A 60,948-nucleotide genomic window follows, 5' to 3' on the forward strand; every position below is an offset into this window, starting at 1 on the left:
TTCGAATCTGATGGCCAAAAGAACATTATAAATAGCCGATAATTGATTTTCCAGATTGTACGGGGCGTTTCGCAAACAATACTACCCTGGAACAGCACTGAGCTTACTTCAAAGAAGTTCGGTTCACAGATGAAGCGTTCGAGTAAACATTTATCAGCCACATCCAGGTCCATTTAAAACGTCTTATTAATACATTTGTTCAGAGGCGTAGAAATGATGGCAAAACCGCTTTAATGTGTATTTTTATTTTTGAAAACATGCAAAGTCTCGAGGTTTCCTTGCAGAATATCAAATGAGAATCCGAATTACCTTTCATTTCAATGTACTCTATATCTTCTTAAGGTGCCTTTATGCAATTCTGTTCCACGTCTCTGTTGAAGCTCCGCGAAGGCAATAATAAAATTACAGGTTTGTTTAGGTTGCAGTAAAAACAAGCCGTCACTCATGTGTCTTTGCTACTGTGCACTCTTCTAATAAAAGGATGAAATAATAAACTCTCAACGGGGAGTCATCAGAATGTGTTTTAATGGACAGAGCTTTTAGCATCGATAGGAAGTTACGTAAAAAGGCGCTTGATTAGAAACCTCCAGATTTGAGTTCATGTGGTTTTAATTGATGCGTTTTAAAGGGATTTAGTCAATAATAAGCTTGCATCCGTTTGAGGAATCTAGACTATTCGGACATCTTTAAAATGAAATTTACAGCTGATTATAATAATGAAGTCAGATCCTATTTTTAAGTTTTTACGAAAGAGTCTTGAAATAAGTTACATTAAAAACAATTAACCATTTTCCTATATTCTTTAGGAAGAGACGCACTTGAAAAATGCATCAGAGTGCCGTCGTTTGCGAGGAGGACCTGGTGGTTCCACCTATACATCAGCCGATTGAAACCCTATCTGCTAAACACAGGTTTCTTCTCTTGCACAATGCTGAGTTTGACTAGTTTTTCCTAGATGGCGCCATGAAGGAACTTTCATAGAAAAAAATATATTTCACCTAGTGATGTATAGATGGCACAACCTCAAGATCTTTTCTTATGAAATAGTATATTTAAAAAAAATTAATACCTACTTAATTTATTCACATAAATACATTAAGATTAATGCACCACACTCAATAATTTCTTGTTAAACTGATGGAAAGTTTGTAATTTACTAACTACTTAATGATTTGCTTTTCTATAGCTAAACTGACTAAAATAGAAGTGGACAGTAATAAAATATTCTTACATTAGCACCATCTCTACGTAATGCTGATGTACACATTTCGAGATTACTCGATTACCCATAGTTCGATCTAGCTATGACAAACCACATTACGAGAAACACTTCAAAGGACTGCTTGCGTAGTCAGATACTTGGTCGGTAGAGGGCACCAATCGTAACGCTCCAAAATAATTTGATAATATTTTACATTTTTATTTTATTAATTTTAATTGTTAATAAAATTTTTCCAATTTCTTAGACAACAATTTGTAACGTGTCCGTTAGTTCCTAAAAATTTTAGCTTTCGCTACCAAATATTGCATATTCATGTGCGGAAAATGTGAGGGTCTGGAAAATTTCGAAATTTAGGGAAAATCAGAAGATTTAAAAATTTAATGTTTGTATTAGAATTTTTTCGATTTTAGTGTTTATTCTAGTTCTGTAGAAGGATCCCTAAAATCGGTTAATTTAGATACTAGTGATTACACAAAAATTGTCAAAACTGTTCCTTCCATTTGGTAACACTATGTATATATGTACATATATCAATAAATGTGGTTCCTTTCATTTCTTGTGCAAGCTTATTGGTATTCGAGATACATACATATAGTGTAAGTGAAAATTTCCTTTTCACACTGTTGGATGTTATGAATCCCAGGTGAGTAGCATAAATTGTTATCAGGAGTGTGAAAAATGATTTTCACTATAAGACACACATAGAGATTTTCCTAATACTTTCAGAAAATTACACTTTCCCGCATGAGATTGCTATTGCTGGAATGCTGTGAAGCACAGTCAAGTGCGGGAAAGGCATTTTCCGCGAAGGAACAATATTTTTTCTACGAGAATTTCATAGCCTCTAAGTTATATAGTTGATCAACAGACGTCATAGTTATTTTCAGACGATCAGTGCGGAAAAGCCATATCACTTTGGTGAAAAAGTATCACCTGATCCCCTATGCGGGAATGTATAACTTTCTATACTGAAATGCCTATAAGAAAGTGCGCTTTCGCACATGTGAATTGTGAGAAAATGTGTGCAGTACTTTTCTATTTATTATTCGATACAGAAAAATGCTATTCAAATTAATCTAAACTGACCATAGTATGCACAAACTGCCACCCACCAAAAATTCCACAATCAAATTCACACATACCCGTAAGTTATGTGAATTTTAAAGCTCGAAGAAGTCGTTCGCGTTTATTCGCCGCAATGGGCAAGCAGAGGGCAGTCTTCGACGGTAAAAAGCCCATCTAACACACCTGAATGGCGTACCATACCACGTAGGTAGGAAAGAAGCCATGTTAAACGCAATCCTTTTGTTTCTGGGTGGTAGAAAGAGACCGAATGATACGTCTGCTTCTTAAGCGAGAGTGAGAAAGTACCATGATGGGTGTGTGACTTTTATAATTCAGATTTTGATGTACTGATTTACCTCTTGATGTATTAGCTCAAGAGTCTGTTTTGTGCAATTTTTTCCTTATGCATTAGGATGTGTGGGAGATCGACGTTTTATTGTTGGTCGTCAAGAGATAGTTTATTAACAGTTCTATAAGTGTCTTGAACGATTTATAGAAGTTGCCTTTATCATCAGTACGACATCTACTCAAAAGGAGTTCCTGAATGAGACGAGTTTAATGTTTTAACATTTTTGAGTCGTCTCGTATTACGCAAATATAACTATTTATTGAAATACATATTTATTTATCGGCATATTTCTATTAATCCTCACTTTGTGAACTGCCAAATTTCAGTATTACAAGAGAAATAAATGGCCGGGTTCGGCAGAGTAAACTATTGTATGACTGTTTGACAAATATTGACTCTGCTGAACGCGGTCAATATAAAATTGAATGTATAGACATATAAGAATTTTTCAGAATATTATTTTTTATAACCTAAATTGATTGCAACATTTGACCCTCTGCTAAGGCCTTAATTAAATAAACAAAATACACTTTCGCACGAAAACTGTTTTTTTCAACATTTCTTAACTTACATTACATTACCTTACAATTTACAGTGGTGTTCGTTAACTTACTTATTTTTGGATACCCTGTAGAGACACAGTACAAGTCGCCGTTCAAATGAAATTCCTAATAATAGTAGTTTTCGAGATGTAAAGGTCTGAGGTGTTACTGCGGGACCCTGTATAGATTTTCCGAGCCTAAAAAGACGAAAAAAGATATAATCACAAGATCGCTTCCCCTATCAATGACGCACCAATCGGCACCCTTCAATTATCCCTTGAGCGACGTCTGCACATTAAGTACCACCTTTCCGCGTTTCAGGTATAACGTTAATTCAATTAGAGACCTAAGCACGAATTCCTTATATTGTAAAACATACAAAGTCATGGTGGCAGGCACCTGTCGGAACCACCTAAAAAGAAAATTAATTTCGAAATAACACAAATAGTGAGATAAGGCAATAAAATGATGTTAGCCTTTGGAACGATCCCTGGTTTTATCGTCCTACCTTCGGCATGGAAATTACAGGGCTGGTGGATGGACTGGTAATTTGGGTAAAGGCTACTTATTTCAGCACAATCGGCGGTATTTTTTGATGGCATATTAACGCCTTTGGGGTGGCTTCGAAGAAGGAGGTTGAGTACTGAATTCGGAAAAAATCCGCTTTACTTGCCTCCAGTAGGCACAGTTATTGCCCAGCTAGCTGAGGGACTGTTCTGCCGTAGTTTTTCTAGCATTCTGTTCATCTAGCGCTATTCGACTCGCAAGTTGCTCTTTGCTCTCCTTGTCTCGTTATTCACGTAAATGACTCGTTTTTTCTTGAAATTGTTTTTATCGCCTTTCGATACCAATCAACCCTAGCTACAGTCAGAAAGGTTGTCGGTTTTTTTGTATGCAACAGGGTCTGTGAGGCTGCAAAATCGGGGTGGTCCGAATATGAATATTCAGGCCATAGTCCATCGGGAGACATCACTTCCTGGTCGGAATAATTTGTGCCGGCTTCATCACACATCGGCCGTTCGATATTTCGATCGGTACTTAGGAGAAATTGCCTTTTGCAGGCAAAAAGGTGAGACATGCGCCGTAATTACACCTCTGCAAGCTAGACAATTACTTTTCAATTCGATCCCGTCCCCAACGCATAAAAAGGTCCTTGGCGACCAGTTTCCATTAATATGCAAATTCGACTCTTGCGATACTAATTATCAAAAACACGTATATTCATTTTCCCTTTATCAACCGGATTATAATCCCTTTTACGGGGAGCCAATTTCGAATTGGATAACTTGACTTAATAAGACAGTCGAGTTGACATTGGTATCCGCCGCTGATATTCCTTAATTGTTTGTGGAATATAATTTGCTGCTGGATGGTTCTGCAATTATGTAATATTAGTGTAAAGTAGGCGTGAAGATCTGATTTAATTAGCAAATCTGGTTTGGTTTCTTTCGTTCACATTGTATAAATTAGTCAAGAGCAAACGAGGGGAATGAGCCAACATAATGCCAGAAAGGCTTGGTGCCTTGTTAAAAGCCGTTTAACGATGCAAATTAGTTGGGAGGATTTTTCCCAAATTTCAAGAGTGAATAGTAGTTTTGATCTTGCTCTAACTGGACGGCACGCTGAAGTCGTGACGTTATTTTACGATAAAAGTAAAGGAAAATAATCAAGCACGCCACTGACATTCGCCCTTAGGATCGAACACCAACGTTATGCGAACAAGCCTGCTATAGCTCATCATGACCTTCATGTTAGAGATACGTATACAAGTGTATGTAGTATCTGTAAATCAAAATGAGGCTTCTGGTGTATGATATTCAGACATGACCTTCATCACGATGGTGATTAACTAAGTTTAATCTTAGCTTTCAGGGTCTCTCCTATGTAGTACCAAAATTCGATTACTACACACAGTGTGTCCCTGAATACATGAAAACCCTGCTTGGCCAAGAACAAATTTTATTCAATTTTGAGAAGAGCTTTTTTTGTTTTTACTATAGTCGCTTCAGTTATCCGGGGACACATTGTATATAAAAAAATCGCAGTCATACTATAAACAATGACGACGCTCCATGTGAGAAATATAAACATTTTTAAGACGGTATTAATGCTAACAACGTTCATTACTGTTATACCCTTAAAAAATACTACTTTTTTGTTAAGTGCGCACGGACACCTCTGAATGCATTTATGCTCGTTTTACCTTTATCACACGCTTGGCTCTTAATATTATTTAGTTACAAGTCGTATATCTCAGACGATAAGTCTTCTTAACAGTTTAGTCAGGGATCATATTGAACGTTCCTCTTTCCATATCAGTCAAAACATGTTCTACAGGGTATCTCCGGACGAAAGGAGCAAGCTGTAATCATATATAGTGCGTCCAGAAATATTTGAAATTTTGTGGGTCCCGATATCTATATAAGGCGCATACTTTTGCAAAAATATTTTTTACTAAATCCAATGGCGCGTGTATCATCAAGTCATCGAATATTTTTGAAGACAAAAATGATACGCCACTGATTCGTTTTTCGGTTACCCATTAGGATCTACGACATTGCAATTCAAGTAACAGACATCTACAAAGTCATAGTTTTTCGGGGGCCAAGTTCTCACCTTGAACTAATTTATCAGACGCCACTGACCATCCATTTTCCGATGCTTAAATTTATTCGGCTAACTGCAATCAGCGTGCGGTAAAGTATCACATTCCACACTTGTTAGAGAAATAACTATTCTGAACGTTACAAGCGCTAGAGACTAACTGAATGGAAGATTTATTTTCTGGTAAAATTAGTTTAAATTTAGAGTGAAAATCCAAATGTATAAACAAGTTGCAAGTAAATAAACTTTTTTTGATTTTCCAAGGATTTTCTTGCCTTCTGGTTTCTAACTAATTTGGTTGAAATATAGCCAAATAATAAAATCTATAAAATTTTTAGGTTCAACAATTACTGTCGTATCATAGCGCGCCACGCAGAATTTTAAATTTCAATGCTTACTGAAACTTGATATTTAAGGTGTACTAAACGTCCTAAAGGCCATTATGCCTAAAAAACTTTTATTAGGCCCATTCCAGAGAGCATCATATGTTTGCAAGGAATTGAAGTATTTCATGTTAAATGCTTGATTAGTTAGTTAGATGGCATTAGTGATGTTCTGAAAAAGATGTCACGTACGTCTTTAATATTTATTTAAGTTTGTCTTCGTTATCGGTATTGCTCAATGTGTAAAGTTCTTTAATAATTTTGAGAACATAAAAACTATACCAAAATCTTGTAAGTTATTTGGCATTTGACATTATCATAAGTTGACAACAAGATTAGCGCGCAAGCGCACTTGGATGATTTGCGGGCTCATGTCTTTGCAGATGTATTCGGCGGGGCTCCTTTTTGAAATCCATAAATTATTTGGTTTGAATATAGACCAGCTCTGTTTAATAACACCAATTATTGCAATTAGCTTTCTAAATTTTTTTTGATCCCCGGAACATCTATTTTCTGCTAATCACATTAAAATTTCTTAACTTTTGCCCCTCTTACCTTTGCAGCCCTGCAATATTCCAATAAAAAATCATTGGTCCTAAGGCAAATCAACGAATAATTTTTTCCAAGTTGACAAAGTCCCTCGACCTCCGTACTATCAGAGTTCGATCCTCTTGAAGTGTCGGTTGGCGGTATGCGCGGCGGTAATTAGTTGCCGTATAAGGCAGCACAAAGAGGCCGCAGCGCGAGCTCCCGCCCCTTTTCCCCCGCGCCGACCGACTTCAAAGGGACCGCCGGCGACGCCCGCCGCGCCATCTCCACGGCTTATTGATGACCACGATTATCGAATGTAATTTGGATGCATCGCTGATCTGCTTGTTGGCAATGGGGATTTCGGTGTACCCCGTGCATCTTCCCCTCGGTTCTTTGGTGGTCCGCCGCACCGGTCTCTGATCTACGTGCGAAGATGCTCACTGAGAAAAATGTCTTTCATTAATTATTTCGTAACAGCGGTATTGTGCCAAATAGATATTAGCATTGGTTAATGCACAATGGATTCATTCATCACCTGGAGACCGGTTGTTCTGTTCTTATGATCTCTGTGCCAGTGTAATTCGACTGAAAATTGGGTTTTAGGGTATCATCACTGGGCAAAGCTTGAAAGTTTCCTAGACACGAACTCCGCTTCCTGTTATTAAAAATCCATTATCACTTGGTCGATTATTCCCTGCCCAAAAGAATCAATCCTTTTATTATAAAGTTATTAAATCGAACCACCTATAAAGCGTAAACAAAAAGGCATGTCCGCCGTTCGAAGCAACAGTCCCGTAGAATGCCATAGGCAAACATACTGAAGCCACACCTGACCAGAACAACAGATGTTTTAGCATTTTTAAAACTTTTATTTGAGTGATAAATAAACGATACTTGTATACCATCTCCGGTAGCCAAAAGGGTTCGTTTATGGCTCTAAACAGTTTGATTAGTCGGGTAAATAATAACGAAAAGGATTTGTTTGTTCTGTCTAAAACGAGGATCACGACTAACAGGACTAGCGGTATAAAGGTTTACATTCAAACGCTGCATTTGGTAAATCGCTTATCAATGTGCATTCACGATGAAGTATGATATTTTTTATGAAAGGCAAAGGAAACTGGCGTAAATTTGAAAAAAATATTGCAATCCGTCTATCATTTTTGGCTTTTTTCCCAAAAGGATTATGGTAAGTTCAGTATAATATCTCGAGTTTTTCCTTGTTTGAAAGATCTAGAACTCAGGCAATTTTCCTTTCGTCACTGCTCTCATTTTTGAAAGTTACAAAGCAATTCATCAAGGACGTTATTGAAAATTGGATTGAATTGGCCCTAGATTGGATTCCATTCAATCCAAATCTGCAGTTTAATTGCTGAGAAATGTGAACGCTTGTATCTTTCCATTTTTCGTCACCCTGTATATTGTCCTATAATTTGGAAATGTGCGCAGCACTTCTTTTTGCATCTCTCACATTTAACTTTTTCTTCAACTCTAATGATAAAGGCGGTATCGGCTGATTACATATATTATGGAACACTGTGTACAGAAGGTGTAACATGAGTATCATCATGCAGATATTTCAGGGAGCGACAGTACTCTGTAAAATAATAAAAAATTCTAATAGATCCATGATTAAATTGCACCATTTTCGATATGCAGAATAGCAAAGTTTCAATATTTTCCCATATTTACTTATTTCTAATGTATGCCGTGAGTTAAATTTTTGAAATTTCGTACATTTATTTTCTTTAAAATCTTTTTTTAACAAAATGTCAAAATCAGTGGTAGCCATACACAGGGTGTTATATTTTTTTTGAGTCATGTACTAGTTTATGTTTTGCATCTTTTTTTAGAACTGCTTGTATAAAATCTCATTCCAAATTTAAATTTCTTCTTCAATTCTTTAGCGTTATAGTATCTTACAGTATCTTCATATCTTTCACCATTTTCGGAGAATTTGTAAAAATATCTATCGATGCAAATATCAAGTATCTGTAGCAATTCATAACATTTAATACTTAATAATATTAATAAAAAAATACTTAAAATCATTATTTGCAATATTCCTGGAATATTTGAGAGAATCCGTTGGTTTATGAGGCAAAGAGTAGAGTCCTGCATTTTAGGAGGGGGACATTTTCAACAGTTTTTATAATTTTGTTTTCGTTTAGCTTTATTTTTATGTCCATTTAAAAATTAGGCAAAATTAGGCTAAAAGGGTTTTTTAATATCGAAATGCCCGCGTTCCATCCCCATTCTATCGCAAAGGTAATTTCAAGGTGAATGCAAATTGCCTATTAAAAGGCAAAAAAGACGATGCTTTCAAGAACCCGATATATCAACATTCCACACATTCCACTTTGAAATGTTTCAATCCAAGTTAAAGGGGAGAGTCTATTTAATAAAAAGATAGCTCTGAAGAAAGTGGGTCAGTGTATTACCGTAGGTAAGATAGAGAACAAAAACATCCAGACGAATGCCAGATAAGGATGGTATATGTGGAACATACACCCGACGATTGGGTGCTGGGCTCCAATCGTCACAGCGGAACAATTTAAATCGTATATCTCTTCTTGTCTCAGATTTGCAGGTTATGGGACTAAGAGAGAGACAAGATAATAATATTGGGGATCTTCTCCCAGATGTCTCTTTCATTCATCCCATTATAACCTCAAAATATTTTTTTGTTTTGAGTTTAATTAGAAGATCGTTAACAGTACGTTATTTGCAACTAAAATATATGAAATATAACTCAAGCATCGTATGTAATTCAATTTCGATTAGTGTTGTGAGGAAGGTGTGAAAAATGCTATTATTTAAACACAGAAAACTCTCCTTTAATGAGAGAACAGGACTTTCAATATCAATCTTCAGTTAAATGTGTGGTATGAAATTTTGGGACGAGTTGAAGTTCCGGCAAAATTGATTGGGGAACCGTAAAAAAGCAGGTAACAAACTTTTAAAAAAATTACTTACCCCCAATTTTGGAGGATATGCTTCTTGCCTTAAAAAAATGTTTTGGCTTATGCATGTAAAGAAGTTCTTGAATATGAATGCCTTAAGTTAAACTTTTGAAATCTCATACACCTTTAAGATCCTCTTCAACATAATATCAAAATCGTTGATAGGCATATAAAGGGTGTTATTTTTTTTGTGTCATGCATTACTTTATGCTTTGTATTTTTTGGTTGGAGCCTCCTGTATGAATTCTGATACCAAATTTAAATTCCCTCTTCAATTTATTAGGATTTTGATCTTTTACAGTATTTTTGCTTCTTTCACCGTTTTTATAGAATTTGCAAAAATATCTATCAATATAAATTAGTCTCATCATTTACATATTCAGGTCTATAATCTAGGAAGTCATAGTTGAATTTCAACCATTTTAATAATTTTGTGCTCATTTTTGATGTTTTACATTTTCAAAAATTTAACTCAAGGCATAAGTGAGAAAAACACATAATATGAAAAAAAACTGTAAGACTTTGTCATCCTGTATATTGAAAATGGTGCGTTGTTGGCCATGGGTCTATTAGTATTTTTTTACTATCTTGCAGAGTATTATTGCCCTTTAAAATATTTTTATGATGATATGTAGCCCCCTGTGTAGTTTGGTTTATTTTAAAAAATATCCTACATTGTGGAGGCCTCTAGTATTTCAATGTTACTAAGGTTACTAGGTTTCTTTTAAATATCACCTTGTATTCTGTTCATGTAGCAATACAACAATGTAAGAAATTCTATGATTCAAAAATGAATTCATAATAAGCTCATTGACGGTCAGGCCCTATGGGGTATTCCAAATTCAAGAAAGCTACTTTGTTTGCAGATTTCACCCAACAATTTTTCTATCGCCACCGAACAATTTGTTCATTCACTTTTTGAGGTTTTTTAATTATTTTTTAGTGTATTTTGCAATAATGTTTCGGGGGTATAAAATAAAAATTTGATCTTTAGATATGACTTAGAAGCGCATTACAATATCAATTTTAGAAGTTCCTTTATTGCACAATGTTTATAGCTCTAAGTTAATAAAAGGACCGCTAACCGCTCATATAAGAAAATTTACAAATAGATTGTAAAACGAGAAACGACCATTTAACAACCGTTTTATATATTGAAAAATTCATAAAACGGAAAAAATATCCTCTCATCGCATTTTTGTTAATCAAGCTTCGAGCAGCGCAATAAAAACGGCTTAACAGTATTTACGAACAGGCTTCTGATTCTTTTAATTAAATTTATTGAGAAGGAGCCAACTTAAAGGCTAATTTATATTTTGTGAGTATATTTTAAGTTTTAAGTATATTAGAAGCTACACACCGACCGGCAAAAGAGGATACTGACTGCGCTCATTAAAATGTAAATTGATCTAGCTCCTCCCATCTTTTTAATAATAATAAATTATTTGTTGATGACTCGATGCCGTATTTATATCAAAGTTTTAAACTCGAAGGAAAGAAAGTTGAAGAAGAAGTTGAAAAGGGCAGCAAGTGTAAGGAGGTGTTCGCGGCCGGCCGGAAATTAAAGAGCGGCCCGCTCGGTAATTTGAAATAAGCCGACGCTCATTTGTCTAGTTATGTCGTTATTCGCACTAATGACAGCCCTCTAGATCTAATTGCGGCGACTCGCTCAGGAAATGGACCACCCTTGGACGGTTCCGATTAAATTTCTAGCGTTTTATTCTCTTATTATAAAGAATAAAGTGTGGAAAGTGGAAATTTGCACTTATCGCCAAAATTTCCCTTTTTAATTTAGATATGTAATTTCGATAGTGTCTAATCTTTACGAAAATCTGAAATGTAATAAACATCCACCTTTATTCACAATGAAAAAAAAATGGTAAACGATGTGGAGCTTCATAATTGAACGAATGAGAGCCGAAATCGAGATTAATTACCAGTAATCAATTACGCATGATCTGAACAATACCTATCATAAAGGCGACCGGATTTTTTTCAAAATGCGAGATGCGATTGGATCTTGGTGTATGCCGCGGTTGAATCCGAACTTGTCTAGAACATATTCTAAGGCATGTGTGGCGTTCACGACCTATATGATATTTCATTTCACCGGTGCGATTTTTTCTTTTTCGTTAATTGTTTTTTCATGTTCTGAGGCTTTTGTACATAACAAAACTGTTCAGTTTACTAATTATTACATAGCTAAAATATTTATAACGATATGTTAACATAATAATGAAGTTGCATACAATAACTTTTTTATAGAGGCATGTAGAAACATAAAATCGTTGTATTCCTCATAACTAAAACAGCAACACAATTTCATTATATTGGACAATTTTTATTGACGTTTGAAATTGAGTATTGATAAAAAATTATTAATATATTTTTTTAATTAATGAGTATGTCCGCTATGAGCCATAATTTTGGAAGGCTAGCTTTTTTCCATAGGTCGATGTCATCCGTTTTTAGAATAATCCCATAGGCCGCAATATATCCGTGTCTCGTGCTGTTCTCGTTCTATTCCCTTTTTCTCTTCAGTGTAACACTGCTACTAAAGATTCCAAAAGGTTCATGGGTAACGTAGGAATCTGGAGTTTTGTTCTTTGCCATGGTCTATTCAGCTGCTCGTGTAGTTTTAACATATAATTCAGTTTATTTTCGGGGCGTATTCCAGTTTAACTTAGATTGTGATTATAGATGATATACCGATGCACAGCAGCTACGTTTATCATGTTATGGAAGACAGCCACGGGCTAGCGTTTAGTCTTTCTATTACAACACATGTTCTGGCTCATCTGATCGAAAGTGTCTACGGCTCCTTTAGTACTATTATAGACATGAATTATTTCCGGGTTTGAGGTATTTAAATCAGTTGTATTTATAGTGTATATTTATGATAATATTTTTTTAAATATTTCTTTTGGGTTTATCTTAAATTAGGATACTGCCTTTCGTAAAAACAGTTTTAGAAGACCCGTATGTTTTAGACTTTATGTCAAAAATTCCCCAGATATTTGACCTCCAATAATGTGCTTACCAATGGGACGTAGGTGAACTAATTTTTCATTGTTAGATTCACTTTGCAGCTCAATACTGGTTTGGTAAGCATTTTAACAAAATATTCCTTCAATGGTGCCCCCTGAGTATTTGTGGATTTTCCTAAAAATCATATCCAGGGAAATCCGAGATGAGACTTTCGAATTACTAGGATGCTAGTTAGGCATCTGATCACGCCTGATTCTCTTGCCCGAATAGCTCGAATAGCACCAATACTGGTTTGATTGATGATGATATGGAGTCAGGTTTTTCAATTTAGATGGTAGAACGCTTTCCTGGAATGAAGACAAAATTTTGTCTGTTTCTTAACATTGTATATGCCCAAACTATTTTGACAGGCCATTTTGGTCGCATTCCTTAGGGAGTCAAAACTTTCTGTAATACATAAGCCACGAAAAACATCTTAACTATTGACGTGATTCCCTGGAAAATAAATCCTAAAGTGAACCTATCTGAACTAACCTGAGCTACCCAGATTATAGATAGTGGTACAATATCTGGAAGAAGTCCTGGCAATCAGCATTGACTCGATTAAGATTGTCCGATAGAGCCCAAATCGATCTCGATGTGAAGTTTTTTATATATGGTCGAGTTTGGCCAGTCCGCCTTCAATATCGGCATCATCGCTCGAACCGAACAATCCAAAGCGAACCGTAAATTAGCTGGCAGTGTTTTGTCACGGGAACAATTGGTCTCACACCTAGCCGCCTTTGATCTCGGCCGACACATAAATCTAGCCACTTTTCTAATGAAAGGTTGACGTGACGTCAACCGAGGCCTCTTAATCGATCGCCCGCGAACCATAAGTGACCCTTGATTTATCGACATTTCTAATAGTCTTCAGTTTGGCCATAATTAATTTTCCATTTGTGCAAAATAGTTATCAGTGATGGACACACGTTTATGATGATTTGTTCATGTGAGAACAGCATATTGCATCTAATTTGCTCATAGCAGTTGGTCTCTCTACCATTTCTTTTTGATTCAGCGCATTGGGAAATTTATCTAAAAAGCGATTTACATGGAAATCAAGAAACCTTATTCAGATATTAAAAATTTATTTAACAATGTTCCTTGCGAGTTAATTTTTGAAACGTTGGCAAGTTTAGCTCCTGTTCAATCGTATATAAATTGTTGTCATGGGTTTTTGCTCAACTTCCATGGGTCGAATGCTCTTGAAAATTTAGTATTTCACACGGCTAAACTGGAAATATATTTAAGTTTGCATGAAACCATTGAGCATATTTTCAGATTTGGATGCAAAACTCAAACTCAAAGATTCTTCTAACTGCCAAAGGCGGCAATTTGGGGATGTTATTGGCATTTACACGGGCCGTCGCTCCCAAAGAAGTTTCGCACTGAATTATAGCTTCTTTCTCTCGCCGTCAAAAGAACCATTAAATCTCCTTTATAATCCTTAATTGTCGGAATGGCCTTTATTAATAGATTGCCGCTGATTGGATACCCTATTATGAGAGGACGATTCACTCGGGGCAGATGGAACATTTGGCCTCCACTTCATATATTTCTGTAGGTTAGCTAATTCGTCTTGTCATTAGGTTTGGTTTATTAAGAATTGGACTAATTTTTTTTATAAGAAAAATTAGGATTATTACCTCTAAGTTGTGTTTTTATGATTTCATTGGAAACCTTATGAAAGTTCCTCTTTAGTTCATCTTAGGTTTTAGGTCACGTCTATGGTAAAATAGCTGGACAGTGAAGAACTTTTTAAAATTATTTGATTTTACCGTAAAGAGAACTTGAGTTAATTTTTTTTCATTTCTCAATTTTTGGAATTGTTATTAAAAAGATCGCATATTATTTTTATCATTTTTAGCAACGTTCAATTCTAAGGATTCAGCCAGACATCAATTTATTTCCGAACCAACGTTCCTGTTATGGATAAAAATCTGTTTTTTCTCTTGCACAAAATTTATTATTAACATTTAATCAACGAAATCATCAATTAATCAATCATTTAATAAATCACCTTCTGCATTAAAAAATATTTTTAAAGCAAAACTTTATTCAACGTTTTCACCCTATTTGATCTGAAGATTGTCTATACTCAATGACGACTTTTGTCATGGAACACCCTGTATTTATTGACTTAACTTCGTACACAACACGCTCCAATACCACAGACTCCCTTAGAAATCCACATCTCTACTGTTAGCTTACACCGAGCGTTACACATGTTTAACGTCGGTCCTAAACGTATTTCCGCTTGTCTCTTAAATTATCTTTTTGATTACATGAGATATGAAGTAATTTGGTTGGCGTTTGCTTCACACACGAGACACGATGATTTAAATGCCGATAGACGGACGTTTATTGCTCCTACTGGAACGAGTTTATGGATGGTTTATGGTGATATTTGAGAGTGAGTGATTTTTGAGAAGTTGCAGATTGAATTAGTATCGCGTCACAAAGAAAACAAGATTTTTTTTAGCATAAAGCGGTAAATTTTGGAATTTATAGTGGTTTGAATCTGATACCTGAAGGAAATTAACAAAATGTAATTGTAATTAGGTTAGTTTAGGTTAGTTTAAAAGTTTTTGATAGATCATTGAATAAAAATCTACATCAAGAATCTATGAAACTGATACTTGAAGGGATTTGGGGAATACCGTGATGATTACAGCCGTTTCTGTGATGTTACACCTTTAAGTTTGAATCTGGGAAGTTTCAGTAATGAAATGCAGAAAGCAGTAAATTAAAGATAAAGCTTCAAACTTGATGTATTTAGGTGTGAAAGAAAATCTAAATAAGGAAACTTTGAAATGATACTTCTGACGAGAGTTGTTGTTCAATTACATCGGCGTAATAAGTAACAAAACTTTCAAGTTTGAAGCTTGGAAATTCCAGGGTATAATTGCAGACATAAAATAAAACTTAATTTTTTATCTCTGCCTGTTGGATAAGTGACTAGTAAGATGACAATATCGTGTTTGTTGAGTTTGTGTGTGGTTGAGTGCCTATAGTAAAATCGTGCGTAAAGTAGAATAATTGAAAAATTAAGCGTTAAAGTGGAGCATTGATATCAATTTTGCATAGATTAAGCAAGCGTGTTCCTGGTCAGTCGACGGAAAATATTGTTCACTATCTTTTTATCTTTATTTTTCTCTGCTTAGTTTTCCAAATCCACAATAATGTTTTGCGTTTTGGACAACTCTTTTATACTTCTGTTCACAATGCCAAATAATTGCATGTTAAGCAACTGCACCTTGGACAATAAAACTACACTTTGAAAAATCAAACAGCAATAAAAATGTTTGTCGAATTTATTTACATTGAAATAAAATTCGCCTTACGTATAAGCAAGCTTTGTGGGTATAGACACATAATTACTACATTTTTACAATTTTAGTTCAATTTACAATATTGCAAAAGTTCGTCGTTGTGACGAAACCACTAATAAATATTACAAAATCATATAAATAGAATATACAAATAGTTTACACATTCATATCTACATTTAATTCAGACTTTACAGTTTATGTACAATTTTAATATGAATATAATAAATCAGGATTTGTTTAAACTAAATTTGAAACAGTGGTACATTGCTGTATATGGTTTGTTAACTTAAAAATGATTTTTTTTTAGAATTATAAACATATGGGACGTGTATGTAAGGAACCTTAAATATTCACTATATCTAAATCACGTTTTTTGATGTACAGGATGTTCCAAATTTCACCCTTGTGAAAAGAACTGGAAAATAAAACTGAAAATTTGATTGAGGAGCGCAAAGAAGGACTACTAACCTCCATCTTTATGGTAAACAATTAAATTTTTCCTTTTCAAAATCACGATTTGACATCATGATCAACTTTCTTTCTATGAAGACATTTTTTCTTAATATTGGAAAATAACTGAATTTTGAAAAGAAGAAAAATACATTTTTAACCATGAAAACGGATACCAGTAGTCCTTCTTCGAAGTCCCCTAATGCAACCTTCAATGTTACTTTGTACCTTGTACAAAAGAGGTTTATAAAAATGTTCATAATAGTATCAAATGTTTTGAGAAATGATCGTTCATTTATGGCAAAGCGCTTATCATGTGTAAGCGAAATACTGGTAGGAAGTCAATATACCTAATAAATAATGTTTGCGAAGTACTTTAAATTAACCAAGATTTTGATACAATCACATGTAACTTATGATGTTATTTATTTACGTCTCACCCTACATAAACATTTTTGAAACTACTACCTATTTATCATTAATAACCAAGTTTTTTGGGAAATCTTCCTCACTCATCACCACTTTCTTCTTAAGCATACCTAAGTCCTGCACATTCTCCAGGAATGTCCGGTGCGCAGTTAAGACTTTCGTGCTTTCCACGTCTTTCTTCAACTCTTCCATGTCCCTTTTCATTTTCGCCCTCCTGTTCTGGAACCACGTGATCACTTGAGCATTGGTCAGTCCTAAACTTTGGGCTATCTCGTCTCGATCTGCAGGGCTGAGGTACTTTTGGTATAAGAATCTCTTCTCTAACTCGAAGATTTGGTGGTTGGTGAAAGCCGTGCGTGACTTCCGTTTCTTCTTCGGCTGTTGCCTGTTATTGAAGAGGTTGAGGTGGTTCTGGCCATCTGAAACAATTTAAAAACTCGCTCAGTAATGCGACGGTAATAAATTAGCGATGTTATGACAGTATTAGCAGACCGCGGCCCTGACGATGATTTATGTGGTTTCAGTCGTGTCAAGTCGAATCAAAGAGATTCTATCGTCGGTCGGAAAAAATCATCTTCAAGACAAGAAGCAGAGATGTATGTTATTTTAAACGCGGCTGTCAACTGAAGACTGGAAAATAATTTATTAAATCGGAGCGACGGCCTGTTAAAAATAACGATCGTTTCAACGCGGCCCCTTTCTAATACGCTTAAGATCATCAGATTAGTATGGATGAATACATGCAAGGACATTGGGGGCTTCCTGTGGGTAGCAAATGATCCTAAAGATACCTTGAAATTAAACTTAAAAGCACCCCATGTTAAGTTATTTAGTTAATCGCTGCCATTATGAGTTTGTAAATTATTGGTCATTTGTAGGACGCGCATGATATTATTTGTTTTTTTTTTAATTAACGAAAGGCAAATGTTTTAAGTGAATGAAAGGCGGACGGGTTTTTCACAAAAATTGGAGATTTTGCCTCACGATTCAAGGTCCAAAAGTGTAGAGATCAAAAGTCCTCTGACTATTTACGAAAAATTCCGAAGAACCGGTTTGATGCCCAATTGATTGAAGTTTTAGATGGCACATAAACTTGTAATTAACTTGAAAACACAGCCTTGCTATTGGCTCGTATGACAGCGACTATGTGCTTTGATGCTTAATAAAAATTCCTTATTGTCGGTCTTGTGTATGTAGTATATTGAAGGTAATATTTAAAGAACTCGCGATATACCTCTTCGACCTCCTAAATTATTATTCTTATACTTTTCAGAATGAGTTTCATTTTGTATTATAGTTAGATGAATTAATAATTTTCTCATCGCTTTCTTTTGCGTTTTTTTCCAAGGCAAATCGCATTTTTTAATTTTACAAAACATTTAATAATGAATAAATAAATTTATAAAATCACAAAATAAATACATTTTTCAAGTTACACACGTAACTCCACTTTCCAAAATACTCCCTGATGTCTTTATAAGTGATTTGTATAAAAGTGGGTAAAATATGTGTGAGTCTAATTATCAACTGTAGGCTCAAAACTCACAGAGTAATTATTAAAATTAATTTAAGGATTCATTAAGTGATTCCTATGAAATATTTGACTAGAATTTGAAACTACTTACAGAAATATTCCTGAACTTAACTTGATTTTCTAAAACGAATTTCTGACTTAATTATTTTAACATTTAAAATCATTTTTGCACACAAGCCTGAATTAGGATGTATTTAAACTTTTTTTTAAATTGAAGTAAACTTAAAATTGAATGCCTAAAACTCGAGTAGAAGCTGAGTCAAATCCAGTCAAGCCCCCTTGGGCTGAACGACCTAGAAGGTAAGCTAAACGTTTTGGCACCATATTTTTAGCTTCGAAACATATCCAAAATTCCCTGTTACAAATTAACTGTTTTTTTATCTCGTTCTGCAATAATTCTCCGATGGGAAGACATGATGGCTCGTTCGCCCGATCCATCTCTGCACCCAAGACTAGGTTCTAAGTACCATCAAAGCAATCTCACAAACAGTATATTAGTAATAATGATACTATAGTTTTGAAAACCCATTTTAATTCAATTAAAATGAAACATAATTGGCAGGTGTGTATGTAACCTTGCGCCTGGGCCCAAAGATTAAAACGCCATTTTCAGCCCCTCTAATTCACTTTCAGCCGACATTTTTGGGTAATTGGCTGATTGACTAATTGGCCAAAACAACAATTTAATAGCAATGCTGGATAACACATTTGGTTTGCAACATCGTCACAAAATTTAATTTGTTATCTATGCTACTGTCCTGGATTCAAGCCCCTGCATTTTTCATCTTCAGAAGGGAAATTGTAGTGGATTATTGGTGTTAATACAGCCTAAGAATCTTCAATACGTAGCGAAAATTATTCACAATTGTTTGTTTATATTTATTATGACATTCCAGGGCCACTTTAGGCAAAAATTTCAAAATAATTCCATACTCAATAGCATACACAAAACCCCATTTTTTAATTAAATTGAATTGTATCTCGGAACATTTGCTAATATACAGTGTGTCTTATTAAAACAACGCATTTTAAGTAGGTTTAGTGTATGACTGAAAAATTTTTATGAATATTTACGAAGTTTAGATTATGGAAACTTCGTAAAAATATTGAAATTATTATATTATTATACATCCACTCATAAGCTAAAATTACCGAATCATTCTTAACACCACCCTGTGTTATTCTTTCCAGTCCGCATTAACCTGACAAAGTAATTACTAGCAATATTTTTAATTGTTCACTAGATAACATTAAAAAACTCTGCAAAGTAAACGTCCCTTGCTGCCTTAATTGGCCATTAGTTAATCCACTTATTACCAATAAACTTATTTCAAACGTCTCGCAATCAAGGCTTCAATTGAACACTCAAGAGTCCCAGAGACTCATCAGACTAATGAGGAAATAAAACTACAACCCTGATTTTGCTTTGAAATTGCTGAGGATCGGGCTTGCAGTGTATTAAATAAACTAATAAACCATCAATTCAATATAGGCAGTAATAAAATCAAATTGCATAAGCGTAATGTTTTGTATAATGCGGATGCTTACTAAAGGGGGTGCTTGCCTACGGGGTGTGACAATATGCTAGGTTAATACGTATTAATGATCCAAAGAGGGGAGATGGCTTTTAGGAATCCATCCAATAAAGCCTAACATGGTTTTCTGAATGAGCAACAGCGAGTCAATAATGATCTTCATAAATTAACTTACGTGATGGGAGTTAGTTCCACTATTTTTTGCTTTAATAACGCAATGGTTGGGAAAAAGTCCAAATCATTCTCAAACAAATTTGAAGAGTTGCGAGTGAATTTAAAGAATTAAAGATCGCTCTGAAAGAGGTTGAAACAATGCCAAAAAGCTCTGTCGGGTTCAAAGTGATTCTTGGCGTGTGTCTGGTTCAGGCAATAATTCTTGTGCACTGTAAATTGCTTTTAATTTTTATTAAACGCTGACTCTTAACAAACCCATTATTTCACAACTGTTAATCACTACTTACTACTTATTTGTGAAACTTATTGGCTACTTAATGTGCAATTTATTTAGGTACTTTATTTCGCTTTACTTGAGAGGATACTAACTAGACCCCGATATTGCTCTTTGTACTAATGCTTCTACCGTGTTTCTAATTTTATATTTGGATAGTATGTGAAGATATGCGCTGTTCTCCAGTTTCTGTTTTTTTTTTCATAAAATCCCTTGAAATTCAACAATTTAATGCCTAAGAATCAATTTTCAATTAAAAATGCTCTATTATCTGGTAATTGTTCGATAAAATTTCTCAGCTTTGAGTACTGTTCAGAACGCGTTTTCATCTTAGATACACCTACTTTATGTGTAATTTCCACGCTTCATTATTATATTGTTAGCACCCATTTAGAATTCACTGCATATCGATAAGAAATTGCAAAGGATTTTTCTTAATGTTCAAACATTTTAACTTGCACTCACCTCAAGTAAAGTCCCCATGATCTTCTAAATGAAAAACCAAGACAATAAGGAGCTTCATAAATTAACTTATGTGTTAGCTACACCATTTTTTGCTTTAATAGTGCAATGAATAAACTTTCATCAAAGTGGTTGAGAGTAAGACATTTCACAACGAGGATCTCGTGTTTTTCATGCCGAGACTCAATTAACGTCGGCTAATCTTGTGGCGTGACGACAACAATAATAATAATCAAAAATTCACCGAAATCTCTTTAAAAAAATTAATAACAAAAGCCAAAGAACAAGGTTTATAAGGCTTAAGTCAAGCACTGCTGTAGGTGAGGACAGTCGCGGGGCATGCAGTTGCCCAAACCAACATTCCTCCATTTAGTGCCTACATCAAGGTAGAAGACTGCGGTGGGCCAGGGTCGGCATGGTACCACAAAGGCGGCATATTAGTCACACCTGCCCGGTACTATCAGAGAGCAAAGCAGCGCATTACCCAGAGCCTTCTCGGTTCAACCGAAAGAATGATTTGGCATTATCATTAATAATCATAATACGTCGTAGCAGTGCCAGTTGTCTTCATTCCTTTGCATTTGCCATTTGGGTCGTTTACCATGATTAGCAAAAATACGGTTAAGGCATAAGGAGACCACCCATTGAATTTAGTTGTATAGCACGAGGTCTAATAAAACGTTTAATTGGAATAAAGGCTCTTGCTCAACTTGCTCAAAAGGAAAGTCTTGCGTAACAAAACAATAGAGAAACCGAAATTATTCAGTTATTAAGAAGCCAAATAGTGAATGTCCTAAATATGAATGTGGTAAGACTTTATTAAGTCGTAACAAGTTACTTGCGTGAAAACCACAAATTTCTTCCAGGCGTATGCTGTGGTCGATTTGCCACTATTTGGCGACGTTACAAAAAACGCCATATAATACGAAATAATGCGTCTATTGAAACATTAAACATTTATTTACTATAAGGAGAAACCAGTGAATGCGTTCTTTATATCAATCGTGCCTTTTTTGTTATTCGTTTAGCAAATCTGAAGGAAATAAACATCGAGAGAAAACAATGGGTGGAAGCCTGAAAGTTCTGAAGACTGACAAAAACGAAATTGGCTTTTTTGGTTGAACAGCAGTTTCCGGGGAGATTTTGAATCGAGTGTGGTTATTCAAAGTTAATTTAAATTAAAAATTATGATGACTTCACCTAAGAAAAATCTATCGGTGATCCGTTGCAAAACCGCGACATCCATCCTGTGGATCAGAGAAAACCTCTTAAAATGAGGAAAGTGATTTAGTTCGCTCAGAGTGATTTTGTTCAAATTCGGTAGCCAGCCCCTCCTAAGTTTCCCTAGTCTCAGTCTCTCCAGTCTAGCAATGTACACCCCTATGCATATATTGGGAATACCTACCAATGACTCGGTATGTAATAATGGGACTCACCTCTCATAGAATCAGTACATAATGCTTTATTCCCCAGTTTTATTTCCATAGTTTCATTTACATGTCTATGGGGATAGTATTGACATATAATGTTCTTCCTGGGCGTGCGTTTCGAGTAAATTTCTTGTCTATATAATTGTCCGGTAAATAACCTATCCCTCTAATTTTATACATCAAAAGTGTCATCTGCCTCTGTCATTTTCGTCACATATGTCACGTATACTGGCATTATTGAAGTTGACTGTCAAATTTAAAAATGGGTAGGACTCATTTAGACCTGTACAACTGCCCCTTCTTTATTTTCTTTATCGAAAGCAGCCTATTAAATTCGCCCTGGGAGATCATAGATATCCTTAGCTTAAACCTCGCCATAAAACAGATCTCTTGCCTTCATGAGAATTATTCTTTTTTTAGATATAAAATCTCATTCTAAATATTACACACACATCATTCAATATCCATTTGGACAAATAACTTCTGAGTGTTCTCAACAAAACCTATACGAGTTTCTCTTCCAGACATTAACTCGATGGAACGCGAGGCAATACGTCTAAATCACCAATTACCACCCGAGAACGATCTTCTTTTGTTAAGGGGCCATTTTGTTGCGTCGAATAACTAAAATCCACTTTCACAGTTCACTTATTTCATTACCAGGACGCTTACGATATGTGGGGAAAACGTTACCAGACTTCGACTTGGTGTTCTGAATAAATGATCCAGTTTTTATGATTTTTGGGGTACTACTTATAATTAATACGGGACTTGGTGGAATGGATTTTTAGAAATATCTAAGTTGATTGTCAATTCCTGAAATACTGGCAGAATTTCAGGATAATAGAGAGAAAAACAAGTGTAGCCTCCCTTCTTAACGGCGTTTTCGACTGGATTGCCCCGTAGTTATTCATGTTTCTATACAAGGTGTTTCTGAACGTAGTACCATAAATTCAACTACGTATTCTAGGTCCTAAAACATGACGAAAACTTCATATAAACCTATATCGAAAAACGCTTCGTTTTCGAAATACAGGGTGTGAAAAGTTGGTTTATGATTATGGTTTTTTATAAATATTTTCGAAACTATTCGAGATTAAGTAATGAAATTTTATACCTTATTGCAACTTTTTGTGCTCTTTCTGAATTTTTAGAAGGAAATTGCTACATTTTAGCAGGGGCGGATAGCACGGGGGGGTAGTGCTTAAAAAGTGTCTATACTTTTTTGTACTTTATTTTATTGGCGATTTTATAAGAAAAATATTAAATTTGAAGATTTTTACACAAAAAAGGTACTCTTGTTGAAAATCAAAATATTCAACAGTTTTCGAGAAAATTGAGATTTAATAAATCGGTGGATGGTACGATTCATAAACATCAAATTTAAAACTGCGTTGGCTTTGAAATGAAACATTAAATGTATTTGACATTTTCGTACATCGAAGAATAATAAACTATAAATATTACAATTAAAACCCAGTTAACACATTCTCAAAGTATCCACCGTTGGCCTGTACACATGCTCGCAGCCTTTTCTGCAAAGAAAACATTGTTCTCGGTTGATGAAGTAATTGTTGGAAAGCCTGTTGAACACGGTATTGTAGATCTTCTAGGGTCTCTACTGGAGTAGAGTACACATTACTTTTTAATTGTCCCCAGACGGTAAAATCAAGTGGGTTTAAGTCTGGGGACCTAGGAGGCCAATGAATGGGTGCATCAATGCCACGACCGATCCATCTGTTGGGAAAATGAGTATGCAGCCATTGCCTAGGCTCTCTACCATAGTGAGGAGGAGCTCCATCATGCATAAACCAAAGTCTTCGCCTTGTTTCAAGGGGAATATCTTCAAGGAACTCAAAAAAATCATTCCGCAGGAATGCGCAGTACCTATTTGCATTTAAATTTTCCGAAAAAAAATGGTAGCCAATAATTCTATTACTTAAAGTTGAAGCCCAAACATTAATTTTAAAAGAATGCTGGTAATGCGTAACTCTGGTTGCTTTGGGATTTTCTTCTGCCCAAATATGTGAATTGTGCGTGTTAAAAATACCAGCCCGTGTGAAAGTAGCCTCATCTGTGAATATGATCCTTGACATAAAAGTTGGGTCATTGTCATTTTGGGCTAATAACCATTCAGAAAATTCTAGTCGAGGACCGAAATCGTCTGGAAGAAGTTCTTGTACCTGGCGCAGATGAAACGGGTGAAGTTGTTGTTCTTTGACAATTCTCCATGCTACTGCAGGTGAAATATTTGTTTGCAGTGCTACTCGTCTAATACTAATTGCGGGATTATTTTGCAAAATTTCTAAAATTTCTTCCTCCTTCCTAGCTGTTCTCACTGTACGCCTTCGTCCAATATTACTTCCTTTGGGTTTGATGAACCCAGTTTCACGACAACGCCTTTCAACTGCTAAAATTGTTCGTCGATTTGGACAGTTCCGATTAGGAAACTTTTCCGCATATCGTCGGACAGTTTCTTGACTATTTCCATAGCACTCACCTAATGTTAACAACATATCTGTGTACTCTGCATTAGAAAAAGTATTCATTTTCTTTAACAATAGTTGAAATAACAAAATGTTCGGGAACGAAAAACCACTAAACTTTATTAATAAATGTTGTTATGTACGCAGGTGTGAAACAAATTTTTCAGTTTCATTTCAAAGCCAACGCAGTTTTAAATTTGATGTTTATGAATCGTACCATCCACCGATTTATTAAATCTCAATTTTCTCGAAAACTGTTGAATATTTTGATTTTCAACAAGAGTACCTTTTTTGTGTAAAAATCTTCAAATTTAATATTTTTCTTATAAAATCGCCAATAAAATAAAGTACAAAAAAGTATAGACACTTTTTAAGCACTACCCCCCCGTGCTATCCGCCCCTGCTAAAATGTAGCAATTTCCTTCTAAAAATTCAGAAAGAGCACAAAAAGTTGCAATAAGGTATAAAATTTCATTACTTAATCTCGAATAGTTTCGAAAATATTTATAAAAAACCATAATCATAAACCAACTTTTCACACCCTGTATTTCGAAAACAAAGCGTTTTTCGATATAGGTTTATATGAAGTTTTCGTCATGTTTTCGGACCTAGAATACGTAGCTGAATTTATGGTACTACGTTCAGAAACACCTTGTATAGTGTCTGACAATTTTTAAAACAGATTAAAGGCTCTTAGTCGCCAGTTGGAAGCAAGGTGGTTCAGATGAAATAATTTAAGTTAGCTCTAGAATTTGTTAGATTTTGTGAGTAGAAACATAACTTCTTACTGCGTTCATCATTTAGTTCTTTCCAATGTATAGTATTCCTCTTAAATGGCACTTTCTGCACAATTTTGTATCAATATTGTCAACGAAACTTCCAGAGCCGATTCGTTGGATGTTCCGCGAGCACGAATTGATATGATTACTTAATATTTTAGTTAATATGAGAATTTTAATTCAGTTCCTGTTGGGTTAGATTATCATATAACAAAATGATGCGTTTAAAAGCTGGACACAAATTTTCAGTTTCTGTCTTCAACCGGCAACAATATACTGTTTCTGCATGAATTTTTACAATGGTTCTCGGTGCCATCTAACTGTAGATCGTAAATGTAGACTGTAAGTAAAGTTAATTGTAGAATTCATGTGACAGGTCTTGACTGATTTTAAAACGAAGAAATTCTTCGGCTTTAAACACTCAACAATTCCAGTATACAGGGGATTAATTTTTTTTTTCATTTTTACTTTCTTGAGCGCAACTATATAGGGTGTCTAGAAATGACGATGAAATATTTTAGGACGTGATTCTAGAGATTAAAATAATTTTAAAAAGTTCTTATAAACATACCTCAAAAATTGCTTCTTAAAGAGGCTAGAACCCTTTAAAAGAGGATCTCTGAAGAAGTTTTTTTCGCAATATTTTCGAAACTGTTTGCTGTTTATGAAATTATACGAATACCGAATTATGAAATTCGGTATACTTTAATAAGTTGGAATGAGGAAACTTTATTTGTCTTAATAATTGCAGATTTTAATCAGGGGCGTCACATACAAGGAGTCTCTTATGTAAATCTTGCCTTAACTTTTTTGTGTGTGACAATTCTTTATTTTTGAAATCAAATTACCGATTCTCAAATATTTTTTAGTAAAAAAGGTCCTCTTATTTCATCTCGTTAGGATGGACCGTCTTCCAGAAAAATGGATTTTTGTAAATTGATGCGCGATTACAGGGACATTGAAACGCATCTTAATAAACATAGTAGACATCTTTGTAATAGAAATGTTTTTTATTAACCAGCAATTATAAGACAAATATTAGTAATGGTTATTCATAACAAATGTTGAAAATGTCAAAGATAAAAGTTAAGAGTGACATCCACCTACTACGTTTAAAATGCATTTCGATGTCCCTGTAATCGTGCATTGATTTAAGAAAATCCATTTTTCTGAAAAACAGTCTATCCTAACGAAATGAAATAAGAGGACTTTTTTTACTGAAAAATATTTGCGAATCAGTAATTTGATTTCAAAAATAAAGAATTGTCACAAACAAAAAAGTTAAGGCAAGATTTACGTAGAAGATCCCCTGTATGTGACACCTTTGATTAAAATCTGCAATTATTAACACAAAGAAAGTTTTCCCATTCTAACTTATTAAAGTATATCAAATTTGATAATTTTAGCACAAACCGTTTCGAAAATATTGTGAAAAAACCATCTTCAAAGATACTCCTTTAAAGGATTCTAGCCCCTTTAATAAGCAATTTTTGGGGTACGTTTATAAGAACTTTTTTAAATAATTTTTACTTTTAGAATCGGCTTTTAAAATATTTCATAATTATTTCCGGACACGCTGTATAAAAAGAATTTCATTTTTTATTATTTAGTGTTCTGTTCAAAATTTCTATTTGTTTCATCAATTTGGGATCAATTTGGAGGTAATATTATATATCAAGTAGGAATATTAAGAGCTAGCTAATTAGGAAATGCAGAACCTATAAAAGCAGAGATGAATTCCAAACATTCTATGAGGAGTCTCAATTGCAATCTTCAGTTACAGATATTAAGAGTTATGGCTGCTTGGATAATAACACTCATAACTAATCTAACAGTTTGTCATAATAGCTGACTATTTCTAATGAATATCTGTCATTGCAATTATAAGATTGGTCCCTTGATTGAACTAACATGTAAATTATGAGCTTATTAAAAATATGAACGATAGTCAGATTTGAGTCGAATTCAGTTTATTATAGGATATTTGCCATTTCAAAAAGTCAAAAAACTTTTACATATTCGAAATACTTTCTCTGCGTTTCTAATGTTTTTATTAGTTTTTTTTCTTGAAAAAGATATTCGACAAATACAAAAAAAGCGGATCTTTACCTGAGGAACTAAAAGGCAGTGAAATAGATAAAATCTTAGATTCAATGAAAAAAAAAACCATTTAAGGCGAAGTGAACAACAATAAATAACACTGACAAATTAGAGGGACAAATACTTGAAGACGGTAAAAAGTTTTACATGACTAACGTTGCAAACACTTACCGAAAGATGATACTATGACAACTTCAGTAAACGTCAAAGGAAGTCAAAGATTCATCTACAGAAATTGACATCACTTAAAGAAAAGTTGTGATGTGAAAATGTCATACAATAAAGGAAGAGGGATGGATTAATAAGCATGGAGAACATTCTACAAGATATATAATATTGAGAAGAATCAAATTGGGAAAGTTGGTGAAAGTAGAGAAAGGAACGTTGAACAAATAGAAGCTCGAAAACCACGAGTTTTTATTTCACTTGATACTATCAAATTAGAACGAAAAATATTAAAAAGACAGTAGAACATATGCTAAATAAAATTAAAAAATCCAGATAATAAAAGTCAAACAGCTTGGTCCATAATTAAAGAAATTTGTAGTAGGCTGATTATAAACCCGAGGCAAAAACCTAGGATTGTAAATATACTGAGGTTAGTAACTTTAATTAGTGTTTTATCAGTGTTGCTCCAAAATTTGTGTTGAAACTACAACTCATACCGTTTTACCAATATTAGTTTATAATTCCCAGACAGAGGAAAAAATTCTATAAATTACAGATACATTTTAATATATCAAGTGGTGGTCCCAAAGTGGAATCTGATAAGTCACAAAATAAACAAAGAAAAACGGAAAAATAAAATAACAGATAAAAAAATTTAAAAAAGTCTACTCAAACGTATAGAACATAGTTTTATCGTCATTCACTCTTGGTCGAGTTCTTGTAATTTTTAATTGCTGTTTAACTTGCATGGAAGTGAAATTATAAATTGTAATTAAGTTCCATGCCTGACTTGCTTAAACATGCATTACCACGATAACGATGTTTGGATATCAAGCTAACCTTAAACTCCAACTAAACTAACACATTACCAAAAAAAGGGGCGTGTGTTTTCCTTATCGTCCTTTCCATCTTTGACCTGATGCGGTAAAAAACGGCCACTTTGGTCGGAACCCACTGATCTGTCATTACGATAAAGCTCTGTTTATGGTGGAACATAAAACAGTTCCGCTTTAAGTCGGCCATTTTAAGCGCGGAGCTTTTTGTGTGTGCCAAGGCAATAATAATAATAATAATAGTTTTCCACCATATAAATCTTCTATTCGAAAATCCCCGTAGTCTCTACTAAATCTTAGGTAATTGGATAATTCTACTGTAGCGGCTCTATTTCCATCGATCGAAGACTGTTATTTTCTTCGCAGCCCACAAACAGTGGTGCAATCAACGTTAAATTCGTTCATAATGACCGCGAAAGTGATTGTAAATAGACAACTATTAGATGTGGTGGGTAACAGAGTTTTCTTTTAAAATTGGAGTAAGTCTTTCACCGAATAGATCCAATCAACGAAAAAACCAATAAAACACTTAAAATAAACATGTTAAGAAATCCCAAATAGTGTCGAGTTGCAGCTGAAATGAGTGCATTAATAGACTGTTGACAGTTGAGTACACATGACTTCGCTTCGGATTGTTTTAGGAAACTGACAAGGCGGCGCTAGAACCATTTCCGCACTCCTATAGGCCTCAAGGGGATTGGGAAATTCCCCTTAAAGCTCGAAACGATGAGTTGTTGATTGTTTTCAGGGTCTATGCTCACTGTTAGCAATTAAAAAGTACATCAAACCTATCGCCAAACGGAAACATAAACTCAGTTTTATGGCAGCCAAAGTGGATCAACTTATTAGAATATAATGTTTCACTTAAGCAGGAGATAAGTAATGGAGGTTACAATGTAATTTAGTCATAAAACTGTACAACAAAGCTCCATAAACCTGGCCACAACAATGGATCGTAAAAATGAGTCGACTTTAGAAAAGTGTGAATTGACCGACAGCTTGGACTGCAAGCGAAAGTAGCCATTGTCATTGCTAAATGCCAGTAATTTATCAAAACATTACAAAAACCGAAAACTTAGCTTTGTCTCTGTTAGGATTCGAGCCACAGAAGCCCTAGAGGGCCTCAATTTGCGGTCCTGAAAAAATTCTCTCACGCCATCCGCCGTGTTAAGCAATAGAGAAGTCAATCTAAAGACAGGCGAATATTAGGTGGGCCGTTTTACCGCACACACAGGAAGCAATCATTATTATTCTTTTTGATTGTTAAGCCCTCACACCCTTTATAATATATAAATAAATTTCCTCTTTCGACCTTAATAGCAGGGTTCGGGGTGGTAAAAATTACCTACACCGCCACCTATGGCGACTGCGGTTTACATTATGTTTCCTAATTTCTACAGCTGTTGTTTACGCCTTTTGGCCATTGATATATCAATTTCGGACATCAAAAGGTTGGAGTTATTGAAATTTTAGGGGTGGGACTATTTGGAGGGTTAATTTCAGATTAAAAAAAATTATATTCTGCCTACTCGTCTATATGAGTTTATTATCACTTCTCTGCTTAATTTATTTAAGGCGAATATCCTGTTCTTGGATGATGTAATTTAATCTAAGTGTTCGCTGTTGCGGATAGTTCAGATAATGAAGTGTTCATAGATCAGACCACCTCTCCATTTATATGAAACCAACGAAATAATAGCAGCAAATAACACTAGAAATGTTGTTCAAAATATTTCTTACAAATTAAGGTTTACATTATTCAATAACCGAAAATCATTCTCTATACATATTGTGCTTCTCTAAATCTTCCACAGAATCAACAGACCTCGAATATACAAATAAAATCTTTTAAAGTCGTCCAGAAAAAAAAGTCACATTTATGTAAATCTGCTGATCGTGACAGCCAATGTTGGGGGCAGTTATTTCCTCGATCTATCCATTGATTGAGAAATTCTTGGTTTAAAGATTCTGAACATCTGTACTGAAATACGGAGGCGCACCATCATGCATAAACCACATTTTGCGGCGTAATTCTGAAGACAAATGTTTCAGTAATTCAAGAAAAATACTTTGTTAGAAAAAGATAAGTTGTGCCGTTCAAGCGGTTTGGTAAAATAACTGAAACAACCAAATATCGGCCAACAATACTTGCCTAAACAGTTATTTTAAACTCTCTTTGGTAGTGATGGGTTATTTTAGCATATGGTTTTTGATACGAATATTCATGACTGTTTGTGCAAGTTTGTAATCCTTCTATGTGTATAGAAAGCTTAATTCACAAAAAATCACCCTTGACCTTAAGCCTTGCGGTAACAGTTCTTGAACCTTTTGAACATGATATGGGTGCAATAGATTAGGTCGTTTAATTTAATGGACCGTGAGCTGTGGTTTATTAAATTTCTGGAATGTTTTTCGGGTACTGACTTAAACTTAGTTTTCAATATCGTCTAAAATACTCTCATTTGGAGCATCTACTACACATGCGCACTACTCCAATATTCTCCTGCAAAGAGAACCCGTTTCCCGAACGTTCTCTTCAACATCGGCAAATGCTGAATGATTTGGAATAGCACAACAAAAAAGTGTTAAACCCAAAGTGATGTTGATGATGTTGGACCAGTAATGCGTATTTTTTGACTTGATTTCACTTGACTCTCTTCTGATTAAATAATTTTATGTGAAAAACTTTGATCATCTACATATCTTCGTGTGTATCATACACAAAACGTTCTTCGGCTTTAGTTAGCACCAGATGGGAGTTCCTGACAAATTTTGAATTTTAAGAGATGGTACCTTGGTTTGCGTAAAACAAACTTAGTTTCGCATTTTAGGATGTCCGTGATATGGTGAACATCACGAAGCGATATTTTAGAATTTCCAGTAACCGATGACATTACGTGCTGTTCTTGTTCTTCATTACAGCGTTTTTTGCGGCTTGTTACCGGTTTTTTAATTAATCCACATTCCTTAAGATTTCTTAAAAGTCGTCTAAAAATTTTACGGTTTTTCTGCCTCTCAGGGTAAACACCTTCATACATACGGTCTGTTTCACCTGCATTATAGTGGCACAAAATGAAAATACTCGTACTATATTTTTCTTCAGGTTAAAAGTCTTATATAGTCTTATAATGCCAGATTAATTAAAAAGTGTGCCAAGTACCATAAGGAGACCTCTGGATACATGCTGGCGTAAGTCAGCTTTCATCCGTGAGCGAGTGCAGTACTTGGAACAGCGGATTCAATTGCCCAATAGCATCAAGGTGTTATACCTTAATAGATCGATCCGCCTTATCAAGTTGACGACAAGACTACTGTAACTTTCTATGCATCTCACCTCTTTGTACCATTATCAACCATGAAGAGCTGTCAGTCACATATAACTTGATAACACCATACCATCTATTCATAGATTGATATTTCAATGCATTCATTTGAATTTGCTATGCTTTGTTGCATCAGTGACTTTGGGCTAGGCCATCAAGACTAAGATATGCCCAGGTCATCTGTGTATCTATGCTAAGAGGTTTGAGGTGTTGGAAGTGAATTTGAAACCAGATTTCTGAACTTTAGCTGAATGGAGTAACCAGAAAATTAAAAAGTAAATTAAATACTGGAAATGGGAAGGACATAAAAAATTTCAGAAACTAGTGCTGCGCGCTTGATAGTTGCCATCTTCGCATACGACCGATAAGAAGAATTTGCACGGGCAGGGCTTTGCCGACTACTCATTAAAGTGAATCGGTCGGTGTGGATGTATATCGTGGGAATCCGGCGTGTCGTGCGGATTGCTTTGAACAACTTGTTGATAGGAATGTATTTTATTTCCATATTAAATTACTCCAATACTTTATCGAGAGGATCTAAATCGAAACAGCTAAAGGTTGAAATTGTTTCAGAACCAGTCAGAGAAGTAACCATCCAATTTAATAATTTTTTATAGACAGGTTTTTAGCCGAGTTGCATCATAACTAGTTAGTTACGTTATTAAAAAGAATATTCTTTCAATAAATCTTTTACAATTAAAAGAATATTATTTATCACTTATAGATGGCCATTAAATAAATACCCTCCCAAGAGCTTTTTTAATTATGCTGGTTCCCATCTGGTTCTCAACCGAACCATTAACTGACATTGCTTTGTCGGCGACATTTTATGGAATTTTGCTAAAACTCTCGTTTTTATGTCCCTGGTTTATGTGATTTTTTTTCACTCAGCTTTATTTAAATTGCTCTAAATAGCTTCACTAATCTACTTTTACTTGTACAAAATCTCTTGAATGGCAATGTTGTGTAAAAATGGGTTTATAAGTGGTTTATAATTACATGTTTCGCACGTCTAATGAAGGCTGGATTTCTTAATAACAAGCCCTGTCCTCAAATATCCGTTTCCATATTTAGCACACCAGTCTACCCGCAACAGTCCAAACATGAACCGACTTTCCTCGGCCATGCAGGAGTCATGATATTTTAATTAAAAACCGATGCTTAGGATTCCAAATATCACGAGCCATTTACCGCCATCACGCGTTTATTAAACCTAATTTTCTCTATGGCTTAGTCAATATAAATTCCTCCTCATAGCATGAGAGTCGGGCATTTTCCGTGTCTAATGGAGACGGAACATGAAAGGGGTATCGCAAATTAGTCCAGTAATTAGTCCATGAAAGTAGTTTGTTGTAAGTGGATACGTAACAATGAGAAGACTTCAACAACGCCAGTCAACAAGAAGCTCGTAACCTGCAACATCAAGTTTAACAAGAAGGGGACGAAAATATCTCGGAAACACGCATGTTGCACCTTACCTACACGGTACCGCAGCATGTTATAAAATAAGTTGTTGGTCACTCAATTAGCCAGGGAACACTCAATATTTTCTTCCTTCGGCTTCTTTGACCATCGCGGCCTTCCAATTAGTGTGAACCGTCGCCTTAGGCGATGGCGGCTCCTTTGAACTTTAAAAATTACCTGTTACCACTTTGCCCAGCGCCGGATTCAGCGCTCTCGCTCGATCCGATCGTTGCGAACTGATTAGCGTAATGCGGCGAATTCAATTTAGATTGAGGTCTTGACCTCAAGTATTTTCTGCTTATAATGTTCCCTGGATTACTTTTTATTATCCCCCGGTATCATCGGGATTTTACATAATGGATGTTTTAAAGGAAAGCAGATAGTCATTGAAGTGGAGGTCAGAGCTTGGCAGAATCCGAAGTCATGACCGAATACCACCAATTCAGTATCTTTCATTGCACATAAGTAGGCGATATTTGGCTCGCTGACTATGTAGAACAGAAGTAGCAATGCATTACAAAAACATGTTATTATCTAATTAGTATTTAAATTTGTAAATAGGAGAGCTGCAGGGTGCACCTATACAAGGGAAGCTGACAGATTTTTAAAATTGGGCAGATACCACTTTAACGGCGGAAACTGTTTAGTTGTACGGGCATGTAGACAAAAGAGAAAGAATAATAAATTTCAATGGAAATTAATGATTCGGATGAACTTAAAAAATAGCTTATCTTTGGTCTTCTATTTGTTGGCCTCCAGTCATACCATTGCAGAACCAGTGAGAATCCAGATGGTACTGGCTCCCGGACTGAAATGAAAATCATAACATTTTATGAAGTTTACATGAATATTCAAAATAGGCATCCACCTGGAATTCCACCTTTTATTATTGGTAAATCTCTTTCCACCGAATCATTTTTTCAAATTTGGAAATAGAAAATAATCTGAGAGGGCTAAATCTGGAGAATACGGTAGATAAGGAAAACATTCGAAATCAAGTTGATTGATTTTGGCCATCACAATGACGGAAGTGTGGATTGATGCGTTGTCTTGATAAAACAAGACTTCCTTTTTCGCCAAATGCGGTCGCTTTTTACTAATTTGTTCGCACAAACACTGCAATAAATTTGTATAATATTCTCCATTTATTGCTTTTCCTTTAGGGAGACAATCAATAAAAATTATCCCACTTGCATCCCAAAAAACTGATGTCATCACCTTTCCTGGAGATGAAACGGTTTTCGCTTTCTTTGGAGCCGATTCTCCCCTTTGAATCCATTGTTTTGATTGCTCTTTTGTTTCAGGTGTGAAATGATGAACCCGTGTTTCATCATTTCCTTGAAACATCCTCACGGTTCTGTTTTTGTTCAATTGGGAGTAATCGCGGCACCCATCTTACTCATACCTTTCTCATATCCAATCGTTCGGTCAAAATGTGATGTACAGTACTTTTTGAAATGACTATGATGTCTGTTAACTCGCGCAATTTTAGCTAACGGTCTTCCATTACAATTTTGTGAATTTTCACCCCAATTTTTGGAGTGGTCACCTCAATCGGTCGATCACTGCGTACTTTGTTTTGGCAGCTCGTACGACCATGTTTAAACTACTACACAATATTTTCAAGTTGTTAATAAAGGACCAGATTACCCCAGAGTAGAATCTAACTCTGCTCTGATGTTGGATGGACTAAAACCTTTTAAGTGAAAGTATTGAATCCACGTATCGATGAGTAGTTTTTTCTATGTTCACAAAATCTCTAAAAGCGTTCAATAAAAACGGCTCCAAAACAAGCACAAATCAACGTAGCACTCTGAAATTTTAGACATAAGCTTTTTAAGGTTAGGTTTTTGTAATATAGGGAAATTTTTAACAAAAAATTGCCATCTATATGTCAGGTTGGATACTTCTGGGATTATCCTCGTCTATATTGCTAATAAAGAGATTTCTACAACCAATGATACATTGATATTATTTCTTTAATAATGTAAGTCCCCTATATAAAACGATTGTTAAGTGCCTTATCATTGGATTTATATCGAAAGAATTGCCTACATGATACAGTTATGTACCTAAGTGTGGAAACATCTGTGGCTCAACCTCAGAAATAATACTTGTGCCCGATATTGTGTTATTACTATAAACTACACTATAGGTATATTTCTTTTAGTATCAATTGCTCTAATAAGTGGAATGAATTGAATGAAGCAAGACTTGACCACAGAAATTCTAATTCTGCGGATAACGTAGTAGTAAAGCATTATTATGCATTGTTTCTTCGGCTTGCATCATTAAGACCGTGACTGTTCCTAGAGAAAAGTTTTTAAAATGTTCAGACTAAAAAGAAACTATTGTGACATGAACAACGCATTTTGATGGTTTGACTAGTACCATCAAAATGACGAATTAAGATTAATTCGAACTTAATTCAAATTCTTGTTGTCCAGAGGCATCCACTCCCTCATCCTATGGGGCCGGTTATTCAAATTTCTATTAAACCTGTATGTGAAGAAGCTGGCAGTCAAGGATAACTATTAGTCAAGTCTCTTAATTAATAAAATTTTGCAGGTGTTCATTTATGTAACTGTCCTCACTTCAAGCATTGGTTAAGCTTTAACTTCAAATTTTCCTAGTTCTTTGAATTGTATATTGAAAAACCGGTCCTTCAAGGTTATTTCTCTGTTTTCTTTCTGCTTGATACCCCATCAACTAGATTTACCACTAGTTAGAAATTGATGGTTCACAATTTTCTGCTCTAGAGTAGACCAAAAGCGCGTGAACCGCATGACTGTCTGCTTGATTCGATATCTATTTGATTTGCCAGATGGTAAAAGGCGATGGTTCCCAACTTACCGGTCTAGAGTGAACCCAAAGCGTATCATCATCTGGTCGGTCCCCCTTCTATTTGATTCTCCATCAAGTTGATTTGCCATCACCGGTTAAAAAGTGACAATTCCTAAATTTCTGGTTTATTTTGAAGGTAGTACCTGCTATCACAGCATTTTGACTTAACCTATTTAAAATCTCTTAGCATACTCTAATTGTACTTTTATAACTTCTTTGTCAAGTCTGAATAGGGGCTAGGCTAGCTCGCCTTAGAATTAAAATCTTACTATTTTCAACATACTAGAACCTAAAAGGGTGAAATCGTGACAAAAATTTACCGTCAAATCCAAATTTTTGATTGATTCGAACGTCTACCTTGAAATACCCTTGAGGTGTGCAAAATTATACTCGTTTCATTTTTAAATGACCACCTTGTGTATGCGCATAACTCAAATTCGTTCTGGTTGGATCAAATTCTGAAGGTAAAGTTGCATGGGGAAAAGAAATCCTCACCTTCATCTCAGGAAAAATAGCTGTTTTAAAAACTTGTTTTCGTTATTGCGTTACCGGGGCTCTGTTCAGAAGAAATGTTCCAAATTGTATTACTGTCCATATTTATCAAATCCTACCTGGACCAGTATTATTGACATTCTAAACAGGAATTTTATATTTTATAAAAGTGGAAAAAACTTGTATGCATATGAAGGGGATCTTAGAGAAATTAAACGTTTTGACGATTCTTATTAAACATGACCTAACGTCGTTATAAAACCATTTTATAATAGCATTTACCGCTACATTTATATAATTTATATTACTGGAATTTGAATACAAATGCGCTTATATAGTGTTTGCATAATAATATAGTTACTGATCAAAATCCCTATTAAAACCTTAATAAAACTGAGATATCGCTCAAGCAAAATCTTATAAAACGAAATTGCTGGTTGGAATGGGCCTGCAATTTTTATCTTCGATTAATGAAATTAGAACATAATTAATTATCCTCAAACCTACAAAAAGAATGTAATTCAGGTGGATTAAATTAACATGATAAAACCGGAATCCGCAGTGGATCCTGCCCTGTTATCTTTTCTATACCCAAATTCCTCTGAAATTCGGTACGCCCTCGCGACGACCGCTCCTCTTTAACCACTCTTACACCTACCGAAGTCACATGCTAAGAGACATCAAAGGGCCCTGGCTGGTAAATGCTTTAGTCAAGTGTATCAACCGCTTAGCATAATCTCGTTCCGAAGTCAATGATACACCGTCCGAACCGAAGTGGTACCACTTTTTGGGTTCGGAAGACAAAAAGCGCCGTAAAACACAGCCGCTCTCTGAAATAGGCATTGCGGTCGATGGTACTTTTTTGCTGTGTTGTAATCTCGAGTTAATTGGTGTGGAGAATGCACAAAAGATTAATTCGGTAGTGGGCGGGGGTACTTTAAACAGTACCCACACGTTATTGTCGGAAATGGGCTCATTGGGGAAATTGCTCAAATCGATTATGTACAGCTTTAGTGTTAAAGGGGAGTGAGGGAAGAAACGTTAAAAGGACAAACGCGGGGATGCTAACAATAACTCTGCGGGGTTGACAGCGCAGTAATAAATACGGTCGCACCCGGTGGCTATTTTCCACCCGATTTAGTTCTGATGAGAAAATGAGAATTCCTCCTGCGCACGGGCGCGAGAAAACTCTTGTAAATTCCCCGACGAACCCGCTTTCGAGTGGCAGAGGTGTCGGATGATGGTCGTAAATCAAACGAAACGTTTCGTTTTATAATAAAACGTCAACGCCGTCGCAAATTGTAAATTGCACTCACCCTTTGCGATTTCATATGGCAAAATCTCGTAGGTACGACCCTGTGTTTGGAATCATTGCTGCTGAGCTTGGAGGAAATCCGAATTGAAAATGGGGCTTCATGCTTAACCCGAGCTTCCTGCTGCTTTATCGCCTGATAATTATTGCAGGATGTATTGGTTTATTTAGTTTTCTGATTCGGGGTCTTAAATTATTAATTTAGATTAACAATTTTTAAGATTGATTGCTGTTTTTGCATCAAAGATTACATGGCGTCTTATAAAATGCTGTTCCGCTTTATAGTTGCTATTGTATATATCTACATCGATCATAAGAGAGATATAGTTATATAACAAGCCACCTGTGCAACGGATGTTTGAATTAACCGTCAATTTGCAGAAATTCCAAGCTATTGTCAAACGAGGAAATTTTAGATCCGTCAGTCACGAAAAATTGATGTATAGAGATTATTGCGTATGTCTAGTTAAAATTTATTGCTTTAATTTTATGGGTAATGTGTACATGCACCTATTGTATCGGAATAGGTTGCCCCGTTAGATTATAGCAGGAACTAATTTTAACTAGTATAACCGTAAGCCGAGTTTTAGGCCGATTTCTAACGTAAGCTTTCCAGTTTCAAGAAGGGTGAGTCGACTAAGCGACACCCTCCTTTTGATCATAAAAAATTAACTGAGAAAAAGTTTAATTACAAAAGTTTTGTGGTGCGATTTTTTGCTAGTCCTTTGAATTATACAGGCCGATTCAAAATGTAGTTCTATAGGTGGACAATTTTTTTAAAATGAAATGACCGATAGTTTCAGTCAATTCTATTTTCTGCTTTAAATTCCATGCATTTTTAGTGCAAAATATTGTATGCATAACTTCACCAGTTTTGAATTGATTGCATTATCCAATACTTTCATGCGTTCAAGGTCCTAAGCAGGGCCGGCTTTAGCCTTCCCCGAAATTTTTTATCCTGCCCTCTGTCCCCAAGAAAAACCGCCGACCAGGAAAGGACGTCAACCCCCCTCTTAAAGCCGGTACTGGTTCCAAGGGTGGGCTTTACCCAGTAGGGAGTTTTTACATTGAGTGTGTTGTCTTTTATCATTACTTCATTAATAATGTGGAAATAAGTTAAACTGATGTACGCAAATACTGTCGTAAATCTGTAAATATGAATATTACATCCGCGAATCGACTTTATAGCGGAAATGTGAAGTCATCAAAGATACTATGGAGAGGAATGTTGAGTAAGCAACTTGTAAGTAAATTGATCAGATCTGATAAGAATTGTAAGCTAATCAGGACGGACCTAACCTGCATTACTAACAAATTACTGCCTAATAATGTTTATCAATTTGCGAAATGATCGATTCCTACAGCAGCAATTTTCAGTAATGTGGTTCGAACCTCACAAGAATTTTCGCAAATTTTCAAATTTTAACAGGAATAATTGGAGAATTTGGAGTAACCTCAGAGTGACCATGAAACCGAATAACTTGATCCATCTTCATTTAGAATTTTCGAGCATTCGGAAGCAACAGAGGGTTCGGCAATTTTGAAAATAACTCATACTCACAGGAAGAGATGAACAGACGTCCAAATAAAGTTTGAGTCTATTAGATATCTACTGCTTGTAATGCCCACACATATAATGGACTTTGGAAGTATAAAACCCATACAAACTATTTTCTCCATTTAAATTGTTCTTCCACGACTCGATTAGACCAAACAATAATTTACTTCATGTGCCTATAACTGATGAAGCAATTTGACGGATTTTAAGGTCATAATATTTTTACAGCGTTCCTGCACGAAAAGTGCGAAAAAAATCATATTACAGCTTCAAGTCCAACTTCCAAGAAACCGAAAAAGGCCGCTGCTGACAAATAAATCAAAACACACTTAAATCTCAAGGACCTGCCCAGAAGAAGTGTTTATTATTTCGAGAGGTTATTAAGCACGAGTGGTTCGGCCCCCTTAATCTGTTTAACATTTTGGGATGTCAAAATACAGGCTCCAAGAAGGGTGAGTTATGAAGACCATTTTATTTTCCGAATTTAAAATGTCTATTACCTACTGCCCTTTTACTTGTCTTTTAAGTTGACTTCCCCCATGTAGTTCCAAAAGATTTTAAGACGGGCCTGGCAATTTCTGAACCGTATTTCCATAATGCCATTCCATAAAGTGGTAATAACAATTTAAAAATTTAATTCGATTGAAGACGGGTAGCTTGAAAACAAGAAAGACCCTGAATGATCACGTCCCGATAATTTTTAGTCGGCAACCCGGTCGTATTGATCAGTAGCCATCACGTCTGCAAGTAGTACCCACTTTTAGACCGCAATTATTTCTACATTGTGAGAAAGGCAAGCTTTGCCTGGATCCCATTGCATAGCGTTTCAGTCGTTAAGTATCCTAAACGATTGCAGAATAGAGGTTAGTACTTTGGGTTATCCGTTCTCATGCTTCGATCATTTCCTACTATTCGCATTGTAAACAGCTTATTGATTTCCTTGTTATGTTTCAGTGCTTTTCTGGTTCAACAATCAGAAAGAATTATTTCGTAATGAGTTGGACGGTGGAAAATGTTTCTGCCTGAGCAAAATAATGGACTGACATGGTAATCAATAAAAATTATTTTGTGTTGGGAAAACAGTGTTTCAAGTATAGTATGAAGTAAGAGGCAGCCAAAGCTTCGAAGACGCAGGTTATTGCGATCTATGGAGATCATCATAAAAATACGTATATGGATGATATATGTATATCTATTGCATTTTATTAGATTGTGAACAACCACAATTTTAAAGAAACTCCATCTAGTACCCGTTCTATTTGGGGGGGGGGGGGGGGGAGTACTGTCCTGGCCGGCGGTTTTCTTGGAGGATGGGAGGGGGGGAATTAAAAATTACGCCCAAGGTGCCAGACTTGCTGAAGCCGGCCCTGACTTCACCTCCTTGGCGGTCAGAAGCACATTAATCTAATACAATATATTCACACATCTACCTCACACCCAACCGTAGGTCTCCACATGAGCGGCTATTTAAAACTTTGAGTCCAACTGTTCAGTGGTCTGGAATAATAATGCATCAAATTAAAAAAGGATGAATGTTAAAGTTACTAAATAGTTAACGCCGGTCTACCGATCGCAAGGAACCCACAAATAAAGTGTCTGTTCATCCTCATTATGGAGATCAAAGGACCAAGCCGGCAAGGTTAAGCAGGGTTTTTTAAACTTCGATGTTTAGTCTTCCTTGACTTAATTCATAAACTGGTAGAAAAACTTCGGACACGTAAGTGCAGCTGCTAGATGTAGATAGTAAACTCCATAGATACGCAATTTTCTGTTTAATGGAACCAACGGGGCCTAATGACGTAACCCGCGAGCCAGCTTTTAATTAATCATGGTTATGCTGAACGAGAAGATATTTAATTATCAGACATAATTAGTGCGGAAAAATGCCTTGTCAGTCCGGGCGGGTTGTTTACTTACTCCATGTTTTTACTTAATTATTTTTACGAAGCTTAAACGGTAACTGTAACGGCATTGGCTAAGCTGCAAAGGGTTGATGGGGGTAGCAGTGAGTCATCCTTTTTCCCCATTTATACGGACCAACGTCCTCTTAATAGCAGGACGATCTGAGTAAATTTAAACTCAAGACACAATAAGTTACCTATTGCGGGATATATCTCTTAACGCTTTCACCGATAGCAGGCCTGTTAACACGCCGTTTTTTTGTTAATCGTTATGGAGCGGCGTTAACATGTTGAATTATGAAAACGTTTAGTGAGCGTTAATAACTTTTGATTTAGGTGTCCTCAGTTTATAAATGAATGCGCAGCTGTGCTTGGCAACAAAATTTTAGTCACAGCAACTTTAAGCGAACCTCAGTGGGAGCAGTTTAAGTAGGTTTGGCAAATCATCATCACAGACCGCTTAAAATACTTCTTGAGTGAGTCTAATTAAAGGCCCAGTTTATTATTAATGAATGATTTCAGGAAGAGTAAGTTAATGAACAAATTGGAGTGGAATAATGATTTTGAGGCGTGTAAATTCACAAAAACTGAATGTAAAAGTTTCATTTTGCACGTATGATATTTTTACAGCCAAATAGGTTTTTGAATTGAATCATGACTTCCCATTAAGGAGGTAATTTTATATAAGCGGGTCAGTGCACTTATGTTAATCCCTTATTTGACGCTTTAATATGCAGAAATAAGGTACGAAAATTTCTTTATAAGTTATGTAATAATCTTCGTTTTACATAACTCTAGATAGGTATGTTGCAGCTGCCTGTCATTAATCTTTATTGTTTCAGTCACTATTCAATTACAGGATGAATTTGCAACTCACCGACAAAGGAAAGGGGATCAGTTCCATGGACACAGGTGAAACACACAAGATAGGGAAACTGAACCAAAAGAGTAACAAAAAATACGATTCTGCTATACGATTTTGAATTAGATGAGTATCCTCTGCTTTTCTTTAAAAATTGATTCCCACACTAAATACAGCAAAACCTTCGTAATTCATACATACATAAGACTTAGCACGCACTTGCGATTTTTTTGTCGCACCACAAGAGCAAAATGAAACTCTAAGAAATAGGTGCTGTAATTGCTTTTGCTCTTCACTACCGGAAAAAAAGCAAAAGCACTATTGGGTGCATCTAATAGTGAGCAGCAGATTGCTAAAAGGGCTGTTTCACACGCTTCATCACGAGTTAATAAAATATTCTCACACATTCTTCTAGTTTTATCGTATGAGTGCAAATAGTTTTAATGAACTGCTTGGACTAGTGAGGTTTCATACCGGGTGTGTTTTTAAAAACCTGTCACTCCTCGGGTTTCTAGAAATGCAAACTGAAGTTAACAATATTAAGACACCTTACCACCAGACTAAGACCTTAGAATGGAGGAAGAATGCGAAGAATAAAATAAGTTCTCATCCTCGATCAACAATATTTTAGGGATGATAACCTTTTCGTTTTTTTTTTATATAGAAAACATGAGCCAAGTAGCACATCATTTTGGATGTCTTTAAATTCTCCAAATAATCTTGTCAAAATTTAGAGTTTTTCTTATTTAAATTTAGTTGAAACGTGGGTCATTCCGTGAAATTATCAAAAGAAGAACGAATATGAATGGACACTTAATGTTGGAAAAGGATTTGTTACATTTTCAACAGGATGGTGCCTCTTAACATTATGTTTTACCGCTTTGATAGTTTCTTGACAATAATTTTCCTAAGTGGATTGACAGAAGAGATACTATCAAATGGCCAGTTAGATCTCCCGATCTTACACCGGTTGCCTTCTTCCTTTAGAGATACCTTAAAAGCGTGGCTTACGTGACCCTTCTAGAGAATTTTCAAGTACTATGTCAAAGAATTCTATGAGCTTGTCATACCATTCCACAACAGATGTTTGAAGAAGTGCGACGAGAGTTTAAAGACTATTTATATTATTGCGTGGAAAATAACGGAATGCACTTCGAACATTTCTTAAAAAATTAAAAATATTTAAAAAAATTTAATTAAAAAAACCACGATTTCGACATGGTTATTTAAAGAAATTAAAAACATTTAAAACGATGCGTCACTTGACCCATGTTTCCAATTAGAAAAAAAAATTGTTTATCGGAGGTGAGAACTTTTTTATTCTTTGTCTTCCCCTTCTATTCTAAGGTTGGTGGATACTCAGCATTTTTACCTCTAGTTTACACTTCTAGAAATCTGAGGGGTGGCAAGTTTTTAAAATTACATCCGGTATAACTTACCAAAACACTAGATGGAGGAAGGTTGTATAATAGAACCTCGTTAATCCGAATCAGTTAAAACCAAGCCAATCCATATTACCGAATTATTTGGATTACTGAATAATTTTATTTTACAAAAGAGAATACATATAAACGCAGAAACAAAATTATTTCTTAAAAAAATCAGTTATTTTAGCCTGTATCAATTTTTTGTTAGTCTCTAAAATAAGTACAGATTCTCTTAATCAACTTAAAACAAGAATGTCTTGTAATCCAACTTGATTTTCTTCAGCTCATTTGAGACAAATATTAAAACTATTAACAGTGTCTTTATTTTTAATTCGATCTTCATTATTTTTACTTTCCGGAATTGCAACCTCTTCTTTTTATTCTTCGTAAATTTCCTTTACAGGTAACAAGTTTTCATCACTATTAATCCATCCGTTTACCTCCTCTTCTGTTAACTGATCATTTGAAATAGTGTTCAACATTGTTGTAATTGTATTGTTATCTTCTAAATTTGGCAGAAGTTTTCTCTGTAATTCTGACAGAGGTATCCAATCGTCATCATCAAAATCATCATCTTTGTTACGGTTTTTTTGATTAGGTAAAATGTTTTTTCAACACTTCTGAATAACTTCTGCTGAAACTGTTCGCCAGGTACTGTACAAGAAGTAATCTACGTCTTTAATGTTTATGTTTTTTAAACATTTTATAAGGTATTCTTCGTCGGATGACATAATTTTTGCTAAGAAGCTTTTTCGGTAAAAAAGTGTTGTTTGTATTATAGCATTCTGATCTAATGATTGAATTAGAGCAGTGTAATTTGGTGGAAGAAAGATTGTAATGATATTTCCGTCTTCATTTACCAACGCTTCTTGTGATGTATGACATAAAATATTGTCAACAAGCAATAATGCCTTTTTAGGCAAGTTCTTAGTTTTCAGAAATATCTACCTCTTTTACAAAATCATGTTGAAACCAGTCCTTAAAAACTAAAGAAGTCATTCACATGTTCGAAGAAGACTTGAAAATGACGGGAATTGCAATATTTTTTAATGTCCTTGGATTTATTGCTTTTCCTACGACTAGCGATTTTAGCTTATGGGTTCCATTGGCATTTGCGCAAAGCAAAAAAGTTACCTTTTCTTTGCTTGTTTTTCTTCCAGGTACTGTTTTCTCATTTACTACAAACATGGTTCTTTCTGGAAGTATTTTCCAATATAAGGTCGACTCATCAACATTTTAAATTTGATCAGCCGTCAAATTGAATTCTTTTATCTGGATGTTTAATAGGTTTAAGAATGGATGAACAGCAACCTAATTATTTGACAGTTTTTCTCCAGTTATTTTCAGCGAGCGTAAACCATGATGAGCTTTAAAATTGGCAATCCATTCCCTGCTTGCCACAAAATTGCCAGTAGAATCATAAGTTTCAACATAAAGTTGTTTAGCTTTAGCTGCAATAATTTTGTAAGAATCTAAAACGTGTCTACTTCACTGTTTTACGAACTAGTCATGTAATTTTGCTCCATCTCGATATACCCTGCTTTTTTAAAAGTTTTTCGAGTGCCTGGTACAATAGTGCAATTTTCAATAAACCTATAAACATGTAGCAAATGTAACTAGTTAACCATTATATGTATACATATTTAAAGACGGTTAGTTTTGATACAAACCCCAGAATTTTTCCTCGATTTTTCTTTATGACAGAAATTGTTGATGTTCTTACTTTAAATTCTCTCGCTAATATTTTCCCACATACTCCCTTATCTAATTTTTCTAATATCGTATTTTTGTCTGCTGAGGACAGTGTTTTATGGGCTCTTTTTGGCGGCGTTTTAAAAACACTTATAAAGCATCAAAGTCGCAAGCGTAACTAAGGGTTGTTTATATGTGTCATTATTCATATTCTATAGAAACGAGATTCAACAGGACTTATTATTGTAACAGTTTTCTTCATCCGGATTACCAAAATATAGAAAATCCGGACTACGACATACATAATATATAGAAACAGCTTGTTCGAATTACTGAAGAATCCGGATTAACGAGGTTCTACTGTACCAGCAGAAGAATGTTTGTCTCTTTAATTTTTTATTATAAAGTGCAGGTCTGTTTTCTAAAGCTAATATGAATCGTTAACTGTTGATAAGATCAACATAATACAAAAGAAATTTACACCATTAAATGTACATTACAATATACATACAGAATGTCTCAGTAACTCTGTTACTAGGCGATATCTCCGTTATAGCTAGAGATATTTGAAAATGTTTTAGAGACAAATTGTTTAGTTTGATAAAACGCATTATTTGGTGGGACTTTACTGTTTTTACTACTTCCGGTTATACCGGAAGTTAATGTGAACTTCCTTATTCCATCCTGTGAAACCCTGTGGAACACCCTGTATATTTTGGCACTTTTAGATTTCACACATTAAATTGATTAAATAATTATTAGCTCTCCCTCTTCCTAGATTTTGCATTTAAATGTCAAATGCGATTTTCGCTTCTCTTAATACTAGTAACATGTTTACGGAATGATTAACTATTTTTAATGAATTTTGCAAGTTTCATGTTGAATAATAATAATACGAAATATCTTTGTTGGCTTGACAAGAAGTATGGTTGATTTTTAGCAAATCAGTAGTGATAGTTACCTGCTTAGTTATTACCATGGAAACCGAATTTTATTTTGAATAATAAAAAGTTCTGGAATGTTTAAGAGGAAGTTCCTCTAAAAATTAGTGTTTATTTATTTTAAATTATTGAAATTTTATCAAATTTTGTTTAAGAATTATTATAATTAATCGTTCCGTAGATATATTCTTAATGTTAGAAGAGTTTAAACGAAATTACAGGCGTGTTTCTGAGTTCTACGCAGCTAAATATCACATATGGAATTTAAACTGAGGTCTAGGAATAGGGAGATCTAATAATTATTTAATTATTTTAATGTGTGAAATCTAAAAATGCAAAAATATAGATTTGAAATAAGGAAGTTTGACACTGACTTCCGGTATAACTCAAAGTGGTAAAAACAACAACATCCCACTCCATGATGCGTTTTATCAAACCAAACATTTTCGAGTATCTCTAACCATAACGGAGATATCGCCTTGTAACAGAGTTGCTGAGACACCTTATATGTGTAACGTTGATAACAAATTCGGGTGTTCCGACATTATTATTATCCTATATTTGAAATTCAAATCTAAACTTACTTTGATTGCCAAAACATAAAAAAGTATTAAAGCAAATATATACAGGTCTATGGTAGTATGAATGTTTCATTTTAATTTGCGACAATCGAGTCGCAAGAAAAATAGAGTGAGTTGCAACTTTTTTATCGCTACGATTTTTTAATCGCAAGTGCTCGTTAAGTCTCGGAGAAATATTTCTTAAAACATTTATGTGCGTGCCACCCTCGCTTGCGGCTCGTGCGAAACATCCGACACTTGTGCATTAAGAGATAGATTCTTTCCTCGGTTGTTAAAAAACAGGTCCATTTATTTGCATTTAAATTCAAATTTTAAACAGGAGCACAAGTTTCGCCTCCAGCCAACATAAAATTGGTAACACCTGTCAAGTGAAACAAGGTGTCTCAGAGAGTTTGGTTTTTTCTTAGTAATTGGGCTCAGCTATCATCAATTTTTTCAACTAACCATATTTATCATTGAAAAACCACATTAATGGAAGATTTATGCATGCTCATTTATACCGTCTGGAAGTCACCCATTTAGCAGATGGCTCATTTTTCCAAGCGAATCTTTAATTATCTATGTTTTTATTTTACAGGGCGTCGAAATATTTTTCACAGATTTTAAATAAATTTACCGTAACTCAAAAAGCTCCTTAGGAGAAATTTCAGGCAGTAAGATGAACCAATAATTCTCCGAATGTTATGAAACCCCAGTTGGAACTTAGCTACTTGCCATAGGTAGGTCAGAAGTAAGTCTGCTTAATTACAGTCCTCACACACTGATCGATCTAAACATACTTAGAACACAAATCGGTGTGAGACACAAATATTGCAAACTATCAGATAAATCTTCTCCTTAAATTAAAACAAGGAAAATTGGTTGTGTTGTCACTCAGGTGATTTATTTCCAGTCGTGCGGTACCCCCGATTGTCCAATATGTCACCATTAGGGCGACAACTACCTTAATCTGGATTATATCTTATTTGTTTGCTCGAGTCCTGCTTTATTGCCCTCTGCTACAGTCATTACAAGGTAAATCTTTCTAAATTAGGGACGAAATGCCTAACAAACACACTTTTCAATTGAGGTTTTGGTTCAACAAGCTTCGTGTAAAAGGATCGAAACTCAAGCCTTCGGTAATTACATGTAATTGCAGGTTTGATTAATTAGTTTTGCAATGTCGCATTATATAGGGAGAGTTCATAAATCTTAAAGATTTTGCGCAAACTAGACGCTAATTCTGCCTGAGGGACATCAGCTGGTAATTTATGGGCATGGTCACGTTAAGAACCCATATGCGCAAACCCATTTATTCTCGTCTTTCTAAGCGGCGTTTCCCTGTGTACTTCTAATTATAAAATTGAGGTCGCCTAATCCAACTTGCCCCTCAATCTCTACAGATATCAAATTCCCAATTTGTGCTTCCATACGAATAAGAACGTCTTCCCTGGCAAGTTAAATTTCGGGGATTTAACCAACTTACAATTAGTAAACGATACGCTAAACGACGGTGGTTAGCGTCGGTTACGAGGCAAAAGTATCCAGTTACATTATTAAAACATTATTTAGAGTTCTGCCTAATAACTGTGGACAAATTGAGGACCCAAAATAAGTTTCCAGGAACACGTACGTAATAGCTTGCCTTCTGTACTGGCCACTAAACGTTGACGCCAGTGTTAAAAGACAAAGAGCCCTTAAGACCTCCCAGGGATGACAACAAATCGCCCCCATACACACCCCAGGAGGAAGCAATATCGACGTTTCTTCGTGATGCTGAAGATTAATTTCTTCCGTTTGGAGTCGTACTTAGAGTCAGAGCGTAGAGGTTGTAGACAAATTTTCCCGTGTGTTTAAGGTGGGAGCGAAATTTTCTGGTTAATACCTCTATATAACATAAATACAAACATAACGTAAATAAAACATCTAAACCTAACATTTCATGTCACTGGGGGTTAAATATGTAACGTAATAAATTTGCTGTGTGATTGTAAAATCGATTTGGCGGCGAACGTCCCAATGTGGGTGTCTAAATGAGTCTAATTTGCATGAGAAATTATGACATTTTCGACTCACGTATTTTTTTGTTCTAACTACTGCGCCCCATTATCGGCCATCTTGCGTGTTTCAGGTAAATTTTCGGCAGGATCATTATGCTTCTACCAGTTGGCAGTTTCTGGCAATGGAATTTGCGAAATCAGTACGATAAAACCGAATAATTTGCAAAGTAAAGTAAACTTGAGCGAAATAAATTTCTGTTGGAAATATATCTACGTACAAAGTAACCTAAACAAACACACCAGGCAGACAATCCGTATAGATATAAAAAGTAAAATTGGTGCTTAATAACATAATTATCTATATAATTAGAAATTTACATATTAACGGCTGATGGAAGAGAGCGCCAGCAAAAAGTACATATAGCTCCAAACAATGTAACTTGATAATAAGCCGAGTTGAATATACTTCGTCACTCCTTGCTCTCAGCAGTAGTTGTAACCCATATCTGTCATCTTGCGTGCTTGGGAGAAATTTGGCTATTATTCTTTTACACATGGCAAATCCAGCCAATGGCAATTACATAATGGAACGTTTAATTATTTTTTATGGTGAATGCACTGGCATTCAAAATTAAATAGAAAATTACTGTGGTAAAAAATGTGGTTTACTGCAATTTTTGCACACAAGAGTGCACCTTCTACACAACCTCTCTTCTTAGAACATTAGCACAAAATTTAGCTAAACTACACACATTTAAGTCTAAGACCGTAATAACACGTCTGCAATTTCCGTCATTATTTGCACCAGCAAGAGATTAATGATAGTTTTTACTATTGGCTTAATGTCTTGGGTTATTGGAAGTGTCTCATTCAACTCATTTCTGGGTCTACGTGAAGCCACCACGTGAGTTGCAAAGATGTTGCAAGAGCAGTCAATTTTCCTATCGCTTAAGCGTTGAGATTTGCTCTGCGCATCTTTAGGACTTAAGTCTCTTAAATAGCTAAGCACTCAAAAAAGCACAAGATATGATTTATACTAAGCATAGTAGCTTAAACAGGTTAGTTCAACTTCTGGCTTGAAAATTAAGAATTAATTCGCTTGCATTCTGATTGCCATCATCATGGCATTAACGCTTGATAATGAGATACCTTCTCGAGCAATGGTGGAGCAATGGATCGACGCTTAATATGAACTTAGCTTACAAGGAATCAATTCTTCTTTGCATAAATCAGTTGCCTAGTGTAATTTTATAAGAAATAATCTTGTAGCGCTAGTAACTAGGCTTGGATGAACGATTTGCAAATGTATAGATGTACAGATGCAGGTGTACACTTCACAGTTTTTTTGGCGCGTTCAAAAAATATCTAATGAATTAATGAGTTCACAACGATGGACTTCGATCTACCATCGGCATTGGTTGCTGCATAGTCAGAATTCTGTATAGTCTGAATATTGGCTTCCTGCCTCCAATTCTTTCTTTAGTTAGAGAATGTGAGTTCTTTGAATTATTACTGATTGCGAGTCTGCTAAGAGGATTTTAGTTGATTAAGGAATATGGCACAATCCGTCGCTCCAAGAAAGTTTAAGGGTGCAAACAAGGTAATCAAGAAGTAAAAAGGGCAAATTTAGAATGTAAACATTAATGGGGGAAATTTACTATCATGCAGGATTTTTTTAATTAATTTGAAATCGAGTAAATTTGCTTAAATTCTAACTTTAATTTAAAAATTATGGAGACGGGTGTTGGTAAATTTGTTTTTTTTTAAATACACAAAAATGCCCAAAGTTAATATAATGTATAGCCTCAAAGCCTTAGGTCTTGTTAAGAAAACAACATTATCTACTACATTCGACGAAGACTCATTACTTAAGATCAAACTATGCGACGCTACTACAAGAACGTATCGAACTCGACGAGTTTAAACAACAAAGCCGCTTAATATTAATGTATCGTGTGGATCGATCCAGTCAGTTCCAATCCAGTTTTTTATTCTATCACACGAATGTTGAAATTTTCAAACAAAGCGACGCCCTTGACTTTTACCGGGTAAAGAAAGTAGAACAGCAACTCTAACACCGTTTTTTACTGCTCCAACAGACTAATTCTGAAGTTAACTCAGGTTTTATTTCAAATTAAAAAAAGCGGAGTGGCCTCTAATCAATCCACCGCGGCACATAATCAAAATGAACACATTAAAAGATTTCGAATGTATACAAGTCTACAAAAGATTATAAGAGGCCCGTTTTGATGGTTTAACAAGAAACGTTGCATGCCGGAGGAAATTGGGGCCTCGTAGAACCATCAATCAAGCCGGGGGCCCAAAGAAGTCAGTTTGAATCAGGGACGATTTCACACTTTTCCCTTTGACACTGATATGTCGATAATTATTTTTTCAGGATTATCATTTCATTTCAATCAAGCGTTTCCAGCAGTTTCTTGTATGGCACTTATTTTCCGTAATCATCGTGAAAAATTGGAGAAGTTGATTTTTTCGATGTCTATGTGCGCAAATAAAAGTTGCCAAACTTCGTTATGTATTCGCGTGCCTGGAATTCCAGTCAGTGAAATCGATTTTACGAAATGCTAAACAGGGTGCCTTATACCGATACGAGCTTCCATCAGGGGTAAGGGCGTAACCTGATACAAAACCTTCATGTTTAAATTACAAGTAGATTTTTTGGGCGGCTAAAGTAATAACTCGACAGGTACCAAGCAAATGGTTAAAATATAACGTTGTGTTAAGATTTCAGGTTCAAAGCAAAAAGGCCGGCTCAAAACCTCTGAGGCGTTATAAATTACTATCTGGTCAGCTTTCACGTTCCGCACCTCCGAAACAAGAATTGGAGACCTCACACGGCGGCTCTTTTTAATTTGTACTCTTAATATATGGGCTATTATGTTATTAATATGATGTGATTTCTTCATAATGCCATTATAATAACGTTATGGGGAAAAATGCTTATTAAGATTAAGAACATGGCTAGAATTTCGGTTACTTGGAAAACATGATTAAAGTAAAGTTCTGTTGACAGGATATGCATGAGTTTATTATATATGTAAGCTCACACTATGAGTTAAGCTACCTAATATGGACAAGGAAAGGAATACTTTATTTAAATCAACTTAGAGCCCATTTCGCAAAGCATGGTTAAAGCCCAAAGTTATGTTTTTTAGGCCAAACCTTTTCCCTTCTGATTAGATTATTTCTGAGTTTAGCAGTCAAATTTGTTTAATTGCCCTGCAATAGTCCGGCGTCGGTTAACGGTTACCACAAACGAAACGCGCGAAGTGAAAGTGCAAAGGGAACCCATCGAGGAATACAAAACTCCAAAAATTCCTTATAAAATGGCGAACGTCAGAGAAAAAACTCCAGAAAAGAAAGATTTTGAACAGGAATAGAATTATTTGCCATGCACATTTGCATTGCATTATTTACTTTTGTCCAAATGGTCGGTTCGGGTTAAGAGAAAGCCTGTTATTATGTTCCTTTTTTCTCTTGAACATGACACTATCCTGGCAAGTTTCCACAATATGTCCCGATAAGGTTAATTGTGTGTTTCAACAAATTCCAAATATTTCGCACAAGGTCAATTGGAAATTAGGAATTTTTAGTTTTAGTTCAGTCCTTGTTTGACTGCAGATTTTGTCGCTAAGATATTCCGAAACCACTCCAGTAAAATGTTGACGTACTCTAAGGTGAATTGTCCAGAGGTGTAAACTTCCTCTTGGGGTCAAGTGCGATTACGACTTGGCTTCTAAGAAACTCTCCAGGAATATTCCTGTTTAGGTCAGTTCTGGTAAGTCCTAAACTCAGAAACTTTATTCATGTATAGAGTTGCATTGAGGTCTCAAAAAGTGCTGGCTAACCTGATAGCAACGTGTTTTACGCGATAAGTCTGTCTTACCTTAACTTTAAGAAAAAGTGGTGCAAATGACCCTAAAAAATTATCCTGATTTATATATATTATCAAGACATAAACTAATGCAACTGATTTGTTCAGCAATTCCCAATAGATTCACTGCCTTTCATACTTCTACTGCTTACACATCAAAATTATTATAATTATCCCTTACCTGCACTTGATTCACCCGTCGAAGAATCAAACGTCTTCGACGTCATCTGAAACAGTGCGTCCAAAGGCGTAGCTCCAGGACCCCCTTGTTTCCCTTGTTGTTGTTGCTGTTGGTGCCTCTGCCTCTGGATAGCAGTTGGAACAATGTCCGGCGAACAACAGTCGCTAGCTACACTCGATGACCGATCACTTCCAGTTTCTGACGTGTAACTCGCGTTAAAGCCCATAAATTCCGGCCTCAGCAATGCCAGTTGCTGCTGCACTTTCAAATGTCTGTGAAGCGTTTCTAGTCTTTGGTGATGGGCCTCCACTTCCGCTGGATCTATGTCCCAGGGGCGCACTATTCGCGTGCACTGAGGCTTTGATGGTTTATGATTTAAAATGTCTGTTATAGAAAAACTTTTCACACCGTCTTGTCGCTCTTCGACCTCCACCGTTGGGGAAATGATCCGTCGGCTTGTTTCAATCATTTTAAGCTTCTTGAGGGGTTCGAAATAGTCTTCCGCGTCCGAATCGGGACATCTATAGTTTTCTGGAGTGGGTTCTCGTGATCTTTTTAAGGATACTGGAGAGCGAATGGCCGGACTAGGGCAACCCACACTAATTTCATCATCAGATGTATATTTCGGCTCTTGTATCGACGAGGTATCCATGAGGACAGGACTGGGCGATCTGGAGGTGATTGGGCTCTGGTATCTGGATCCTAAGTATGGAGACATTTCGTTGGGAATACTCTTCGGCGATGTAGAGTCTATATCTTGCATTTTCCGCTTAAAGAGCTAAAGCACAAAGGTCTTTGTAGTCACTGAACAAGCATTTTTGAGGTACCATGAGCATCATGCAGCTACTTAACACACTAGTACACAAACTAATCAGCATCTAGACACGTCAAAATAAGCCCGAAAAATCTGAGTGCACACGTGATACGACTTGGTATATCTTTAACAGATCTGGTAACAAGTGAAGGTCCTTCTGCCAATCTACTCGACAGGATCTCTTTAGTAAGCCCCGCCCTGACGGCTTGGCTCGGAGCCAATGGCCATTGCGCATTAGCCATAGCCTCCTTTGTAGTAATGCCGTCCTCTAGGACGATTGGACAGAGGAGGGGCCTAAATCCATTTCGTCCTCAGTTTCGTCCCACCAATCAACTGTCCAATTTGTACATTGCCGCTTAACAATTTGTTTCGGGGGAGATAAATGAGATTTTGTTTTAGGAGGTTGTTTAGCATGTGTTTAATGTAAATTATTTTGCTTTATGAGTTTTTACACTTTAACTTCTTTATTGCTCGCGTAAATTTCCAGTGCTTTATGAGGGGGAGCGATTTAATTTAGCATGCTGTGGGACCGAATTAACATTTCGACAAATTAATTTATCTGCAATATAAACGCACCCAATAGCGGTTTGGTATTAACAGTTCGCCGGATGACTTTTCATTGGTAAGAATTATAATACTCCAGGTAAAGGGCCAAATGGCGACGTAATTTAACAGCGGACAAGTTTCCCCTTTTCTAAGGGATTGTGGTAATCAATAACCCTAATCTCATTAGGTCTATTTGTCACGTTATCCTCTTGCCTACGACAGTTGGTAATCTAGTTCGGGAACGAAAATCCGACATGGCTGACAAGTAGGTACAACGACACTCCATTGCCGTAGGGAAAAGAAGGGAACAATTCTGTTTTTACCATATAGTTACAACTTTTGACATTACATCTAATTTCAGATCCTTGGCATTATCAGTAGACACAATTTTCAAATTCACTTTATTTGTTTTGGCTAAAGAACAGTATGATGCTTCTTATTATACTGCATCGTTCAATTTACTCCACACATCAATCCGAGGCAAATGTGAGTTTCTTTTGTGAGGTGATACCGTTTACTAATATCTACGCCACTGGATGTTACCATTTACATGAGAGACAAGATTAGGTGTGGCGAATGGGGCCTCCATAAGGTAAATCGCTGAAGCGTTTTTAATTAACTTATTAAATCTTTTGATGTTTCGTGATGGCAACGTGGTCGGTCCCTCTTATCCTAAAAAGACATTAATTGTGGGATTGTGTGCGAGTTTTGTGCCCTTTCGAGAAATTGTACCCTTCTAGACATATGATTTCGTCAAGCCTTAAGCTTTTGGACTAAACCAAAAATGACTTAATAAAAAAAAATGACTTTTGAAAATATTAATTAGGTAGTATGGAAATTTTTGGTTGAATTAATTGCTACGTTTAAAATAGTGATGAAAGAAAAGTATTTCAAGTCAAAAATCCAAATATGAAAGCATGATCATGAAACCTGTGGGTGGAAAATTAAAACGATCAGTCTAGGTCCATTTAGTTTTCCGTGACTGGCCAGTAGTGCTACTTCACTTATTTACTACCTCTACTTTTGGCTGGACAACTATTGTTGTTTTCTACAATAAGCTACTTTTCCACCCTCTTTTGGGGTGGACAGTGTGGGTAAATTTTATTGCAACCTTTTATGTTTTCTTGTAATACCTATTACAGTAGAATTGGATGAATATCAATAAATAATCTATATAGGATGAATCAAAAAATAATTTATAATTTAATTGGTTAGCAAAATCAATATGGCTGTTTTCGACCAATAAAATAAGTCTTAGTCAATTAATTTATCAGTTTGCGTCACTATCTTGATTATGCAACCCAAGCCGCAAATCGACGCCTAGTCACACAACCTTCCACTTCCAAGAACGGCATTCTAGATTGGCTCATTTCACGTTCTTGCCTGGATGATATTTATTTATTCAGATTTTTTTATGAATAATTTTTTGGTGATAAACATACCAAAAAATTATATATTCCAAAGGTATTTACCGGGATTCGAAATTTACAAAATGGTCTGAACTAAATCCATCCCCGTTTAAAGGGTAAAGGTTGGTATATAATTTTTGCGTCAAAAGTTGCCCCCTCATCATCAATTTTGAAGGTGTCTTAGTTTTTTGTTGAGAGCCCCTGTGATCGGAACGTCTATGTATATTCGAGCCCTAAGAACTATAAATTGGGACGTATAATAATTTTTGAATTTATTAAAATTTTAGAGCAAATGATAATTAATATCTTCAAACAAATTTTATTTTCAAAATACTTATACAATTCATAAACAACTAATTTAACGAAATTATTGTTAAACTTGAAAAATGACAAACTTTAAGAAATATTGTACATATATTATGCTTGGAAACTATATTTGGGACACAGCGCATTTTAGCCCCAATTAATAGCTAGTAACATAAATAGAATTGGATTCTTGCAGGAATATTTTTCACCAATTTATCACAAAATTTATGTGTAAGTGTGTTCCAAATCTCTTTAATGCCTTATCTTAGAGCTTCAAGTATCCTTTGAGGATTATTTCTTAGATATCTCTTCATTTCATGCCAAGCGCATTCAATTACATTCAAATCAGGACTGCTTGAAGGCCAAAAGATTACATTAATATTATTTTCTATTTTTCCATTTAAATCATTGTTTTGTTAAACGAGTAATATGACAAGAAGCGTTGTCTCGTTGAGAAATGAAATTTTGGTATCATATAACTGACGAATACTCGGAAGTATAATAATTTGTTTTGTAATATCTGTCTATACTTTTCAGCATTATTATACCATCTATAAACTTCATCTGACCTAATTCTTTGACAAACATGCATCCTTAAACTATTTGATCTCTGTCAAACTTAATGATTTGTTTTAAACAATCTTTGTAAAAGGCCTCTTGTTTTGTCCATATTACTCTTTTACGTATAACTCCAACACAGACGTCAAATTTGGATTCATGGTTAAAGATAACCTTCTTCCAATCTTCGTAAGTTCACGAAATATTTGATTGTGTCCAAGTCCATCGATTTCTTTTTTGAGTAGCTATCAAAAGAGGCTTTTCTTTGACCTAATAAAAATTATAAAAGGCAATTAAAAAGTAACCTTGCAGAAAAACAAGTATCTTGCAAAAAACTAGACACGAACTTATGTATCCATTTTTGATAGTACTCTCAAGATAAATTTAAATCACATTCATCATTCAATCTAGCAGTGATTTCGTTCAAAGTGCTCCCTCTCTGTTCTTTATATAATTTTACTATATTCATTGATATTTTTCCTTAATAATTTAATAACAACTAGTACTCCTACCCTCAATTTCAATTGTACTTCTGTCATTATGGTATTTTACAATATTCTTGACTGATGAATTTGACAATTTTAAGCCCTCTGCTGTTTTTTTTATTAATTTTCTTTTAATATAACGAAAAATTATAATTTCTCTTAATTTCTGGGAAATAGGCACACCTCGAACTATATTTTGAAATTTTTTTCAAAACTATGGATTTACAAGCTAGTAACAAAGTATACATATAAAACAACAGGGCACGTCAAAGGCAAGGCGTCGCAACCTAATTAGCTTATTTGTTATGCACTCCCTATGTATAGATGTCAAGCATAATGTGTAATATGTCTTAAAATTAGTCATATTTTGTGCTTAACAATAACTTCATCAAATTAATTTTATTAGTTGTTTATGTACTGTATAAGCATTTTAAAAATATAATTCGTTGAGGCATATTAACAATGATTTACTTCAAACCTTTGGTAGATCTCAAAATTATGATGTGTCCTAATATACAGGATGTTTCAGAACTATGAGATCAAACTGTTAGGGAGTATTTAGTACAACAATAGAAGATATTGAGTGTAAAAATTCGTGTCCGCAAATGTCTCCTTAAGACTCTATAGCTTTATGATGCTTTAAGACAGTTGTGTGTAAAAATATCTTATCGGGTTTAGTACGTTTTATTTTAATTTGTTTGTTCAAAATAACCAACGGTAATTGTTTAAAATTTCGTTCTCGAACTTTGTCAGTTCGGATACCACTGGATCGGCAGAGATGGTTCGGTTCCGTGGTCTCCTAAGTCACCCGATCTAACACCTTTAGATTTTTTTCTGTGAGGACATGTAAAGCCTCTGGTTTATGAAACGCTAGTGGAAACAGAACAAGATCTGACTGCACGAATCACTGCTGCATTTGAAGTCGTCCAAAATGATTATCAAATTTTTAGTCAAGTCCGCAAAAACCACGTACGTCGTTTAAACATGTGCAATGAAGTTCAAGGCAACATTTTTAATCATTTCTGTAGTGTTATTTTATACAAATAAATTTAAAAAACGTACTAAAACTCGATAAAAACATTTTTGCACCTAACTGTGTTAAAGCACCATAAGACCGTAGCGTTTTAGGAAGGCATTTACGGACATGTGTTGTTATACTCAGATATCTTCTATTGTTGCACTGAACAATCCCTAGAAGATTGATCCCATAGTTCTGAAAGACCCTGTATAGATGTTAGGGGTAGTACGAATGTTCTGGGTTCATTCCGTAGCTCAAAGCTTTATATTGGAGCCCAAACGCCACTTCTGTATATTCTAGATACATACGTATATACAACATATGTATTTGCAAATCCAAAACGGAAACTGACACTATATTTCACTAGTTTAGATGAAATTTATTTTTATCGAAGCTCTTCCTTAATCTCCCTTCAAAGTCCACCAGAAGACTCATTGACCGTGAATTTCCACAAGAGCTTAGTCGATACTTATAACTCAATGTCATGTAGGTTCATTGATAAACTCATGTGTTATCAGAGCCTAAAAGATTGGAAGAAACGCTTATATCATCCCTTTATTGACACTCAAATCCTGAATAAGCGCATTCTTATCCCTCCCCATGATCTGAGCATAAAAGAGGCGAAACCTTTGTGTCTCATTCCAATTTGATGATTCCTTCCCAACCGCTGAGAAAAATTATCTATATGGTATTTTAGCAAATATGGTGAATAATGGTCGAGTCATTTCTTCTTATATTACAACGGTTGGCAGACATACTATTGGATCGAGAAATTTGTCGAATTGTTGCTACTTTAATGGTCGATTGAATCAGATCATACTAACAGAACTTAAATCTAAGATATGTATGTATTGGAATCGTTTCGATTTTACGACTCAGGTTGTTCTGGAAGTTTTAAATATTTTTGTTATTGACTCCACAACTCTTCAGAGTCAGTTTTTCAGATATTTGGGTTAATGGGTCTGCGAGTAATCTTTCGCGGTGATATTTCAGAACAAAGGTCTCATTTTAAAGTCCCTACTTTTAACATGTAATTCTCAAACATTAAATCCTTTATAGCACAACTTACAATTGTGGACATATTTCTTCCATAAAGCATTTTTGTTTTTGTTCGCAACTTTGTTACTTCAGTGTACATTGAAATAGATTTTTAGACAGTCTCAGAAGAGGGATTAATACTTCAGTTTCACTTGGCTAAATGGCATTACCACTCGTGTCCCTTTGAAAACGTCCTTCTGCAATTCCGAAGAAGAGTACGAGCGGTGGTCGGCCATAGGATAAAGTCTAAATATACTTGTGTGATTTTAATTGGGCAGAAAAAATAAGATCGAGTATTGTTGATGTTATTCACACTGTTTGGGACATTGACTGTTCAAACTTACAACAAAAAATATTCGAGCAATTTAGTGCCGCATACTTTGGAATTTTTGCAACTGGGCTAACTATCACAATTACGGGTTTTCTTGTAAAAACTATCCATAACAATTTGTTTATTTTCCTATTAAATCCGGACACTTAGCGAGTTAATTCAAAGTATACGATAACGACTATGTGACTAACCTGAACAGAGAAATGAGGAAGCACAAATTAAAAAAATAATAAAGCGGATTCCTAATGACTTTCTGCCATTCTGTGTAGGTTTTAGAATATCAATTTTGACAAAACTTTCCCTGTCTCTGAATCTCTTACAGTTTCCAAGATCCTAATACATGCATCACTAATTTATCCCTGTACTAAATGTATAATTAATTAATTTGATATGGCGGGTAATAATCGAAGCCATATTCCCCGTCTCCAGCAATATTTACGACAACTATCAAAATAAAATTCTAAATCACAAATGAAAGAAAAACAAATTCGAAAGGAATCATCGATCCAAGTACCGTCAGCCGACAGAAGCCCAAAGGGATATTTTAAACGTTACAATATGACCTGGCTTCTGCTCAGTGGTAATACCTTTGTGGGTAGCCTGAATGGGGCACAAAAGGTCTTTCATAAATACAAGTTAATAGACTCGGGTACAATGGCTAATAGAGATATTGTTGTGGGGTGACATCCGGAATAAGCCATCGGGGCTGGATTTTTAACGCCTGTCTTAAGGAAATTCACACAAATTATTTCAACACCCATGTCGAATCGCTCTAGTGGGACTGATGTTCGTTCTATGATGTATTTGCATATTTTTTTCATTAAGTGGAGTGATATAAATTTCTGGTCATTAATTACTAAGAGCCTCGGTTCGCCATGCTGTTTTCCCCAGTGAAGTTATTATAGTAATATACAAGCACAGTAAAAGACTTTCTCATCAATCAGTAAGTCATGCTGCATCCTTTTTAATCAAAAAACAATCTTTACGTTATTGCAGTACGCGATCAAAAAACATTATAAATACTGTTTATGACACGCAGAATGGTGGTAATTTTAATAAAATAACGCCCTGTAAAGGGAAAAAACTATTTAGGGCGTGAACGAAGTGTGGGGTCTGAGGGGCACCTATAATTATTAAGACACCTTTTGTCTGTGCCCAGCTGCCACCATGGTCGATCGTTCATTTATATGTTGTATAGAAAATATCCTTAACATTCAGAAAAAGGGGCCACTTGACACCAGAGAATTGTATATACGAAGCGTATAAATTTTAAGTTGATTATTAAAAAATATTGATATCAGTGATCTAGTTTTGCA

General features: G+C 35.3%; 1 protein-coding gene across 1 annotated transcript; it reads right to left on the reverse strand.

Moving 5' to 3' along the window:
- Positions 1-16,635: 16,635 nt before the first annotated feature.
- Positions 16,636-54,075, reverse strand: LOC136410035 (uncharacterized). The gene is made up of 2 exons (XM_066391942.1): positions 53,128-54,075; positions 16,636-17,319 (listed from the first exon to the last, which is right to left on the reverse strand). The coding sequence occupies exons 1-2, from the start codon at positions 53,888-53,890 to the stop codon at positions 16,940-16,942; spliced, it is 1,143 nt and encodes a 380-aa protein (XP_066248039.1). The 5' UTR covers positions 53,891-54,075; the 3' UTR covers positions 16,636-16,939.
- Between the last annotated feature and the right edge of the window lie 6,873 nt (positions 54,076-60,948).

The sequence above is a fragment of the Euwallacea similis genome, chromosome 7 (genome assembly GCF_039881205.1).
Source record: "Euwallacea similis isolate ESF13 chromosome 7, ESF131.1, whole genome shotgun sequence".
In the NCBI taxonomy this organism is placed as follows: domain Eukaryota; kingdom Metazoa; phylum Arthropoda; class Insecta; order Coleoptera; family Curculionidae; genus Euwallacea; species Euwallacea similis.

Bases quoted from the DNA above. Each gene is read 5' to 3' on its own strand.
- LOC136410035 (XM_066391942.1), bottom strand. From the start codon at position 53,890: ATGCAAGATATAGACTCTACATCGCCGAAGAGTATTCCCAACGAAATG. The intron at 17,320-53,127 runs GTAAGGGATAAT...AAATTGTTTCAG, and splicing joins GACGGGTGAATCAAGTGCAG to ATGGCCAGAACCACCTCAAC.